General features: G+C 43.1%; 1 protein-coding gene and 2 long non-coding RNA genes across 4 annotated transcripts; 1 reads left to right on the top strand and 2 right to left on the bottom strand.

Annotated features, from left to right (window-relative positions):
* The first annotated feature begins 27623 nt into the window (after positions 1–27623).
* Positions 27624–28873, top strand: LOC124668113. The gene is made up of 2 exons (XR_006991558.1): positions 27624–27752; positions 28498–28873. It is a non-coding gene; the product is annotated as an uncharacterized LOC124668113 (long non-coding RNA).
* Positions 28874–34291: 5418 nt separating this feature from the next.
* On the bottom strand, positions 34292–40704 carry LOC124668055. Of its 2 annotated transcripts, none has more exons than XR_006991541.1 (2): positions 40434–40704; positions 34292–34760 (listed from the first exon to the last, which is right to left on the bottom strand). It is a non-coding gene; the product is annotated as an uncharacterized LOC124668055 (long non-coding RNA). The 2 variants fall into 2 exon arrangements; XR_006991540.1 differs by having other exon boundaries at positions 40300–40704.
* A 743-nt stretch (positions 40705–41447) lies between these two features.
* LOC124667316 (GDSL esterase/lipase At1g09390-like) lies at positions 41448–44999 on the bottom strand. Its single transcript, XM_047204618.1, has 5 exons — positions 44545–44999; positions 43266–43451; positions 42552–42706; positions 42194–42464; positions 41448–41994 (listed from the first exon to the last, which is right to left on the bottom strand). Exons 1-5 carry the CDS (start codon positions 44951–44953, stop codon positions 41744–41746), a joined length of 1272 nt encoding a protein of 423 aa, XP_047060574.1. The 5' UTR covers positions 44954–44999; the 3' UTR covers positions 41448–41743.
* Between the last annotated feature and the right edge of the window lie 27090 nt (positions 45000–72089).

Consider the following 72089-nt stretch of genomic DNA (forward strand, 5'->3'; position numbering starts at 1 on the left):
CCCGCTGTAGGCTGAAGGGGATGGTAGGGATTGGATGAGATTGGTCATGTAATAGTATAAGATTGTTAGGGCATAGTGCCTAGTGTCCGTAATTGGTACTTTGATGATATTGTTGCAACTTGTTATGCTTAATGCTTGTCACTAGGGCCCGAGTGCCATGATCTCAGATCTGAACATGTTATTATTTCATCATGATATTCATTGTTTATGGTCTTACTCGCAAGTTGTATACACATGTCGATGTCCGGAACCAATGGCCCCGAAGTGACGAAATCGGGACAACCGGAGGGGATGGTAGTGATGTGAGGATCACATGTGTTCACGAGTGTTAATGCTTTGCTCCGGTACTCTATTAAAAGGAGTACCTTAATATCCGATAGATTCCCTTGAGGCTCGGCTGCCAACGGGCTGGTAGGACAAAAGATGTTGTGCAAGTTTCTCATTGCGAGCACGTACGACTATAATTGGAACACATGCCTATTGATTGCTTTGTACTTGGACACCGTTTTATTATTATCTGCAAATGCCCTGCTTGATTGTTACATGAGTTTCTCTCATCCATGCAACGCCCGTTAACCGTCCCCGTGCCTACAGTATTTTAATCCTGCTGTTTATTATAATCACTATTGTTGTCTCTGTTACTCTGCTGCTGTTATTTCACTACTGCTATCGCTATAAAGCTCGTTACTATCGATAAACTCTTGCGAGCAAGTCTGTTTTCGAGTGCAGCTGAATTGACAACTCCGCTGTTAAGGCTTTCAAGTATTCTTTGTCTCCCCTTGTGTCGAATCAATAAATTGGGTTTTACTACTCACGAAGACTCGCTGCGATCCCCTATACTTGTGGGTTATCAAGATCGTTTTCTCGGCGCCGTTGCCGGGGAGCATAGCTTTATTTGGAAGTTCACTTGGATTGGTATTGTTCGCTGCAAATTCTCCATCATGGGTAAAACTCGCGATCCTAAAGTCGCCATATTACCATCCACTACAAGAAAAGGTACAACTCTGAGTACCTCTGCTACTCTTGATTCACCATATGTGATAAGTCGACTCATTTCACCGCCACAAGCTTCACTTGCTGGTACTTCTGCTGAATCTGAAAACTCTCATAATATTGATAACGTTTGTGCTGTGCTTGATGATAGTGGTTCATTGGGATCCTTTCTAGATGCTACAATTGCTAGGTCTAGACAAATTGAAAATACTGAAACTCCTAATGCTACTACACCTGTTAATTCACCTGAACTTGATTATTCTAGTGATGATCCCGATGAAGATTATGTGGAGCTTAATGATGATTTTATTAATAGATGCAATGCTACTCGCTGATGCAAGTAAAATTAAAAAGTTTCTCACACAATATACTTGTTAGACATAAGTTATCTCCTGATCCTAAATTTGCCACATCTCCTATATGCATTAAGGATAAAGATTATGATTTTTCTCTTGATCTATCTCATATAGCTATTGTAGAGAAAGCACCCTTTTGTGGTACTGAAAAAGAAAGTGCTGTAAAACACATGATTGAACTTTCTTCTATGAGTAGCTTGTTTTCTGATGATGTCAAGATGCGTACTTATTTCGTCGCTAAATTTTTTCCTTTCTCATTAAAGGATGATGCTAAAAATTGGTATAATAATTTGCCTCCTGGTTCTATTAAAAGTCCAACTGATTTGCGTGATGTTTTCTTTCGAAAATACTTTCCTGGTAGTGCTCAACATATTGCTTTACAGAAAATTTATAGATTTGACCAGGGAGATGAAGAGAAATTGCCTGAAGCTTGGGCAAGATTTTGTTCTCTTATCAGAGCTCGACCTGGACATGATTTAGAAAAGAATGATCTACTTGATATATTTTATAATGGACTAACCATTGAGTCTAGGGCATATTTGGATAGTTGTGCTTGGTTGTGTTTTCAGGAAAAGAACTCCGGATGAAGTTGAAGAATTATTGGCTAAAATAGGCCGGAATCATGATGATTGGACTACGCCTGAACCAATTCCAACGCCAATATTGAAGAAGAGGGGTTTAATTAAATTGAATGATGAAGATATGAGGGAAGCCAAGAAGTCTCTCAAGGAGAAAGGTATTAAATATGAAGATGTGAAGAATCTACCTCCCATAGAAGATATATGTGAGATAATTCCCCCTTCATCCATGATTGAGGTAAACTCCTGCGCAATGCTTAGATGAGTTTGATAATTATATTGTTAAGCAAGAAAATTTTAATATGAGAGTAGAGAATCATCTAATGGAAAATTCTCAAGCTATTAGCAATTTGCATGATATTGCGGAGAGAACCTCCAATGATGTTAAGATGCTTGTTAAACATTTTCAAATGGTTCAAACTCAAATTGATCAGCTTACTAAAGTGCAAAATGACTTATTAAAAAATAATTCTAAAGAGAAACATGCTTATGAAGTAACAACTAGAGGTGGTGTCTCTACCCAGGATCCTCTATATCCCGAAGGGCATCCCAAAAGAATTGAACAAGATTCTCAACGCATTGAACCTAGTGCTCCTTCTAAGAAAAAGAAGAAGAAACATAAAAATGTTGTAGAATCCTCTGAACCTGTTAATGATCCTAATAGTATTTCTATTTCCGATACTAAAACTGAAAGTGGTAATGAACATGATAATAATAATGGTAATGATAAGAATGATGTTTCTGATAAAGAAGAAGTTGAAGATGAACTCGAAAAGCAAGATAAAAATAAAAAGTATACTAAAGAAGATTTTATTGCTAAGAAACATGGTAATGAAAGGGAACCTTGGGTGCAAAAGCAAATGCCTTTTCCTGCTAAGAAACTAAAATCAAAGGAAGAAGAACACTATAATAAATTTTGTGATTGGATGAAACCTTTATTCTTGCAAATCCCTTTGACTGATGCTATTAAATTGCCTCCTTATTCAAAGTATATGAAAGATATTGTTACTAACAAAAGGAAAATCCCCAATGAGGAAATTTCCACTATGCTTGCTAATTACTCTTTCAATGGCAAGGTTCCAAAGAAGTTGGGCGACCCGGGTATACCTACTATTCCTTGTTCTATTAAGAATAATTATGTTAAAACTGCTCTATGTGACTTGGGAGCCGGTGTTAGTGTTATTCCTTTTCTCTTTATAAGAGACTTTATTTAGATAAGTTGATACCTACTGATATATCTTTGCAAATGGCTGATAAATCTATTGTTATTCCTGTTGGTATATGTGAGGATGTTCCTGTTCAAGTTACTAATAACTGCTTGATATTAACTGATTTTGTTGTGTTGGAAATGCCTGAAGATGATAATATGTCTATTATTCTTGGGAGACATTTTATTAACACCGCGAGGGCTGTTATTGATTGCAATAAAGGAAAGGTTACTTTCAATGTTGATGATAGGGAGCACACCGTCTATTTCCCCAAGAGGATTGATAAAGTATGTGGAGTTAATACTATTTCTAATGTGAGAACTATCAAAGTTGGAACTATCGATTGTCCTATATATGAGCCTAAAGAAGGATATCAAAATCTTATGATTGGATCCATATCAATACAATTCAAGGTAACATGATTGATTTGAGGTTTATTTCTTCTTATTCTATGTAAAATTTATTTGGTGGCAAGACTTGATCAACCTTGTTAACAAATAATTTTTATATGCATAGAGGAGGTAAACAATATCTCTTTCTTCCTCCACTTGCTTTACTTGCTGTAGCACTATTTGTTTTGCAAGATGCTTTAGTTATTTAGAAGTTTGAACCAAGTGCCACTTCATGGACACCATGGGATTGAACTCCACTTAGGCCAAAAGCCTAAGCTTGGGGGGAGGTATACCGGCATCACTCATTCTTTGCATATTATGGTTGCTGGATACTTGTACATACTTGTTTAGTTTCTTTGAGTGGTTTTCTAATGATAGGGAGATGATATTTGGGGAAGTGTTGTCTGAAAACAGATTCTGGACTGTTACTAAAAAAACTCGTGCGCACAGCCAGAACGTTATTTTGAGCTGCCAATTTTTGTGAATGTTCCCCAGGTTGTTATCTAACTTTCATTAGTTGAACACTTTTAGAGCTGAGCAGCTTCAGAATTTCTTTAAAATCGATTATTGTACTGCTGTCAAGTTTTGGCAGATTTCTGCCATCTTGCTTTTCTGTGTTTCTTTTAGTTTTCATTTACTTATTCTTACTTTGTTTATTTCCTAAAACACAAAAAGACCAAAAATATTTCTGTTGTTTCTCTTCACCACTTGTTTACTTTAGTTTCTTGCCTTTATCTTTCTTTATTTGCTATCGTTGGTTTGCTATAAGAAAACCCAAAAAGATTTTGCTTTGTTCGCTTACTTCTTTTTATTCTTGTTCTCAAATTCGAAAACACCAAAAATATTTGCTGTTCTTCTTTGGTTTGTAAAGTTCATGATGAGTTCAATGATCTTCGGTGGCTGGAGCGTGGTTTTGATTTCATATTATCCAAGCTACACAAGTGAAAGGCAATAATGACGATATTCGACGATCTGATTGTGGTGAGAGGCTGGTATGAACTCTATTTGTTTTCATTTTTGTACATATACTCATCCATGTGAGCATGCTTAGTTGGTTCATGTGAGGTATATGTCATTTAAGAAAGTCTAGTAGTTCATCATCTCTCATGTTTAGCTCCAATTTATTAATATGAGTAGCATGTCATGGATGTTTGCTTGCATTGTTTTATTCACAAATAGGTATGATATTGTGGTATCCTCCTCTGAATAATCCGTTTGAATTAATTTGGCACATGCTCACACATGCATATGACTGAACAAAAGTCAATTAAGCCTCGATGATTTACATTGCTTCAGAATTCTTGTATCACTTTTATGCCTTAGTTAATTTATTGGGATTTCTATTTTCGTGCCCTCAGTTCCTTAGTTGTACTCAGTTTTCCCCAGCTCCTTAGTTTTTCCTCAGTTTTACCCCCAAACGTTTGTCTGAAACCCGCAGAAGCAACTCAGACGGCAGGATTCCCGTTTAGTTGACCGTTCTGTCACGTGTGGGGCCGCGTCGTGTGGGGCCGCGTCGTGTGGGCCCGCGTCGCGTGGGGCTGGTAGAAAGGGACCGCGTGGGACAGGACGAGAAGCGTTTGGTTGCACGTGAGCAGGAGCTGGGTTCTCGTCTCTCTCGGCCCCAAATTGGCATTATTTAGTGCACCTTTTTCCCCTCTTTCTCTCTCGTCCTTTTCACCAAATTAGTATAAAATCTAGAGAAGCTTGCATTTCTGACTTTCTTCAATTATTTGTGCCTTTTGGCCCTCGTTGTTTGCCCAATATGGCAGCAAATCTAGTACTCCCTCCGGTCCATATGTATGTAGTTAAATCTAGAAGCAAATCTCCAGGATAATGTACGATAAATTCACAAATCATAGTAAATCAAGAAAACTAAGTACGGCCAACAAAATATAGTAGACTAGGGATAGATAATCCCTAGATAATATGGATAGATAATAGGCTGCATACACAGCAGCCTAACATAGTAACAGGTTCTTCACAAGCACCATCATATTAACATAACAACAAGGGATCCCTAGCTAACAACAAAGGGATCCCAACAACAAACTAGGAGGCAACGAGCAGCAGCAGAAGACACGTCCGGGGACTCCGCCTACCCCATCTCGGCTCTGCCTCCACTTGTTGCTCTTGCTCCCCTTGGGAGCCTTGGGCTTGAGCGGAGGCATGCGGCCGGCGGAGATCTCCACCCGCCGCAAGCCGCGGAGGTGCATGCCGAGCGCCCCGTGCTTGGCGCGGAAGGAGTGGACGTTCACCGTCGTGCCGACGTTGGGGAAGGTGTTGCTGATGTTCTCAGCATGCGTGACGAGGCAGTTGAAGTCCGTGGCGCCGAGTCTCCCGGGTGCAGAAGGGGCACCCGTACACCTCCTTGGCGAAGTAGGAGATGTATCGGCCGACCCTGCAGCCTCCGCAGGACCTCGGCGAGTCTTGACGTCCTCCTCCTCTTCGTCGCCGCCGACGTCGCTGCCGTACATCTGATCCATATCAAACGTAAACTAGTGAATGAGTTGCAACGATGACTAACGTACATGATAACAAAGTTAAGAAAAACAGAGTCAGCCTCGGCTAGAGTGGACATGATTATATATCTACAGGGAAGGTGTTAGCGAACTAAAGCTCATGCACAACAGATTTGTACACAGCAATGGTTCGCTGAACCCTCCCCGTAAAAATTTGTGCCCAACCATTCATCATAGGCAAAGAAACAGATTCTAGATCCGAACTAGATCTAAACTTGAACACATTCGAGATTATTTGCAAAATTAAACGGTTGATATCTTTTGATTAGTGCATAAAATAACCGATTGAGATCCCATGATTACTTGCATAAATTAACCGATTGAGATCCAATATTACTTGCATAAATTAACCGAACAGCCGAACCCCAAATCTTAAACGAAATCAAGAAGTGATCAAAACAAAATGGAATAAAATCGGCGCAAATATTAGCCCAATACTCATCCATCTACAGATCCATCTACACCAGCAAAAATAGGGTTCAAAAAGGAATGGGGAACAAAAAAGGAAGCAAACCGTAGTTACCTCGTTCCATGGGTCCTCCAGGGAGGTGTCGTAGGGGTTCGGGGGCGGGACGTACGGCACGGGGTCGTAGGGGTCGACCCATCCCGCCGGATCCGACCGCCACCGGCGGCAGCAGGCGTCCGATGCACCGGCGGCGGCGGCGGCGGCGGAGGCGTCGTCGTCCGTATAGGGGACGGCGCCGAAGATGGAGGCGTCGCGCTTTGCGCCCACCTCGACGATGGGATTGGCATTCTCCTTGTCCATCTCTACGGCGGAGGAAGAGGAAGAGGGAGAGGGAGAGGGTTTTTTGCTTTGGAGAAGATGATGGGACGTGAGAGAGTTGGCGATGCGTGAGCGAGTGAGAGTGACAGAGAGAGTGCGAGGAGGCGTCTATAAAGGCGAGGGGTGGTTAATGCGACCCGCGTCCTACGCGTGCACCGGTGCACGTCTGCACGTCTTGGACTTCGCAACGCGACACGCGTCCACGATTGCACGTCTCGACTTCTCCACCGCGACCCGCGTCTACGCGTCAACAATTGCACGTGTCCTCGAGTCTAACCCCGGAAATTTAGATATACTCAGGTATACCCTCGAGTCTTATACTAGCATTTTTTGTGTGCTCAATTTTCCCCTCGAGTGCTAATACCGGCTAGTGCAATATACTCAGTTTTACCCTCAAGTGGCTGGTCAACAGAGAGTCAACAAATGGGATTAACTAGTTAAATGAGTCATTTAATGTGCAAAAAAATCCTAAAAAGAGTGGCACTTACTCATGGAGTCTTTACCACAAATTGCCACTTCTCAAATCATAGATAAATCATAGATAAATCAAGTTTTACCACAAATTGCCACTTCTCAAATCACCTAGTAGCTATGAAGGTGCATGGTTTTCCACAACAAGCCCTTCCCAAAACAGCTTCCCCCAAATCATACTTTGTCTAAATGAGGCCACAATTCTCACACCGATGTATATTGGTATTGCAAATAGTTTGAGGTAGGCCAAGATGGGTTTCATTGTACAAAACACACATTTTCCATTTTTCAAATCTCAAATTTGAATCCCTTAGTCTCTGTTTACTACTCAGTGCCCTTGGTTTCTTGATAGTACTCAGCTTTGCCCTCTCTCTTCACAAATTCTCGCAGACGTGCATCATCGCCCCGATTGGTCTAGCCCATGTCACGCGGATCGTGCCCGCCGACCGTTGATCGTATGATATAGGGAACGGGCAGGATAACCCCTCTCTCTCTCTCGTTGGCGGTTAATTAGCTTCCACCCTCTAAGTATGTCGAAGGGCGGTTTTCCGTATTATTTTTCACGCGCTAAAAATTATAAACTATTTTAGGCGTTACTTTTCACGCAAAAAAATGATAAACCATCAACAATTTGTTGTAGCCATTACTTTTCACGCAAAAAAATGATAAACCATCACCGATTTGTTGTTGCCATTACTTTTCACGCAAAAAAATGATAAACCATCAACAATTTGTTGTAGCCATTACTTTTCACGCAAAAAAAATGATAAACCATCACCGATTTGTTGTTGCCATTACTTTTCACGCAAAAAAAATGATAAACCATCACCGATTTGTTGTTGCCATTACTTTTCACGCAAAAAAATGATAAACCATCAACAATTTGTTGTAGCCATTACTTTTCACGCAAAAAAAATGATAAACCATCACCGATTTGTTGTTGCCATTACTTTTCACGCAAAAAAATGATAAACCATCAACAATTTGTTGTAGCCATTACTTTTCACGCAAAAAAATGATAAACCATCACCGATTTGTTGTTGCCATTACTTTTCACGCAAAAAAAAATGATAAACCATCACCTAATTTGTTACAAAAGCTGGTTTCAGTGAGACCTAACCAAGTTTGGCATACATGATGGCATACCTATAACAACAAGGAATATCTAAAAGGGAAAGTTTCAGAAAATTTGAAATTTAGGGTGAAATGATGCCATACATGATGCTCGTTTTTCGAGGTTTTGACCCGAAAATCAATTGGGTATTATAAAGGGAAATAAAAAGTTCGAAAAATGTAAAAACGAAACAATCTATCTATCTATGTATAGAAGATCAGCTGTATGAAATTTGAGGTTATTTAGAGAAGGTAGAAAAAATCACCTTGTTAGAAAAGCTGGTTTCAGCGAGACGAAACGGCATGCGCTTAAGCAAAGTGATTTTTTCGAACATCTCCAAATGACCACAAATTTTCCATACATGATGCCATACGTGTAACAACAAGGAACCCTATCTAAAAAGTGTCAAAAAAGTTTGCCCAACCGTATAGCTCTATCAAAAAGAACCTCACCATGGCGCTAGTATAATTTTGGGATAGTTACAAACTTTCGTTACCTAACCTTCAACATGAAACTTGTTTCAAATTCATTTTGGCCTACGAGAAACAAATCCCAACTTGATTCGAGCACCACAGCACTCCAAACGATGCCGATGCCGATATCGGCATGGTCGAACGGCTATGCTCGCCGCCACCGCTAGGTCAACGTCGGGATGCACCCTCAATCCCGTCCCCTCATTCGATCACCGACACACCGTAGATACCGCCGAGGCCAATGCCGAACGTACATGCCGATGCCAATGCCGAACATGCATGCACGCCGCCGTGGGCACGGCCACGCCGACCCGCTATGCTGGACGCCACGTACCGCCGCGAGGTCTTTCCCTTCGCCACCACACTCTCCTAGCACCCACCTATACACGCCGTAAAGGAGAGACACTAGTTTTCTCTACATTGCTCGTGTTCGTGTCCGACACGGTCGGCCAAAGTTTTGACGTAGTCTTCGATGTCGTCGACCATTTCTTCTCTTCTTGCATGGTTAAACGCGTCTAGTTCATATCTATCTAATGCGTCCGGTCTCGCCTCATGCAGCTCATTGTGGACGTCGATCTCATCTCGGCACCCCGCATGCCACCTCCTCCGTGCCATCGCTGTAGAGCTCCATTTAAAAATCTAATCCTACCCGTGTATTGCCCCTTGTATCAGCGTCATGGCCCCACTTGTCATTCGATATACCGAAGCCCCACTCGTTCGCGTTTTGGTCGTGGATACGGCGATGCTTACGGTCAAACAAAGATGGATGGTCCGACGTGTCTTTGCGGGCTCTACGTGGCCCCACTAGTCGAAGATAACGGTCAACCGTCGGGCAACTGGCCGTTACATCACGTGTGATGGTTTCAGACAAAAGTTTGGGTAAAACTGAGGAAAAACTAAGGAGCTGGGGAAAACTGAGTACAACTAAGGAACCGAGGGCACGAAAATAGAAATCCCTAATTTATTTTGCCGCAAGCATGATTATGACAGTTACTGCTCTCTTGATTTGTCGCTCCCTAGTCTTTTGCTAGCCTTCACTTGTACTGAGCGGGAACACTGCTCGTGCTTCCAAACACATGAAAACCAAGTTATTCCAAAGTGTCCACCATAAATACCTATGCATGGCATTTCAAACCATTCCAAGTAAATTCTCATGCGCTACCTTTAAACCTTCAAAATGCTTCTCAATTTGTGTTAATGTTTCATAGCTCATGAGGAAGTATGTGGTGTTTAACTTTCAACCTTGTCATTTACTCTTGACGGACTTTCATATGGACTAGTGGCACATCCGCTTATCCAATAATTTTGCAAAAAGAGCTGGCAGTGGGGTTCCCAGCCCCGATTAATCAAACTTTACTAATAATTCTCTTCACATGTTTTGCCTCGATTCATCAAGTAAGCAACTTAATTTTGCAAATAGATACTCCTCCATGGTATGTGATTGATGGAAGGCACCCGAGGATTCGGTTAGCCATGGCTTGTGTAAGCAAAGGTTGGGGGGAGTGTCACCCATAATAAAACTAAAATACGTGTTGATGACCCACAAGTATAGGGGGTGTATCGTAGTATCTTCGATAAGTAAGAATGTCGATCCCAACGAGGAGCAGAAGGTGTTGACAGGCAGTTTCGATGAAGGATTCACTGTAAATGCTCACAAACAAGTATTCATGGGGTTTTGATGTAACAGATGAATAAAGTACGAGTAAGTAAAATACGAGAGAAATAATTGCAGCAAGTGGCCCAATCCTTTTTAGCACAAAGGACAAGCCGGTTTGTTTACTTATAATGACCAAACGTTCTCGAGGACACACGGGATTTTAGTCTAGTGCTTTCGCTACATACAGCTTGATTAATCTTCATTGTTTTGATAAGTGTTGTGTGGGTGAACCTATGCTAATGTACCGCCCTTCCTAGGACTAATACATACTTGTGATTATACCCCTTGCAAGCATCCGCAACTACAAGAAAGTAATTAAGATAAATCTAACCACAGCCTTAAACTCTGAGATCCCGCGATCCCTCCTGCATCGATATACCAACGGGGGTTCAGGTTTCTGTCACTCCGGTAACCCCGCAATTGGCAAACGAGTACAAGATGCATTCCCCTAGGCCCATAAATGGTGAAGTGTCGTGTAGTCGACGTTCACACGACACCACTAGAAGAATAACACCACAACTTAAATATCATAACATTGAATATTACTCAACCATAGTTCACTACTAACATTTAGACTTCACCCATGTCCTCAAGAACTAAACGAACTACTCACGAGACATCATATGGAACATGATCAGAGGTGATATGATGATGAATAACAATCTGAACACAAACCTTGGTTCAATGGTTTCACTCAATAGCATCAATAACAAGTAGAAATCAGTATCGGGAGAGTTTCCCCTATCAAACAATCAAGATCAAACCCAAATTGCTACAGCGGTGACGATGTCCAGCGGTGGAGATGGCGGTGATGATGGTGGAGATGATGATGATGGTGATGGAGATGATGTCCAGCTCGATGGCGGTGACGATGGCGTCGATTTCCCCCTCCGGGAGGGAATTTCCCCGCGGATTCCTGCCCGCCGGAGAGCTCTTTCTCTCTAGTGTTCTCCGCCCCGCGAGGCGGCCGTAACCCTTCGTGAGGATTCCTCTCGTGGCTTAGGTCTTCGGGACGAAGGGTTTCGCGAAGAAAAGGAGGCGAAAGAGGCCGAGGGGGCTCCACACCACATGGTGGCGCGGCCGTGCCATGGGCCGCGCCACCCTATGGTGTGGGCCCACCTTGGGTCCAGCTCGGCTCCCCTTCCGGCTTCCTCCGTCATCCGGAAAAATAGGATTTTTGGTAAAACTTCCTTCCACAAGTTGATCTTCCGAAATATTGCATCCCGACGGTGCTTTTTCCAGCAGAATCTCGGCTCCGGTGCTCGATCTCCAAATAATCATGAAACATGCAAAATAGATGAAATAACATAAGTATTGTGTCCCAATATGAAATATATCAATGAATAACAACGAAATTATGATATAAAATAGTGATGCAAATTGGACGTATCACCCACTAGTGCTAAACAAGAGATGCCATTAGAGGGACTACGTCCTACCCTACATGAGTAAGACGATAACGTGCACTTCATGGGAGCCGCTCTTGCGAAGTCACGATTGGCGAGGTACTTGGTGTACCCATTACCATGTCGTTGACAACAACAAGACACCTCATCGACAAAGCAATTTTATCTCCTGTGTTTCAAAATGAAAAGCTCTAGCGCATGTTAATCCTCGCTTCCCTCTGCGAAGGGTCAATCTTGTAGCTTTATGTTGTTAGTCTCCATCCCATGTCTTTGATGCAACTTTCTTGAGCAGCCTACATGATTGCGATTCTTAGTATAATGATGCTTGTCATCCAAAATGTGATTAATTGTGGTATAACTTTGATGCTTTTATCTTTGACAATCACTATTTCTAGTCTTTCTATGAACGTCATGAGGTGCACCTGTGAGCATCTTATGTTTCTTCGATCAAACATAGGCAAGCGAGATACCACTCTGAGTCATACGTCTTTTATGAACATTGTAATGTGTTGGTACCTTTCCATGATTGACATAGCTATTAGATGATCTTATTTGCATGTATCTTATTATGAATCTGCCTAAATGTTAGCCATAGCATGAGAATAGTTTACTATCATATGAACAAATGTGTATCGTGAAAGTTCTATTTATCGCTCGCTTGTATAACTGAATTGCTTGAGGACAAGCGATAAGCTAAGCTTGGAGGGAGTCTGATACGTCCAAAACGTATCTACTTTCCCGAACACTTTTGCTATTGTTTTGCCTCTAATTTGTGTATTTTGGATGCAACTAACACGGACTAACGCTGTTTTCAGCAGAACTGTTCTGGTGTCTCGTTTTTGTGCCAAATCCAACTTTCAGGAAAATCCTCAGAATTTATGCAGAAGGTCCTATTTTCCCAGAATATTGGCGGAGCCGTAAGGGCGAGCTGGTGGGGGCCCGAGGGCCCCACACACTAGGCCGGCGCGGCCCGAGGGGCCCGCGCGGCCCTAGTGTGTGGCGGCCTCGGCTGGCCCCCGACGCCCTCTTTCGGACTACTTATTGCCTTCGACCTAAAAACGCACGGGAAGAAGTCGAAGTCGCCAGAAACCCTCCAGAACGCCGCCACATCGCGAAACTCCGTCTCGGGAGCCAGAAGTCTCCGTTCTGGCACTCCGCCGGGACGGGGAATTGGAGGAGATCATCGCCACCATCACCACCGACGCCTCTCCATCGACCAGCCATGTTTCCCCCATCCATGTGTGAGTAATTCCCCCGCTGTAGGCTGGAGGGGATGGTAGGGATTGGATGAGATTGGTCATGTAATAGTATAAGATTGTTAGGGCATAGTGCCCAGTGTCCGTAATTGGTACTTTGATGATATTGTTGCAACTTGTTATGCTTAATGCTTGTCACTAGGGCCCGAGTGCCATGATCTCAGATCTGAACATGTTATTATTTCATCATGATATTCATTGTTTATGGTCTTACTCCGCAAGTTGTATACACATGTCGCTGTCCGGAACCAATGGCCCCGAAGTGACGAAATCGGGACAACCGGAGGGGATGGTAGTGATGTGAGGATCACATGTGTTCACGGAGTGTTAATGCTTTGCTCCGGTACTCTATTAAAAGGAGTACCTTAATATCCAGTAGATTCCCTTGAGGCCCGGCTGCCACCTGCCGGTAGGACAAAAGACGTTGTGCAAGTTTCTCATTGCGAGCACGTACGACTATAATTGGAACACATGCCTATTGATTGCTTTGTACTTGGACACCGTTTTATTATTATCTCGCAAATGCCCTGCTTGATTGTTACATGAGTTTCTCTCATCCATGCAACGCCCGTTATCCGTCCCCGTGTCTACAGTATTTTAATCCTGCTCGTTTACTATAATCACTACCGCTGTCTCTGTTACTCCGTCGCTGTTATTTCACTATCGCTATCGCTATAAAACTCGTTACTACTCGATAAACTCTTGCGAGCAAGTCTCGTTTCCAGTGCAGCTGAATTGACAACTCCGCTGTTAAGGCTTTCAAGTATTCTTTGTCTCCCCTTGTGTCGAATCAATAAATTGGGTTTTACTACCCACGAAGACTGCTGCGATCCCCTATACTTGTGGGTTATCATATCTCGCCTAGTTTTTTTTCTATCTTTTGACTTGAGACATCAAAACGGTTGTGTGCATCCTGGTTATGCAGATGCTGGATGTAATTGCTTCTAAAGTAATAAAGCATCCTTTTATCGAAAAAAATCAGCCGGGGGACGGCACTTGAAGGAGCTTGTTCCCCTCTCGCCCCCGTATGGCGACAGGGAACCCTAAAAAATCCTCCACTGCCAGCCCCCCACCCCACCCCTCCTTCCTCCTCATGTCGCCGCCGGAGGGCAAAGCCAGGCTCAGCTTCGTTGCCAGCGGCGGCGAGGCCTGCTCGTCCCCTTGCGTGGAGGATCGGTGCGGGAAAGCTCGTCCAAGGTTTTAGGCGTGGTGCGCTCGCCGGGCACCACGGCGTGGTGGCTACCCGCCGTGTGACGGCGTGAGCGGCGGCACGCCTGGGGCAGCGGCAGCGCGACGGGCGGCGACCTGGGCGCTGGCCTAGGCGGCGTCCTGGTGTTGGTGGTGGTGGTGGTGGCCTCTGGCGGCGGGCTGTCGGCGGTGGAGGTGTGGGGTGCGACGGGCTGGATGGGTGTAAGCCCTAGGTCGGTCTTCTCCTTACCCTCTCCCTGTGGAGGGTCGACCGGCTGCACAACGTTTCACCGCATTGCCTCGGTCTGCCTGGGATTGTCGGCGGCGTTTGGACCCGACCTGAATAATGGTGGTGGTCTAGGGTTTCTCTTATGCGCAGATGAAGATCTGCCTGAGACCTGTCCATCTTGATCTGGCCGGAGTGATGAGTTCTAGAAAGCTCCGCCGGCGAACGTAACTGTGCATCTTATGCCTGGAGTTTGCTGAATTGAGTGGTATTCGGTCATGTGCACTCATGGTTTTATTCCGCCTGTTTGGTTTTAGAGGAAGCGACGCGAAGCTTTGTTTTGTGCTGCATCAGATGACATGCTGGTCCATGGTGAAATCAGAGGCGGGGAATATCATGAAGGTAGGGTTGGAGGACTAGCAATGGAGGTTCGAGTCTTTGTATTTTGGTCACTTATCGGTGGCAGTGGATTTTCTTAGTGTTCTGGGTTTCGCAGCAACAATATGCAAGTGGGGACGGTAGCACAGTGAAGTTCAGAGTCTTACCTTTCAAGGTAAAAATCAAAGGTTTAGCCTTAACTGATTGTGTCTCGCAATGGTCTTATTGAAATCCGTTATTTTAAGTGCGGGGACTATATCTTCAGGGTACCCAATCACCACTCCCATTTACACCTCGGCTTCACATGTGGTACTGATACGTCCAAAACGTATCTACTTTCCCGAACACTTTTGCTATTGTTTTGCCTCTAATTTGTGTATTTTGGATGCAACTAACACGGACTAACGCTGTTTTCAGCAGAATCGTTCCGGTGTCTCGTTTTTGTGCAGAAATCCAACTTTCGTGAAAAACCTCGGGATTTTGACGAAGGCCCTATTTTCCCGAATACCGACGGAGCTGTAAGGACAAATCAAGTGGAGGCCCGAGGGCCCCACACCATAAGGCGGCGCGGCCTAGGGGGGCCCGCGCGGCCCTATGGTGTGGCCCCTCGCCGGCCTCCGACGCCCTCCTTCGGACTACATATCGGCCTCGACCTAAAAACGCACGGGAGAAGTCGAAGTCGCCGTAAACCCTCCAGACGCCGCCACATCGCGAAACTCCGTCTCGGGAGCCGAAGTCTCCGTTCCGGCACTCCGCCGGACGGGGAATTGGAGGAGATCATCGCCATCATCACCACCGACGCCTCTCCATCGACCAGCCATGTTTCCCCCATCCATGTGTGAGTAATTCCCCGCCGTAGGCTGAAGGGGATGGTAGGGATTGGATGAGATTGGTCATGTAATAGCATAAGATTGTTAGGGCATAGTGCCTAGTGTCCGTAATTGGTACTTTGATGATATTGTTGCAACTTGTTATGCTTAATGCTTGTCACTAGGGCCCGAGTGCCATGATCTCAGATCCGAACATGTTATTATTTCATCATGATATTCATTGTTTATGGTCTTACCCGCAAGTTGTATACACATGTCGCTCGTCCGGAACCAATGGCCCCGAAGTGACAGTAAATCGGGACAACCGGAGGGGATGGTAGTGACGTGAGGATCACATGTGTTCACTGGAGTGTTAATGCTTTGCTCCGCACTCTATTAAAAGGAGTACCTTAATATCCAGTAGTTTCCTTGAGGCCCGGCCGCCACCGGCCGGTAGGACAAAAGATGTTGTGCAAGTTTCTCATTGCGAGCACGTACGACTATAATTGGAACACATGCCTATTGATTGATTAGTACTTGGATACCGTTTTTATTATTATCCGCAAATGCCCTCGCTATGATTGTTACATGAGTTTCTCTCATCCATGCAACGCCCGTCATCCGTCCCCGTGCCTACGTATTTTAATCCCGCTCGTTTACTATAATCACTACCGCTCGTCTCTCGTTACTCGCGTCGTTATTTCACTATCGCTATCGCTTATAAAACTGTTACTACTGATAAACTCTTGCGAGCAAGTCTTTTTCCAGGTGCAGCTGAATTGACAACTCCGTTGTTAAGGCCTTCAAGTATTCTTTGTCTCCCCTTGTGTCGAATCAATAAGTTGGGTTTTACTTCCCTCGAAGACTGTTGCGATCCCCTATACTTGTGGGTCATCAAGACTATTTTCTGGCGCCGTTGTCGGGAGCATAGCTTTATTTGGAAGTTCACTTGGATTGATATTGTTCACTGCAAATTCTCCATCATGGGTAAACCTCGCGATACTAAGGTCGCCATATTACCATCCACTACAAGAAAAGGTACAACTCGAGTACCTCTCGCTGCTCTTGATTCACCATCTCGTGATAAGTAAACTTGTTTCACCGCCACATGCTTCACTTGTCGGTACTTCGCTGAATCTGAAAACTCTCATAATATTGATAATATTTCGATGTGCTTGATGATAGTGGTTCGTTAGGATCTTTTCTAGATGCTACAATTGCTAGGTCTAGACAAATTGAAAATACTGAAACTCCTAATGAAAATGTCGTTACACTCGTTAATTCACCCGAGTCCGTTGAATACTCTAGTGATGATCTTGATGAAGATTATGTGGAGCTTAATGATGATTTTATTGAAAAATGCAATGCTACTACCGATGCAAGAAAAATTAAAAAGTTGCTTGCGTAACATGCCGTTAGATATAAACCGTCTCCGATCCTAAATTTGCCACATCTCCTATAAACATTAAGGATAAAGATTATGATTTTTCTCTTGATCTATCTCATATAGCTATTGTTGAGAAAACACCCTTTTGTGGTACCGAAAAAGAAAGTGCCGTTGAACACATGATTGAGTTATCTACTCGAGTAGCTTGTTTTCTCGATGATGTTAAGAAGAGTACTTACTTTGTTGCTAAAATCTTTCCATTCTCATTAAAGGATGACGCTAAAACTTGGTATAATAGTTTGCCACCTAATTCTATTAAAAGTCCAAAAGAATTGCTTGATGTTTTCTTCCGGAAATACTTTCCTGCTAGTGCTCAACATATTGCTTTGCAGAGAATTTATAATTTTGACCAGGAAGATGGAGAGAAATTGCCTGAGGCTTGGGTGAGATTTTGCTCTCTTATTAGAGCTCGGCCTGACCATGATTTGGAAAAGCATGATTTACTTGATATATTTTATAGTGGACTAACCATTGAGTCTAGGGCATACCTGGATAGTTGTGCTGGTTGTGTTTTCAGGAAAAGAACTCCGTACGACGCTCGAAGAATTATTGGCTAAAATAGGCCGGAATCATGATGATTGGACTACACCTGAACCAACCCCAACACCGATACTGAAGAAGAGGGGTATGATTAAATTAGATGATGAAGATATGAGGGAAGCTAAGAAGTCTCTTAAGGAGAAAGGTATTAAATCTGAAGATGTGAAGAATTTACCTCATATAGAAGATTTATGTAAGATAACTCCCCCTTCATCCATGGTTGAGGTACACTCTCTTGAACGCTTTACTAGAGAAGATATTCCGTATTCAAAACCTCCTGCACAATGCTTAGATGAGTTTGATAATTATATTGTTAAGCAAGAAAATTTTAATATGAGAGTAGAGAATCATCTAATGGAAAATTCTCGAGCTATTAGTGAATTGCATGATATTGTGGAGAGAACCTCCAATGATGTTAAGATGCTTGTTAAACATTTTCATATGGTTCAAACTCAAATTGATCAACTCACTAAAGTGCAAAATGACTTGTTGGGAAATAATTCTAAATAGAAACATGCTTATGAAGTAACAACTAGAGGTGGTATCTCTACCCAGGATCCTCTATATCCTGAAGGGCATCCCAAAAGAATTGAACAAGATTCTCAACGCATTGAACCTAGAGCTCCTTCTAAGAAAAAGAAGAAGAAACATAAAAATGTTGTGGAATCCTCTGAACCTGTTAATGATCCTAATAGTATTTCTATTTCTGATGCTGAAACTGAAAGTGGTAATGAACATGATAATAATAATGATAAAGATAAGAATGATGTTTCTGATAAAGAAGAAGTTGAAGATGAACCTGAAAAGCATGCTAAAAATAAAAAGTACACTAAAGAAGATTTTATTGCTGAGAAACATGGTAATGAAAGAGAACCTTGGGTTCAAAAGCAAATGCCTTTTCCTGCTAAGAAACTAAAATCAAAGGAAGAAGAACACTATAATAAATTTTGTGATTGGATGAAACCTCTATTCTTGCAAATCCCTTTGATCGATGCTATTAAATTGCCTCCTTATTCAAAGTATATGAAAGATATTGTTACTAACAAAAGGAAAATCCCCAATGAGGAAATTTCCACTATGCTTGCTAATTACTCTTTCAATGGCAAAGTTCCAAAGAAGTTGGGCGACCTAGGTATACCTACTATTCCTTGTTCTATTAAAAATAATTATGTTAAAACTGCTTCTATGTGACTTGGGAGCCGGTGTTAGTGTTATGCCTTTTTCTCTTTATAAGAGACTTTACTTAGATAAGTTGATACCTACTGATATATCTTTGCAAATGGCTGATAAATCTACTGCTATTCCCGTTGGTATATGTGAGCATGTTCCCTGCTCAAGTTACTAATAACCGCTTGATATTAACCGATTTTGTTGTGTTGGAAATGCCCGAAGATGATAATATGTCTATTATTCTTGGGAGACCTTTTCTTAACACCGCAGGGGCTGTTATTGATTGCAATAAAGGAAAGGTTACTTTCAATGTTGATGATAGGGAGCACACCGTCTATTTCCCCAAGAGGATTGTAAAAGCGTGTGGAGTTAATACTATTTCTAATGTGAGAACTATCAAAGTGGGAACTATTGATTGTCCTATATATGAGCCTAAAGAAGAATATCAAACTCTTATGATTGGATCCATATCAATACAATTCAAGGTAACATGATTGATTTGAGGTTTATTTCTTCTTATGCTATGTAAAATTTATTTGGTGGCAAGACTTGATCAACCTTGTTAACAAATACTTTTTATATGCATAGAGGAGGTAAACAACATCTCTTTCTTCCTCCACTTGCTCTAGTTGCTGTAGCACTTTTAATTTGCAAAGTTCCTTAGTTAATTGGAGATTTCAAAAAATTTCCCGGCCAGTAATAATAAAATTAATACCCGTAAATGTGCATTTTTCAAAGTTTTCAAAAATTCGCAAAAATTACACCGTTGGTCCTATTTTTCGACGAGGCACCTGGGAGCACCTGGGGATGACCAGTGAGGCACCCCAGGGTGGCACCCCACAGGCCGGCGCGGCCAGCAAGGGGGGCGCGCCACCCTGGTGTGTGGGCCCCCTTTAACCCACTTTGGCATCTTTTTCTCCCAGCATCTTCTCTCTCCCGAAAAAACTCGAACCAGCTTTCTCTCACTCGCGTTTTTAATCAAGAGCTCAGGATTTTTCGATCTCTTTGCTCAGCCCAGATTTCTGTCTGAAATTTGGCACATTTGCTCTTCGGTATGTGACTCCTCCGCCTATCCAAGTAGAATTTTGTTTGGTTGAGTATATCTTGAATATTTTGCTGCTGTAGGTAACATGTTTAGTGAGCTTGCATGCTTGTTCTAAGTGGTATAAACTAGTTTTGATGCATGATTAGTACTCTAGCAAGTGCCTATAGCAGCTTCCTTGATTATATGTCACCAAATCAAGTTTTATATTGTTTGTTGAAAAATTTCAGAAAATGGAAGGGAGTAGGCACCAACTTAACCAACAAGAATTGGAGGTGCAACAGGTCATGAGAGTTCACCGAGAAGAAGGAGTATATCCCACTTACTATCCGTGCGTGGATTTCATGAGAAGTGCAGGGATTTTACAAGATGTTCAAAGACTAATCTCTCATGCAGGATTGGATATTTTGTTGGTGGTGAACCATGCCAATATGCAAAACTGACTATGTCAGTAGTGCAAGATTTTAAATTCAATTGGTCACGATCCAACCCCATGGTTCAATACAAAATTTATAATAAAACCGTCAACTTGACATTCAATGATTTTTTGCAAGCAATCGGAGTGCCGCAATGGGGATCATGCGAGAAGATAAAGGGATCGCCGCAAGAGTTCTTGGACCTCTTCAAGATGATTTGTCATGGAAGAAGCTTCTCAGAGGATGGTGGTAAAATCAGTAGCATTCATTTTCCAGCTATTCGTTACTTTGCTTATTCCATTACCAAGTGCGTTCTAGCAAGAAAGAATGGAAGTAAAGTATCTATCCAGGATCTAGCCTTTCTAGTTGCTGCATTACAAGGTAATAGGACTTATAACTTGGGAGCTTGGATAGCCAACAGACTCGCTACTAACCGTGAGAAGGGAGGAATTTGTGGAGGTATCATCGCCTCTCGCTTATTAGCTATGCATAATGTAGAACCTCACCAACTTGATATTCGGCTCCCCATAGAGAAACTTGACATAGTCTCCATGATTAAGCATGAATTAGTTTCTGATTCGTCTAATTTGAGAAACCTGTCTTACAGAATAACATTTTACAAGAAATCTTGGACAATGACTAAGAAAGTTGAAAAATTAGTAGGATTGCCTGCACCTTCTCTGTTTAACCTTGATTCCAGGGAGGATTGGTCAGTCACGGAAAGTGCAGTTAATGCATACATAGAGGGAGGAAGCAATCGTGCAAGAGATAACACGGATGAGGTCGAGGAACACCTCGACTCGTCATCAGATGCAGCAAGCTCTTCGCATCAACACGTTGGGCATGAGGAGCCTCCACGCTTTTCTTCTGCATCGGTACCTTATTATGACTACTCCATGTACGATCCACCGGCATGGAACCCGGACGCTCGTTGGGGTTGATCTCCACTTAGGCCAAAAGCCTAAGCTTGGGGGGAGGTATACCGGCATCACTCATTCTTTGCATATTATGGTTGCTGGATACTTGTACATACTTGTTTAGTTTCTTTGAGTGGTTTTCTAATGAGAGGGAGATGGTATTTGAGGAAGTGCTGCCTGAAAAACAGATTCTGGACTGTTACTAGAAAAATTCGTGCGCACAGCCAGAACGTTATTTTGAGCTGCCAATTTTTGTGCAGGTTCCCCAGGTTGTTATCTAACTTTCATTAGTTGAACAATTTTCGAGCTGAGCAACGTAAGATATTTGTAAAAATCGATTTTTGTACTGCTGTTAGGTTTTGGAAGATTTCTGCCATCTCGCTTTTCTGTGTTTCTTTTAGTTTTCATTTTCTTGTTATTGCTTTGTTTCTTTCCCAAAACACAAAAATACCAAAAATATTTCTGTTGTTTCTCTTCACCATTTGTTTATCTTGGTTTCTTGCATTTGTTTCGCTTTATTTGCTATTGCTAGCTTGCTATAAGGAAACCCAAAAAGATGCTTTGTTTGCTTGTTTCCTTTTGTTATTGTTCTTAAATTCGAAAACACCAAAAATATTTGCTGTTCTTCTTTGGTTTGTAAAGTTCATTATGATTTCAATGGTCTTCGGTGGCTGGAGCGTGGTTTTCATTTCATATTATCCAAGCTACACAAGTGAAAAGGCAATAATGACGATCTACGGCAATCTGATTGTGGTAAGAGGCTGGTATGAACTCTATTTGTTTTCATTTTTGTACATATACTCATCCATGTGAGCATGCTTAGTTGGTTCATGTGAGGTATATGTCATTTAAGAAAGTCTAGTAGTTCATGATCTCTCATGTTAGCTCCAATTTATTAATATAAGTAGCATGTCATAGATGTTTGCTTGCATTGTTTTATTCATAGATAGGTATGATATTGTGGTATCCTCCTCTGAATAATTCGTTTGAATTAACTTGGCACATGCTCACGCATGCATATGACCGAACAAGAGTCAATTAAGCCTCAATGATTTACATTGCTTCGTACTTCTTGTATCACTTTTATGCCTCGCTTAATTTATTTTGCCGCAAGCATGATTATGATAGTTATTGCTTCTCTTGATTTGTCGCTCCCTAGTCTTTTGCTAGCCTTCACTTGTACCGAGCGGGAACGCTGCTCGTGCCTCCAAACACATGAAAACCAAGTTATTCCGAGAGTGTCCACCATAAATACCTATGCATGGCATTTCAAACCATTCCAAGTAAATTCTCATGCGCTACCTTTAAACCTTCAAAATGCTTCTCAATTTGTGTTAATGTTTCATAGCTCATGAGGAAGTATGTGGTGTTTAGCTTTCAACCTTGTCATTTACCTTTGACGGACTCTCATATGGACTAGTGGCACATCCGCTTATCCAATAACTTTGCAAAAAGAGCTGGCAATGGGATTCCCAGTCCCGAATTAGTTAACTTAAATAGATACTCCTCCATGGTTTGTGATTGTTGGACGGCACCCGAAGGATTCGGTTAGCCATGGCTTGTGTAAGCAAAGGTTGGGGGGAGTGTCATCATCATAATAAAACTAAACTAAAAAGGCACGCCTTCATGGTATGTGATTGTTGGCAGGCACCCGAGGATTCGGTTAGCCATGGTTTGTGTAAGAAAGGTTGGAAGGAGTGCCACATAAAAATGCAAATAATTCATGGGAGCCGCTCTTGAAAGTTCGGTTGGCGAGGTAGTTGGTGTACCCATTACCATTCGTTGACAACAACAAACACCTCTCAAAATAATTTTACTCCTGCTTTACAAATGAAAAGCTCTAGCGCATGTTAATCCCTCGCTTCCTCTCGCGAAGGGTCAATCTTTTACTTTTATGTTGTGTCTCCATCCTTTCTTTGAGCACTTTCTTGAGAGCACAACTGTCATTCTTAGTATAATATGCTTGTCTCAAAATATGATTGATTGTGGTATAACTTTGATGCCTTTATTTTTGACAATCACTACTTCTAGTCTTTCTATGAACTCCAAAGGTGCCCGGACATTTATGTTTTGCCGATCAAATACAGGCAAGCGAGATACCACTTTATCATACTCTCTTATGAACATTGCAATCCTGCTTATATACATGATTCATGATGCTTATTATTAATTATTGGTACCTTTTCATGATTGACATAGCTGTTAGATGATCTTATTTGCATGTATCTTATTATGAACTGCTTAAGTATTAGCCATATCATGAGAATATATACATCATATGAACAAATGTGTTCGTGAAAGTTCTTTTATCGCTCGCTTGTTAACCGAATTGCTTGAGGACAAGCAATAAGCTAAGCTTGGGGAGTTGATACGTCCAAAACGTATCTACTTTCCCGAACACTTTTGCTATTGTTTTGCCTCGAATTTGTGTATTTTGGATGCAACTATCACGGACTAACGCCGTTTTCAAGCAGAACCGCTTCGGTGTCTCGTTTTTGTGCAGTAAATCCAACTTTCGGGAAAACCTCGGGATTTTGACGAAGGCCCTATTTTCCCATAATACCGACTGGAGCCGTAAGGACAAATCAAGTGGAGGCCCGAGGGCCCCACACCATAAGGCGGCGCGGCCTAGGGGGCCCGCGCGGCCCTATGGTGTGGCCCCCTCGGCCGGCCTCCGACGCCCTCCTTCGGACTATATATCGGCCTCGACCTAAAAACGCACGGGAGAAGTCGAAGTCGCGTAAACCCTCCGTAACGCCGCCACATCGCGAAACTCCGTCTCGGGAGCCGAAGTCTCCGTTCCGGCACTCCGCCGGACGGGGAATTGGAGGAGATCATCGCCATCATCACCACCGACGCCTCTCCATCGACCAGCCATGTTTCCCCCATCCATGTGTGAGTAATTCCCCGCCGTAGGCCGAAGGGGATGGTAGGGATTGGATGAGATTGGTCATGTAATAGCATAAGATTGTTAGGGCATAGTGCCTAGTGTCCGTAATTGGTACTTTGATGATATTGTTGCAACTTGTTATGCTTAATGCTTGTCACTAGGGCCCGAGTGCCATGATCTCAGATCTGAACATGTTATTATTTCATCATGATATTCATTGTTTATGGTCTTACCTCGCAAGTTGTATACACATGTCGCCGTCCGGAACCAATGGCCCCGAAGTGACGTAAATCGGGACAACCGGAGGGGATGGTAGTGACGTGAGGATCACATGTGTTCACGGAGTGTTAATGCTTTGCTCCGTACTCTATTAAAAGGAGTACCTTAATATCCAAGTAGTTTCCCTTGAGGCCCTGCTGCCACCGGCCGGTAGGACAAAAGATGTTGTGCAAATTTCTCATTGCGAGCACGTACGACTATAATTGGAACACATGCCTATTGATTGATTAGTACTTGGATACCGTTTTATTATTATCTGCAAATGCACTGCTATGATTGTTACATGAGTTTCTCTCATCCATGCAACGCCCGTCATCCGTCCCCGTGCCTACAATATTTTAATCCTGCTGTTTACTATAATCACTACTGCTGTCTCTATTACTATGCTGCTGCTATTTCACTACTGCACATCGCTATAAAACTGTTACTACTGATAAACTCTTGCGAGCAAGTCTGTTTCCAGGTGCAGCTGAATTGACAACTCCGTTGTTAAGACTTTCAAGTATTCTTTGTCTCCCCTTGTGTCGAATCAATAAGTTGGGTTTTACTTCCCTCAAAGACTGGTGCGATCCCTATACTTGTGGGTCATCAGGTACCAGCTGTGTGTATGGCGACGGTGTGGAAGTTTCGCTGTCGATGAAACTAGGCGAGTTTTTTATGAGAGAATTCATCTGATCTAAAACGCTAATTAACCTGAAACTAGGCGCGTGTGTGTTCATGCTTAATCAATCCAGAAGCTAAATCCTACGACGATCTCCATCAAATGTGTGCAGCATTGTCAAGTCTAAGAGCATCTATAACAAAGACGCTTAGGCCGAGCGAGCGGGATTATTACCCTAGAGCTCGGTCTAAACGCCTCCCTTATAGATGCCCTAAGCCGCTACAGGAGCAGCATCGACGCGCATGGCAAGTTAGATGGTAACCATGGTCAAGAACGTGGTGGTGCACTGGCTGTCGGAGCGTGATTGCTCCGGTGTCCCCCCTTCAGCTCCATGGTTCTAAAAAAACTGAAGCCGCTCCAGGTTTTTTGTTTTGATCCATGGAGTTGCTCCAGCTTTTGGTACAAATACGTGTAGTTGCTTCAGCTTTTGGTACAAATATGTGGAATTGGTTCCGCAGAACACAAAAACATGGATTGATTGTTTATTTACATCCCACTACCACCGATAAGTGGCCAAAATGTTACGCACGTTTTATCTTTCTCCCCCTCATCTCTCGGGCATGTTTCCCAATGCCCAGACTCTCCCCGATTTGACTTCACCGTAGCGTGATTCATGCATGCCACCACCTAATCGAGGCCGCCGGCAAACGAATGAACTTACCTTCAGCCGGAGTCAAACTTGTCTGAATCATTCTTGCTGCCGCGCTAATCGAGTTGTAGCTTGTTGGCGCCGCCGCTAGAAACTTGTTGTGGCCGCCTCAACCAACTTCGTCGTGGGTGAGGTGGCGTGAGACGTAGTGGCGGCGACAGCAAGCTCCTGGCGGTGGGCGGCAGCGAGCTACAACTCGATTTGCGCGGCGGCGAGAACGAATCGGACAAGTTTAACTTCAGCTGAAGGTACGTCGACTCGTTCGCCGGAGTCCATGATTCAGGAGCGATAAATGTAAATCACGTTGCGATGAAGTCAAATCAGTAGCAGACGGATGTAAATTACGGTGCTCGTGTTTTTTATGTTTGTGTACCAAAAGATAGAGCAGCTAGCAGTCAACTTTTCAAATCCGTCTCCTCGCTTGAGTGTGTTTCAAGATTTCTAATTACCCCGGTGTTTGGGAACGTCACGGCATTGCCGGGTGGTTCAGCGCCGCCGCCATAGCCATTCTCACCGTTGTGGCCATGCCAACTCCACCGCCAGAAAATACTTCGCCACGGGCCAGATGAACTTTCAGCCAAAGATTTAAGCGATCACGCGGTGCGTTCCAGTGCTCTGTATTTTTATATTTCACGAAATCAACTTCACGTAATTATACCAAAAGCTAGAGCAGCTCCAACTTCTCAGAACCGTGGAGCTAAGGGGACACCGAAGCACACCCCTGTTGGAGATGGTGAAGGACCGCCGGAAGCTTTCACTGATGGAATATAACATCGTGTTAATTCCCCTGCTAGTTCCCACGCCACACCACATGTTGGATTGGGACTGAAAATCAACTTCCCAAGCCTGCTCCTCGAACTAACTCCCTCCTCTCAACTTCCCATCCCCATCCCCAAAGTTGCCAAACATGCTGACAAAGGAAATTGCGGAGGTATATGCGTGTGTCCAGCCCCACTACCGAACAGCAAATTGCCTCCATTTTCCGTGTTACTGTTAAGAAGCAGAATTGATGATTTCTATTTATAAATGGCAATCAATAGCTTATATATATGATGTTTATATGTTCTATTGTAATTGCATATTTGATTATAAGAGAAATGGCAACAATTGCTTAATGACACATTGAACGAGATGTGTTTTTAAAAATAAGTGAAGATACATAGTTGAAACTTTCATCGGAATGCGAGAGCGTACAGTTAGAAAATCCTAGTATATAATTATCTATTTGTGTTATATTTCACCATGTAAGCGTATTATTGAATTATTTATATTGAAATATACAAGTTTTACAGTGATTGGCATTTTTAATAACCATCCATCCACCCCAATCTAACGGTGATAAATAGACGGAACCAAACTAACGAAACCAAAAATATGGGACCGGAACCAAATCAGGTGGGACCGGAACCTTTAATATATTTTATGAAAATTGTAAAAAGCGAGCATCCATTTGAGAGGTTGAACGGTTGGATGAGCTTTGCACGCATCTTAAAGTCGCCCAACTAGCAACTAGTAGTGGACATCCATTGTGTTTCATCGCTCATCCTCTCTCTCACTGACGGGAATCTCTCTCTCCCGGCGATCTCCCGCGTGGCTGTCTGGGCGGCACCATGGAGCCGGCCGCCGGCGCTACGCGAGGAAGGAGGAGGGGGGCGGTGATTGGGGGGATCGGGGGGGGGGGGGGGTAACCTGGGGTGGTTTTCGGGGCGGCACCACGAAGCTAGCCGCCGGCCCTAGCGAGCAAGGCGGAGGGGCGCGGGGGATTGGGAGCATCGGCGGCAGGGTCCTGGGTGGCTGATCGGGTGGCACGACGGAGACGGCCTCCTGCGCTAGGTGGGGAATGGGGGCATCAACAGCAGGGAATCTTGGTGCGGGAGCAGGGACGGTGGGAAATCCGCTGTGGTCGGCGGCGCAACTTCACACCTCACGTAAGGTCGTCGTCCTCCTCTAGTTTTTTTTCCCTTTTCTTGATTGTTTCAGCAAATCTGCTTTCTTATTTCAAGTTTAAGAGCTGAACCTCCTTGCAAATGAATGGACTATCTGAATCAAAGTCAACACTACCTAGTATTTGGTTATTCTGATGAATTCGGTTATGCAAATATGTTGTACAATCAGCAGCTGAAGCTGGTTTTATATAAGTAAATTAGTACACTGTGGCGCCCGATCTGCACATGTTGTATACTCTACTGATTTCCTAGTGGAAGATTCGGGATGTTGCTGATTGTAGTAATCAAAATCTTGCAAGAAGTCAGGACCCCGAGTGCAGTTGTTGCCTTCTGACAAAGAAACTGTGACCCTGAGGACAGTAGTTCTCAACATGCTCAATGGTTGAGGGAAAATAGATTTAATAGCGTCAGAGTCCTTACTAGGTTAAGCTCAGTTCACAATGCGCCCTCCTTCTACATGTGATGCACCAATATACGTATTTGGCATGCCATTTTTGGAACCACCTTTTTTTCGGAACCCGGTGATCGTGTAGTAGCTCCACTTCCAGCAGAGAAGCAATCAATCTTCTGTGTTGGCTCATTTTTGCATTTATTCAATTTTCTGAGCATGTTGTTATGTCTTCCAATAAGGATTATTCTTTCTCAGAACACGAATTAGGAAAGTTAAAATTATAGATGACACTCGTTTATATCTGCTTTGGTTGAATCTGATACGGGTTTTTAAAATTGTAGGTTGGATGAGTTCACTGGAAGAAGGCCTTGTGGTTGAGTTGGTGACGCCCATATCTGGTGTTTTTTGTTCAGTAGCTACCAGTTTCATAATGATGCCTTGCAGTATATGTGCAACGACAAGTCATCCCCATCAATCAAGCACAAACAATCCTCTGGACTAGAAGATTATGAGAAACATTTGTTGTTTGAACATCAATGCCTTAGTCTGCTATGTAGTTCCTTGTCCAGTTTTTTAATGAACACTTAATTAGTCTCATTATTTGCTCCAGTCATCGACTTGTATATGCTTGTTGTGTCCCATATTGTCCATAATGTTGCCAGCTTGCTAAGAACTATTGGTAATGGTAATTCAGAGAAAATTTCCAAGCAAGTTTTATGTCTGCTTCTTAAAGCGGTGAACAACTCATCGCAATCAAAGGGTTCAGTGACCACTCTACGCAAAATTGAGATCCTGATTTTTCATGGAATTGATTTCTGTGAGTTGATGGCAACACGGAAAAGCAGCACCCCGTCAGTCATATTTGAGACTTGTTTTCTTCTTCTACTACTTAGATTTTGTGGCGTGTTATTCTAGCGTCGAGTTGAGACATGACCATGAACCTTATTGTCAGACTCAGATATCAAACAAAGATGCAGGCAACAATAATATCAGTATGTACTCCTATGTGTTATGTTGCACTGGGGCCCGGGTTGCACGGCCGCTTGGAGGAACCGTGCGAGTAGGGATGTAAACGGATCGGATCGGATCGGATATTGCTCTTACCATATCCTTTACCATGTTTTTGTAACGGATTCGGATCGGAGCGGATAATAGTCGGATGCGGATTATATCGGATTACGGATATGGAGCGGATTCGGACCGGACTCGGATCGGATGCGGATTATTAAGAAAATATACATTTAAAAAAGTATAAGTATGTTTTTTTATGTAAAATATGTTTGTAATTATAGACTATAGCTAAATGTACACACTTGTTCGTACAACAAAGCAAATTGCGTGCTAATAGAATACATAGTATGGCCGATGAACTAAATATATTATCTAAATATTTAGGGTTGGGCTAGTTTTTTCGGATTATCCTCTTCGTGGACCTCGGATAATCCGCAAAAAATGGCGGATAATCCGTATCCGTCGGATAGTATCTGTAACGACCCGAACCTGGTAGGGTTCGAATCTACACAGTGCTATCCCTGGATCGTAGCTAGCACACACAGTAACAAATGAATATCAAGATAACATACGTCATTTTATTACAACCGAAATATCCAGAGTATATTTATTACATCCTTGCGCAGCATAGTGGCTGGCTCACATAACAGCGGAAACATAAGCATAACATCAAACTTGGGCTCCATCAACGCCACATGGCTTGTTGAGTGTAGGCCCTGCGATCCTATCGTCCTTACTCGTCATCTGCAACAGGTAAAGTTACAGCCAAAAACATTTGATCAATACTTTGAATGTATTGGCAAGTTACACAAGTTACAAAGTGGTTTATAATTATATACATGCAAGGGTATGTCAAAGGAAGGCTCGGGGTTTATTTTTGCGTAAAGCCAATTTTGTTTTGTAAAAAATCTTTTAGAAACTTTCTTTGTCTTTATATATTTTTAAAACAAAATAATCTAGGGCGGGACAAACACAAGGAATCCACCAAGGTTCACCATCCTACATCCCATCTCCAAAACAAGCTAAACTAACTTCAGAGCCACTCACTGGATAGAGTTAGCATGCATTAAGTTTTTAGGCAACACTACATTCAGAGCCACTCACTGGATGAAAGTAGTAATTGCAAAACAGTTCGGACAATCCTAAGTTCAGAGCCACTCACTGGATAAACTTAGCATGCCAAAAACTTTTTTAAAAGGTTTTGAAAACATAGGAGATCCTTCATCCGCTTCAATCTTCAGTTGCTCAAATTGCTCATATCCGGGAGCACGGCTAATCGATTAGATCATACACTCTGCAGAGGTTGTACACTTTCCCCACATGTCACAATCCATCCTTTTTGTTGTATCCTTCATTTGGCTTAACCGGGCATGGATCATGACGAAGTTTTCCATAGAAGCCCCCTATACATAATCCCGGTCCACCCGCAACTATGATCCGAAGACCCTCTCCAATGGCGGTACCGATGCAAGGGTTTCCCTCTATGTACGACTAAGCCGAGCCCATATAGCATGTGGCTGTACTCGAAAGCTTCCTCAACCGAAACTTTGAAGATCTCTTTGACCCTGGGCGGCGGTCCCCACCAAAACCTGAGTCTGCAGAGCCACTCACTGGATGCAGCTCTTGTAGACGCTCCCAACATACCACTCCGCCCAGAGGAAACATTTTGATAAGTTTTTATTTTAGAAATATTTTCACCATACAACCCCAAAATGGGCGCATGTCAATTTTCACAAAAGGTTTTGTTTTTTGAAAACCCATATCCCACGTCTACCAAGCAATTGGCTAAGCACTCATACAATATACGCATTTTTATAAAATGGCTACAAGGAACATGGTAAGAAATCCTATGGCTCTCTACTAGGATAGCAAAGCATAATATCCCTACACATGCATTTCTACGAAAATACTTGTAAAACATGCATATCCAAAAATAGTAGGACAAAAGGTCATGTGCAACTTGCCTTTCATTGATGAAGAATAATTATCTTTTCAACATAACTATCAATATTATTTCCTTGATAAAAATTATCCCGTCACTCTTCGTGAAACCTATCGCAACGAAAAGAAAAACAATACCATACATAAACATACACACATTTCAAAAAGGAAATATCAAACAAAACCAAGTATGGAAATATAAATAAACTCCAAATAAAACATCGAGTCATTCCAACAACCAAAATGAAATAAGAACTAGATTATGAAATCTATAAAACATACGCATACATAAGCTATTTTTCAATTGGTTATTTCCAAATTTTAACCATATGAAACTAGGGTGATTACAAGTTAACTAAATTAGTTGTTAATATTAGTGAAAACAATTTTAGATAACACTAACAGATGGTCATAATATTTCCATATAATTTTATGGAAAGGACAACATTAAAACTGTTTATAGAATTAAACTATGGCCAAACTAGTTCGAAACTTTGCCTCAAAATTTACCGAACGATAATCTGTCAAAAAGGAAAACTAAGGGTTCCATAAAATTCTACTCCTTCCAAGGTTTCCAGAAAGATTTTATTTACGAAATTTGGCCAAGTAGAACTATAGTTACGAATTTCTGAAGTTTCACATACAGACTGGAAACGAAAATCTACTCTATCTATACGTGACCAGTTCAGAGTTTAGACTAAATAAACTGTCCCAGACTGAAACTACGTGCAGTTTTCAGATTAGTCTAACGTTCAGAACCAGAAAGGAAAAGAATATTCAGGAACGGGAAGCTCACCGACGAAAATTGATAGATAGATTGTCGGAGAGGTTGTGCGTGGCAGCGGGGAACAGTGTCGACGATATGGCGTCAATGGAGAATAGCAACTCTGAAGAAAATATCGTACTTGGACTCCTCTGGCGAACCTTCTGAAATGGTGTCGGACAGCTACAGCGATGGTGGCCGGCTGTTCGTCGTGGGTGACTTCCGGCTACGAATTAGATCAAACGAAGGCATCAGCGAGATGCGCAAGAGCTAGAGAGAAGGAAAGGGGCAAGAATCAGGGCCTGAGTCCCTCCATTCGTGGAGAATTCGACGAAACGTCGCGGCGGCCGTCGGAACTCCGGCGAAGAAATTCGCCCTCCACAGGGGCAGCCTGGGGGCGTGGATCAGTGGAGGAGTGTGGTATGATATTTGGAAGCTCCGGTCGAATTTATACAGAGGGGGAGGATGTGGAGCAACGGGAGTCGGCTTTAATGGTCGCGGCCGTTTACTGTAACGCCATGGCCATTACAGCTCGAATAAAAGCGCAATAACGCGGGGAGACGAAGGGGAAAGGGGTAGAGGAAGGTTCTAGACGAGCCTCGGGTCCGGGGTGAGGAGGGGGTGCAGTGGGGCGCGTCGACGCGGGCAGTTTCTGCCGTTTCCATCTAGGCCAGAGGTTGAAGACGACCTTCACGAGGTTCGTAAAGAAAAGAGAACCACCTGGGCAGTTTTGCTCTTTTTATTTTATTCGGAAGATAGACACGTCCTGGCTGAGCTGTTTTGGTCGACTCGATGTGGTCTGCCTTATTGTTTTCTTTATTCTCCTCTACACTCTTTTCTACTGTATTTTATTTCTTTCAGATCTCAGATTTAGGACTAAGCTCAAACAAAATCCAGAAAATTCCAGTAAAAATAAAATCGTTATTTTGAACTGTACGAAAGGTATTTTCAGATCTTTTATAATAAAATTATTTAACATACACATGTGTTATATTTTAAGTCATTTCCACCCGATCTTTGTTTTGCAAAATCATTTGTTTGTAAAACAAACATACATGTGATATATTTAAATCATCTCCAATGGCATATTTGAGGATGTCATGTTATCCCGTCTCATATTCCTTCGTTTTATTTTGGAAATGAAATAAGATATATCTAAAATTCAATAAACATCAAATAACGCCAAACCCGAACATTTTTCCAAACCATGTATTAATTTGGAAATGTCATATTATCTCCTCTCTATTGGGAAAGTCATATTATTCCCTCTCTTAGATAATTCAAAAAGATTTGGCCAAATAGTTTTTTAACGCCACTTAGATCCAAGCGATAAAATGTAACACACAGATCGGATTTGTATAAAATTTCCTCACCCAAGATTTATAATTTTTTGATAGTCATATTAATCCACTCTTATATGATGTTTCCATCCTAGTTGAGAAAAGTTTAAACAAGTCCTCAAAAAGTTTTAATTTCTTCGGAAAATTCAACAAAGTCAACAATTCAATCAGCTTATTGTATTTTATTTAACATTCCAAAAATTGAAAATTTTGGGATGTTACAGTATCAATACCATATCCTCTACCGTATCCGTCGGATATCCGCTTGATCACTATCCGCATCCGTATCCATATCCGGCGGATTTCTAAAAATGCATACCATATTCTCAAAAATGGATACGGATACGGATTCGAAGCGAAAATTATCCGTACCATTTACATCCCTACGTGGAGCGTTGGATGATCTTGGAGGAGACGGTGCAGAGGTGCCATGACCTGTTTGAGGTAGAGCAGCTGAGCACGGAGCTGGAAAACAACGGTGTACTTCAGATGGGTGACACCAGCCAAGTCGCGCCACCAACGGCTTGAGGATTTGTCGATATTTCAAACACGCACATACAAATATAAGGATTATTATTTCTTCAATAATCATCCGCCTGCTTTCCAACTTGGAATGATCTACCAGTGTGATGACAATATCATTACCACGTTAACTGAAGCAGTTCTGTATATTTGCCTCTTGGGGACTAGTTAAGTTTGCTTCTGTAACTTGTGATATCACAATCTCCTTCCATCTAGTGGTCACTCAGTTATTCTCACTTTAATCTACATCTGAATAGTATTCAGTTGCATGTCCTGTTTACAATATTGTTTATGTTCACTGAAGTAATTTGTTTTCTAAATTCCTTAGGCCCTGTTTAGAATAGGAGTTTTTCTTGGTACAGTTTTGTTTTTCAGTTCAAATTTGAGTTTTTCTTGGTACAGTTTTGTTTTTCAGTTCAAATTTGAGTTTTTCTTGGTACAATTTTGTATTTTTAGTTCAAATTTATCTTAGATACCAACACTTCATGGAGAACTTAAATCATGCATGCCAGTAAAATCACCACAGATGCACACAGAAAAAAATACAACATGATCATGGAAAAGCCAGAATCATTGTAGTACAAATGATCATGAAAAACACAACAATGATGCCGAATTAGACTTAATTGATGCCGCTAACCAAACACTCGAGAACGACTTTACACAATATGAGTGCACAATAATTGATGCCCTACCAATCAAACACTCTAGAACCACTTAAACATAATCCGAATGTACAAATGTCAGATCTAAACAAAATCAGTAATCTGGTCCTATGCTCTACAAAGGCGCAAATAACTTGGTCAGCTACATCCTTGGACAGCTTGACTGGCGTAACTTTGGCGCACCAGCTTGGTGAACCGGCACCCTCTCTGGTGAAGCAGTTGCATATTTCTCCAACTTCCCAAACATCTCCAGTTTCACCTTCAGCATGAAATCCAGGTTAAACAACAAATCCAGCTCAAGCCGATTCATATCGATTATGCTGATTCCTCCTACTATAGTGTAGAATGAGTTTTTGAAAAACCTGCAAGACATGTATTAAGAAAGTTACTCGAAATCTGCGCACATGCTTTTCATTCTTCTTTTGCAAACATAGAACCAAAGCATTATTTAGAACAATGGAGCAGCCAACATCCAAGCTAGGAACCATCTAGTTCATTTTTTAGGAGTCACATGCTAACCACTGCTCCATAAATCAGAATACTTGGGAAAACTGTTCATATATTCAGGGATAGACATGCTTATTATGAAAAAGCTAACCATGTAAAGTGGTTCTACTTAGTAGTTTATAGACCCAGAGAGCATATCTAGTCATGAACTAGTGAAGTTGGTTTATTAACTGATCTAAAGCTGAATTTCTATCTATTGTCAGCACTCTTACTGATCAACCAAAGCACGGTTAAATTACCAACCATCAGATCTGCATCAAAACTACAGTCATTAATTCTACTATTTCTTTATATTTACCATGACCCCTAAAGAGATATCAATATTTTCAGCACTGCAATAAGGCAACCTATGAGAAATTAATGGTGTAGCATTTTTCTTCAGTAAATTCATTAATATTTCTATTATTTGTAGGCAGTGACTTGACAATCAATCCAACTAAACTTGTATGATGATTTCATATAATTTAACATGTTTAAAATAATCTTTCAACTAACTTTATTGTGGTTTTCACAACAATGCACGGCCTTCTAGCTAGTAGAGACCTGAGATCAATGAAAAGCTTACTGTGCTAGAACATACTTCTGCACAAAGAGCTAGTACTTCAGAAACAACTTCTATTCAAGAAGATATATAAATAATATTACAACTTTTACTATGGTTGGGGAATTTAGGAGCCCTTCAAGCTATTTAATCCGACGGTGGAAAAAATAGTAGTACTGGAAAGTACTGGAAAATAAGTACCGGAAAGTACTAAAAAGTAGTGGAATTATTGATTTATTTTAATTTAATAGAAGGGTAGTTATGTCATTTCGCGTTCAGATGGCATCCCTCATCTCTCTGACTTCACTCTCAGCCATGGAGGCGGCCGCCGCCGCCCTGTCCCATCCCCCGTTGCCGCCCTCTTCTCCCTTCCCACCGCCACCCCCTCCCTGCCGGCATACTGATTTGCCGCCCATCCACGCTCGCTCACCACCTCCATCCCCTAGCTCCTGAACAAATTACCCTTCTGGTAGCCCTTCCTGGTCGCCACTCCGGCATCGCCCTGGCCGGCGGCCGCGCCGTGCAGCGCCGCAACGGATTCGTCGCCCAGGAAGACGTACTCCACTCACACCTCACCGTCCGTGAGATATGGAGCTCTCCAACAACCTCCAGTTCACCCCAGTTGGACCACCGGGAGGAGGCAGAGGAGGTGGAGCTGGTTGTAGTCGCCGAGCGCGGCGTAGAAGTTGCGGGTGGCCAGTCCCGCCACACGACTAGACGCCGTCGCGACATGTCGGAGGCAGAGCGCCTGTCAGTCGGCGTACCGGTGCGGCGCCGAGCCAAGGCAGCAGCCGCCAAGCGCAGTGTAAAAGCTGCGGGTGGCAGGCACGCTGCGTTACCAGACGTCGGTGCGACGTGTTGGAGGTAGAGCGCCTCCGAGACGGCGTCCCCGGCACGGCTGCCCAGGGGTGGTGGGACGCGTAGACCGCGAGCTTGCTGATGAGCATGTACACGACGGTGGGCCTCGCCAACGTCGCGTGGAATCTGTTTGACGAAATGCCACAAGGGGCATTGGTGGTGCTGAACATGATGGTCAGGTGCTATTTCAGGTGCTTCCAGTCCACTGCAAGCACTCTTTTTGGGTTCAGCCTCCTAGTTGTAAGTGCACTGATGGACATGTGCCCTGTATCTAAAAGTACAAATTCAGTAGGGATGCCGCATATTGTTTCAAACTCATTTTTTTGACATTGACAACTACTCTAAATGCCACATGCTTTCTTGAGGAAACCCTGGGAACAAAAAATGGTGAAGATATGTATGTAACCACTCTAAAGCGTTGGTTAAACAGAAATTGATCCCACTACCTGATGGTTGCAGCCAATATAGTCCGCTGGCTACTTTAAGAATAAGTTTTCGATAGTAAATAATTAGGCCAAACGTAATAACTGTGATGATGTTTAGAGGTTATGTACTAGGCTTTAAGCTTTTGTCTTGTGAATTCACTCGGGTCGGGATGAAGGGCCTTAGAGCACCCACAATTGGGGCGCTTATCTACAGCGCCATGGATAAAATCCCAGTCGTTTCGGGTAGTTCCTGGCTGCTTTTAACTTTTTATTGCACCAACTCTTGAGTCCGGCGCCTGAACTTTCTGTGCAAAGCAGGGCTTCCAACCTGCTGGCGCTTAATGATTCCAGTAACCGGCTAGATTAACGTCTATATTAGCGCACTGCGGGTGCTCTTAGTGACATTTTTATCTATCTTTCATATTGTCAGATTATTCTCCATCATTTTCTCATATATATGCATAGGCTGAAGAGCTTTTCCAAGATTTCCTCTTTTGTTCAGTTAGCCTTCGCAATATAATGTAAGATTGTTTATTGTTCTTCTCGTCCGTAGGATAATAATGTTCTGCAGATCTAGGTATACAACTGCACAGTATGTATGCTGTGATTCGAAGGGAGCCAGAGAACACAAATTACACTCCAGGTTTTACTTGAACATTAGACTATATGTTCTTGTTGGACGGCAGTTCAGTAAAACCTACTAGCCTACTGCGTCCCCCACGAGGGGATTATGTGGATGTGGAGGGAGGTCTGCCCATCCAGGACCAAGATCAGTACAAGTTACCTTACAAGAATATGAAACGGAATCTTGACCATGTAGTACCTTACATTGTGAAAAGGAAATTCTTAACCTTCTTATCCTTTGTTGTTGAATGCAGTGTCACTGTTCTTTAGCCCCATTAAAAAGAAGCCTTCCAAAGCTGGTGGCGACAAAGGCAACAACCGCGAGGATAAGATCAACAAACTAATGGAGAAGCTGAACCGAGACAGTCTCCACTCATAGTCCGCAAACATGCGATTGATCTGTTACCTGACATGTTTTTGTAATAGCATAGCTGATTGTACTTTTTTATAAAATAGAAGTGGAGCATGTACTGTTTATATTCATATATTATACTCCAACAAACACTATATTCATTACCACTGTTATTGCGAGAAATTTACACTATAATGATAACTATATGTGCAAGATAGTTCAAGATATGATAAAAATACATCAAGAGTGACTGATCAATTTGCTGATCAGTAGTATTAGTATCCATATCTATACAAGTGCATGTGGTGAACATCTTCACAGATTCAGCCATATACCTAATAAACTATGCAGCAACTGGGTAAGTTTGCTAATTCTGTAAGGAATGCGAGAATCTTTCTAAGCTAATGCAGTGATAAGATCTCCTATGCAAGAAAGTGACTTGTTAATATGCCAAGCCTCCTTCTATCTGTCCCATGTGGTTTCTGACCTGTCAACGCTTTCACTTCTTGCAAGATCTACCAAATGCAGACAGCTGCAGTTAACACTAGCTGACATGTTTTATGAGAATGCACATCACTCGCATCATTGGAACTAATGGGCAGATGAATCCTGCAAGCAGAGCAGCAGAAAGTTGCAAAATAACGTTACAAGTATTCTAGTATGGACAGATGCATAAAATTGATGAGATGAATGTACCTCAACAATTGCCTTCCATCATCTTGGATCAGCTAATGTGCAGATGGGATGCATATTATCATTCATGAAGTATAGTACCTATTTAACACCATAAGTAAAAAAAGGAGATGCTATTCATGGACCCATCATTGCTTCGAAGTCTCAATTTACACAAACTTCTGTTTGATTCTCAATGAAGCCAACATCATCTAAGTGTATATGGTTGAGACTAAGAGACCAGAGGTGTTCTCCATGCGTCCATGCCCCTTCAGATATATCTAATCAAACAAGAAAGCAACCAATACTTCAAATATATCTAATCTTACCGAATAGGAAGTAACCACATTGATGAAGCAAATAGATGTGACTCTACCATACAGGCTTACAATTGTGGAAAAGGGGCTAGGATGTCTGAGAGGCCGCAAGTGAGAGGAAACCACCTCGACGACATTTGCAGCTGCCGCATAGAAAATTGGATGCCTAGATGAGTGTAAATATAGCTAGATTGCTCTTTTTATGTAGCAAAGACAAATAAATAGCTCTGAGACCACAAAGAGAACCCTCATATACACAGTTCGAAGAAGCTAAAAATGGCTGAGTCATACTCTGCATTTAGTTCCCTAAATTCAGTGAGTAGAGTTTGGCATACGAGCAACAAAGATCTTCAGCAAAAGAAGTACCTAGATTCAGTGATTGGACTTTGGCCATAAAACTTGTACGAACTAAACCGAGATCCTCTATATTACTCGTTCTTCCAGTCTACAATGCCAATTTACTTATGGCTTTGTCCCAAGTAGGCAGAATTGTCATGCAGTTAACTATCAATTGTTCCTATAACATTACTGCAGCCCACCTTGAAAACTACAGAGATCTACCGATAAGGGCATATTTGGATGCCAGGGCCTGACAAGCTAGATTAATCTGACTTGCTGAAACAAAGCTATCAGCGCAGACAAATGATTTTCAGAAGAATAGACCAACTGGAATTCAGAGGAGCCATGGCTAGTTATGAAACATCAGTTCACGGTTGATTAAGAGGAGCTAAAGTTTCTAGCGATAGTCAATTCTCGTGGACCATGTGAATTTTTAACAGCATAAAGTGGCAACTTTTCAACTGAAATTGGAACAATGAGTTGCAACATATTTGATACAACTGTACAAGATCGTGCCGATTTAGGTGGAATGTGTACCTTAGCTTTGTTTGAGGTGCTCTTCACTGTCAGGTGGAGATCACTGGCGTGGAGGTGGCGGTGGAGTGCATGGTCGACGCTTGCGGGGGGGGGGGGGGGGTGGTTCACCTGCCGAGAGGTGCCTAGAGCTCGTGGGCGAGAGGCGAGGCTGGCCGAACCCCTTCGCGAGGTAGCCGAGGCGGGCACGGGGCACAAATGTGCGTCCGGAGAGCGGCGCGTGCGCTCCAATCTACCCACACCGACACCGATGCGTGCCTCTCGACGACGCCGGCGCCGTCCACGCAGAGCAGTCCCGACAACACCTAGGCCAGCGCCGAAGAAACATGCCACCGTCCCCGTCCGCCGGTCCACGGGAGAGGAGAGCTGCATAAGGGGCGGTTTACCCAAGGGAACGGCACTCCGGCTGTGGGCGCCCTCGCCGCGGGGATTTGGAGGCAGGGGTTCGTCGGTAGTCGCCAGTTTTCGCCGATGCTCACGAGGAAAGAAGCAGAGGTTGGGCAGCGGCCGGCCGGGGCGCTGCCGTCGTGCGTGGTGGGGGCGGTTACCTCCGAATTCACCATAATACCCCTAGTAACCTTAATTGAAATTGCTTAATTAACTGGCCAGATCGGACGGACACAATTAATTAGAGCGGTAGTACCTGGTAATACTGGGTAGTACTCGACAATCACCGTAACACAGCTCAAATAATATAACCAATAGCAGTTGCCGTGACCCGTGAGTACTTACGTATCATCTATTAATTTGGAAGCATCCACTACACTTGTAATTAGCAAGCGGTGAACACTAGCTACGAAGGGAAAAAGATCAATGTTTTAGCTGGACCGCTCGGCGAGCTACCAGTTTCAGTTCCCCATCATCACCTCTGCAATCGACGAGGACGGCGCCGTCGATCTTGGATCCATGCCGGCCCAAGCGACACTCGAGCCGATCCCCAGGCAGAGAAGAAATAATTCAACTATCTACAATGTTTCAGAATAAAATCGAGCTGCTAAGTAAATTCACCTCCAGGCAACGAAAAGAAAAAGAAACATGATGGCAGCTAGGGGTTGGATGCTCCCCTGAGTCCCCGCGATGGGGGGACGGGCGGAGGCTCGCGTTGGCGCCTCGCGGCTGCGACACAGGGGAGGGGGTGCGACGGAGAGGCCGAGACCGTGAGCCCACACGACGGGAGGAGGATGTTTGCCGACATCATTTTATTTAGGCAATGCCCTTCCTTAATTTTGCAGGTGAGAGCCTAAACACGCCTTATCTGAGCCCCTACCTCAAGGCGCTGGGCTCGGAGAGGCTCGGACGGGATCTTGATGTTGATTTGATTCTGATTTTTTTTTCTTTTGATTTGGAACATTGATAAAAACGTCCGTTCAGAATTGTTGCAGGAGTAGTAGCATTATAGAACTTACAGAAAATTTATCACTAATTTAATCAAAGGTCACAAAAAATTAGATTAAATGGAACCAAAATTTAATTAGACGGAACCAAAGTTCCGTGCTAATACCGTAAAAGAGCTCATTGAAATAATGCACATTTGAAACATGTATTGAACTACAATGTTTTAAATCAATTGATTATATATATCATTCGTTTGTCAAATTTTTATCGCGCAAGGGCTATTACCAAAAAAAATGTAGTTGGAGTGTATCCACCCTTCAATTTTTTCATGTGTCTAGATGTGGGTGAAGTGCATTCCGGACTTCTCGGTTTGTGCAATAATTACCGACTGTACACCCACTTCTCTTTCTGTAGTTCTAGATATACATAAACTCGATTTTCTCTAAGCAGATATACCAGTTCCCATTAAATCTCCGCGCATGTGAGATTTGTAAAAAAAAAATAACATAAGACATAACATTCTGAGATCTGTAGGTGATCAAATATATACAAGAAAAACGTCAGTTCCTTGATTAAATTTCAAAAGAATTACACACACGTCGCATGTTTGAGCTTGATTAGACCAGCTCTCTGTTGGTCAACTCACTACTTTTTCTGCGCTTGAGCCCTGAGATCTGTGATCGGTGATAGCTCGCAGCTCACTGGTCTACTGCAGCTTGGCCACATTCTCATCATCTCTGGTAGTGGTAGATTAACCAAATAAATCAACATGGAGGTGGATATGATCACCAGTCCGCCGCTAGAGCAAGGGATACACGATATCTATCAACAGGACTACGGACTACCCATCGTGAGGTGTGGTGGAGTTGACAAGGCTTGCGATCTTGATCCTGGGCTTGGAGTAGTCGCCGGTGAGCAGCTTGGATGCGACGATAGAGTTGGCAACCTCGGTGAGGTGGACGCCGTCCCAGCTGATGAACCGTGCGTCCATGTCGCACAGCTGCATCTCCCCCGACATGCACATCTTGAAGTGGTTGTAGTTGTAGGGCGGGCCGCCATTCCCGCAGCAAGCCATGAGGGGCCTCTCAATCCCTGCATATATGGAGAGACATACACACACATGTATATAGGAGAAGAAACGTTAGTTAATTACGAGGCAACAAGACGTATTTAACTGAAGAACAGATCAACGAATTAGGAAAACTTGCACGTAGAAATTGAACACCGTAAAAGACCTCCTTTTCGAAAACAAAAAGAAAAATCTGGTCTGGCTTGGGATCAACCGACTTACCGTACTTGGTGTGGTTGGCGACGAGGTCGTACTTGATGACGAACATGTCGGTAAAGACAATGGTGGCGTCGGCCATGCGCTGCCGGAACTGGTTGCAAGCCTCGGCGAGCCTCTCGTTGAAGAGCTTGGCGACATTGTTGTACTTCTTGAGGCAGCCGTTGCCGTCGAGGTCGCTGTCGTCGTCCCTCGGGATGGACAGCTTCTGCGGCAGGCAGCCCAGCGCCCCTGTCCCGTGGATCCAGAACTTCCTCGCCCCGTGCGCGTACAGAGTCTACACTCACATGTAATGTTCGTTTGACGTCTGGTTTACCATAACTTATCATTTACTTACTCAGTAATTCAGCCATGTTTTCTTTACCTCAATACCGAACTTGATATGAGCAACTACCAAGGGGATCTTGGCGACCACTTCATCATAAGGAAGGTGAAGATAAGCAGAAAGATCATTTTGTCCGATGTCTATGGCGTAGATGGCGTTCCGGAATCCTTCACCGTCAATAGGTGTCCGCTGGCCTGTATCTCGCAACATGTATTACTAGTTGTAATGGGGTTTTTTTCTCTCTCGGAGAGCTTCTCTTTCTAATTTTATATACGGCTGAAAAATAGACTGACCATATATTTATAGGAAGGACTAGAACTTGCTCTTGACAAAAGACAGATCAGAATATTTACAGGACTGATTAATTTTGTGTGCGGTGTCATATCAGCGTCAATGATTCTTTCTCTTGAGTCTAGCTGTGAACTACGGAGTAGGTGGAAACATGCAACTTCATTTTATATGTTCAATCATGGTGTATGCAACATATGCTTTACGCATGACGGGATAGTTTGGGACCATCAGTGTAAGCTTGTGCCTAAGTCAAGGCTCAGCAGAAAAAACTTGTATAGTAAGTAAACTAAAATAATCTTCTGCTAAGAGCGACATACAAACCGAAGCCAACAGAAACAAAATAAGCTACTGATATAATACTTTTTCCCAGACGACAAGTTGTTGTTTTATCGGTTCAAATTTTGGACGTTTGTGCAGAGAAGAAGCTGTTAAAATAAAGCGTGGGCATCATCCACAACCAACCTTTGTTGATGAGCTCGAAAGATCTGGTTCTGAAGTAGAGGAACTGATGCAGCTGCACGTCCAGCGAGAACGGGGATCCTCCTGGCGTCGCAGTCGACCCGCCGATGGCGAAGTTGACGCCATTGCTGAAATCCGAGCCCAGCGCCTTGAGGTAGGGGCTCAGATAAGGCGTGTTTAGGCTCTCACCTGCAAAATTAAGGAAGGGCATTGCCTAAATAAAATGATGTCGGCAAACATGCGGAGTGCACTAGTGTGGTGGTGGATTGTCCCACACATACTGATGACTGATGAGATGTTTTGTCCTGGAATTGCCCCCACAGCAAGTGTACATGTGGATCGAGTAGTACCCATCTTCCCGCATAAATCACCTTTGCGATCACATTACAGCGATGTCCCGTTTCCGATCAGCGTACGTGTCCTCCACACCTTTTGCGCCCATCCCTTTCCCTTAATTTCTTTTGAACACTTTTATTTAAGATCGCTCTTTACTTTTCTTAGACTAAAGTTTGCCCTTTCTTCAAAGTTTCAGAAAAAGAAGTTGCCACTACAGTCTGCCAAGAATAAACGTTGAAGTTTAGGCTCACCCTGGCTAAGCGTCTATGCACACCGACACTAGCTAGCAGCATGAATATCTTGCTCTCAACAAGTCATGAATTTGGTTAATGTCCTGATCGCCAGCCTTTTTCTTTCTTTTTACATGTTCAAGCTCTCACTTTGTTTTTCTTATCGTTATGCTACTTCGGTGTGTAGATTCGTGTTCCCACTAGTGCCAACTATGTTTAGGATTGATTACTGTAAACTAGCTAGCCTATAATTTTGTTATATTCTCCTTAAAAAATTGTTAAATTCCGGTCAACTCGCTCTGCCGTTGGATCTTGATTCAACAACTCATGCATACCACTAGAGTGCCCTTTCTTTTACTAAAAGAGAAAACACCCACCACGACCTCCTGCTCCTCCTCCGCAAGCTCAAACCGAAGTTTCACCGCTGTTCCCAGCCAAGTCCCACTTCGCACGAGAGAAAGGAAGCATATGTGACTGAAATTTGACACAATTCATGCCACAACACATCAAAGCAGTTCTACTTTATTTGATCGTGAATTTCATGTTAAAAGGAAGCTATAGTTTCCGACCATAAACTGGGAAACAGAGGGTGCGCGCCTACGTTTTTACTGTTGCTGGACTGAACCTTAGAGGTCGTCTCGTCCCTCTAGCCTAAACACCTTGAATGTGAGCAGCAGATAGCAAAGATTATCAAGTGTTGGGGTTCGGTGACTCACAGATGAAGTCGATGACGAGGCGGCCGTCGGTGAGGCGTCCGGTGGGTCGGCGGAAGAAGGTGCGCCCCTCCGGGAGGGCAATGTTCATCCCGTTTGCGGCGGCCATGCCGCCCGTGTCGGAGTTGGAGTCCCCGAAGTTGAAGATCACCACGGGAGACCGGCCAGCGCTCGCCTTCTCGCTGGCTGCTGCTGCTTCCCCGGCACGGGTGGCAACGGCGAGGCCGCTCCCCTGGGCGCCCGGCCAGGACCCGTACCCGGCCGCTGCCACCGCGGCTGCCGCCGGCATGTACTTGAGGCAGGCGACGACGAGGACTGCGCCCACCCCGGCGAGCAGGACATAGTACTGCAGCCGCAGGCTGATCTTGGTGGCGCTGACGCTGCCTCCGCCGTTCATCAGGCCACTGGTCATGCCCTGGTCCTCTCTCTCTCTGCTTCTGTGTCTCTCGCGCAACCAACACAAGTGGCGAACTGGCTCCCCTCGAAGTGTGTGTGTGTGTGGTTGTGTACATGTGTATATGTAGGGAGCTGACGGGTCGAGCCCACCGCACTCGGAGCTTCCTTGTCGTCCTTGATAAGAAGGATCAATGGCAGGATGCGATGCATGGCTTTTCAGTTGTCACACATCTCATCAATGAGAGGGTCCGGATCAGAAAGGTAAAAGGTAAAGGATGCTCCCGCATACGCGCGCGCGCTCGTGCTGCAATGAATATTGGTTTTCAGGCCATGTCCATTTGCGTGACCTATTTTGTGTTCGTTTTAATCGGGCGCGGATAAAAAATTGGTCGTTTGGCCATATATGTTCGTTTAGGGTGGGATAGCCTACTGACGAACGAATTTATTCGCCGTTTTTTCAATTTCACTAAATAGGCCAATATATTAGGGAAATAGGCCATGGAAACTAAAAACATATTGCTCAAAACCATGGCTATTTTAGGAAATCACATAGTTCATAAAAATATTGTCGAATGCAGAATAAAATGACTCAAGTTCAATAGAAATGCACAATGTATGATAGTTATGTGCGATCACGCATCGCGTTGGAAGATGATGGATCGCTTCTTCTCGAACCAAGCCCTTTCGTCCGGCTCCATGAGGCTCACATCGGTGAGCATGATCTGGCTCTCATCCGCGAGCAACTTGGCATCAGTCTCAATCTCTGGATTTGTATGGCTTGTTTTGTGAGGTCGATGAAGGTGGCACATGTGGCCTCTATCTCAGCGCTACTTCTCCTCCTTCTTGACAATGGCCTCCCCTTCTCGGCCATCATCACCTTCAAGGTCTCACTCAATGCAAGTGTCAAAACATCACGCTTGAGACCGGCCTTGGTGGCCATGTGGCCTCTTGGCCGTGATGCAAGTGCGCCCTTGATCGGTTCTTCCTCATCAACATCAATGGCCGTCACCACCCATGCCCCGACATTCCTGATGTTGAGTTTGTAGGCCTCATAGCCTAGCCTCCACTTGGGGCAATCCTTGACCTCCCTCCAACAGTGGACCGTGTGGTAGCCCTTCTTCCAAATAACCTGGAAGTGCTCCAAAGCACAGGGTAACCGTTAGATGTGCTAAAACGACAAGCCATGTACACTGTCGGCTTTAGAATGGCCTTACCACATCGACAATGTCGAGGCCACTAGCGGGGCGGGAAACCGTGTCATCAATCGCCGTGTGTAACTTGTTTTTTTCTTATTGGATGTAGCCCCATCTTTTTTTGATTAGCAGTTGGTTGCAGTGACTATGAATTCATAAGGGGCATGTTGCTGGCACTCATGAATTCTTGGTTGACCTTCCTCCAATAAGAATTTCCCTTTTTCTCGGCACACAAATAAGATCTTGGCTAATTGCAACCCAAGGTTTGCAAAGGCACTGGTCCTCTTTCTTTGGTGTAGCCTTCGGTATTTTGGCTCACCTTCTTCTTTCGATCAATGGCTTGGGTAGCGCCTTTGGGGCCCCCAAGGCCGAGTCCACCATCATCGGCATCGGTATCACCCTCACCAACAGCATCATCATCAACGGCCGTGTCTTGTCCCATTGGTTAGCCAAATTGATCGAACAGTGGCTCCACATCGATGGTGTACCTTTGAGTCACTCCTTCCGTGCCTAGGCTGACAATCCATATGGACTAATATTTTCATTGAGTTTATATGAAGGAATACTCCATAGGTAACTCTTGTAGTACATGTGTTAGATTCAAGTGTCGATGTCATGAAGATAAAGATATACCTTGAGTATTGGCATCAAGATCATCGATTTGAATAGAAGAATATGATATAATCAAGAAGAAGAAATGAATATGGAGTTCTTGTGTGGAACTCAATTTATCCATGCTCTAGCTTATGAGTTAAGCAATGAATGATCAATATCTTGAGAGTTTTATTTCAAGAGAAGAATTCAAGATATAGCTCTATGTCAAAGTCATAATGCCTGATGAGTTGAGTCATTGTTGAACAAGACTTGGAGGCATCAATCAAATCGAGAATTTGTTATGTGCCTCAAGATATTGTGATAGAGCATGGGGAGATACAAGGTTGATCAAGATTAAGAGCGATGATTGGATTCAAGTTGGTCAACATAGGAAGCATAAAGAATGTACCATATGGTATCATGTGATCTTGTGGTATGTTAAGCCTTGTCAAGTATGTTTTGTGAAGTAAACCATCATATATGTGTATCCTTGTTGTCTGTGTGGGTTAGGTATATTTTCATCTGTATGCATCAAAAGCACAATCTCATATAGCCCCATAGAGGATGGCATCAAGTGGTGATCGTCATCAAAGGTTGAGTAGGGAAAGTTCAAGATAAGCATATCGAGAATATCATGATTGAAGCTTGCAATTCATTTGGTGATAATGGACATGTAAAGTTGTGCCTTAATGAAGCAATCCCATAGTAGTGTATGTGGGTCAAATTGTGGATCTTCACGAAGCAACAATGATCAAGTGAAGCATTCCGACTTGAATGAAGGATGAAGCGTTGTTATCAATATCAAGCGGGATGTGCAAGGAAAGGATATGGCCTTTCTAAGTGTTCATTTTACCGGTCTCAAGGTGGTTGTTGGGTGACCGGGTAATAGGATAGATAGCCCTACTATCAAGAGGGGCTTTAGGTTAACTAACTTAATCGCATCGCCTTACGGAGCTCAATCATTTGCATTCTTTGCATCCCTCTATTCTTGTTGCTTCTTTGTGTTTCTCCATGTGAGGTTCTTCAGCTTGTTTCTAGATTATCAACAAGCCCAAGTTAATCGAAAATGGGATTCGTATGCATCTTCTATTGAGTTCTAGAGGTTGGAAGTTTTATCGGTTCTTCGTTTTGTGCCATTTAATGTGTGCTCCTTCTTGAGTTTTATAGTCTTCATTAGATATATCTTGTTCTTAGCTTTTCAAAAAGGTCAACTTTGCTAAAAGTAGAGTACAGATGCCAAAGATATCGTGTTTTCGTAAGGATAATTCTATGCATGTAGTCCACACGGTCTACCGGGTCCAGAACCGAAATTGGTGATTTTGTAATAGTGGGAGCCTGGTTCTGGGTTCGGTTTTGGTCCGATTGTACTGGGTTAGCTACCGGGCTGCCCGTTTTGGCCCCTAAACAGTCATATTTACTTTTCCAATAAAAAGGAGTTCTTCTCAATTGTTTAGCAAGAGTACGAGAGCTTATTTTATCCCACCATTGTTGACTTTCTTGAGCTTGCTTCCTCTACCATCCCTCCTATGATTTTTGCATCTTTTTGAGGGCTTTGAAAGAGGAGATCTAGATCTATAACACCTCCACCAATCCTTTCCTCCTCTAAGTGAGGGGAACTCTTGGGAGCTATATGTTGGAGTCATTGGTTGACCTCTGATGGCGTGTACAGCACACGTCCGTTGGGAACCCCAAGAGGAAGGTGTGATGCGCACAGTAGCAAGTTTTCCCTCAGAAAGAAACCAAGGTTTATCGAACCAGGAGGAGCCAAGAAGCACGTTGAAGGTTGATGGCAGCGGGATGTAGTGCGGCGCAACACCAGGGATTCCGGCGCCAACGTGGAACCTGCACAACACAACCAAAGTACTTTGCCCCAACGATATAGTGAGGTTGTCAATCTCACCGGCTTGGATTAGATGTATAGTGTGGATGATGATTGTTTGCACAAAACAGTAGAACAAGTATTGCAGTAGATTGTATTCAATGTAAAAGAATGGACCGGGGTCCACAGTTCACTTGAGGTGTCTCTCCCATAAGATAAATAGCATGTTGGGTGAACAAATTACAGTCGGGCAATTGACAAATAGAGAGGGCATGACCATGCACATACATGATATAATGAGTATTGTGAGATTTAATTGGGCATTACGACAAAGTACATAGACCGCTATCCAGCATGCATCTATGCCTAAAAAGTACACCTTCGAGGTTATCATCCGAACCCCTTCCGGTATTAAGTTGCAAACAACAGACAATTGCATTAAGTATGGTGCGTAATGTAATCAATAACTACATCCTCGGACATAGCATCAATGTTTTATCCCTAGTGGCAACAGCACATCCACAACCTTAGAACTTTCTATCACTGTCCCAGATTTAATGGAGGCATGAACCCACTATCGAGCATAAATACTCCCTCTTGGAGTTAAGAGCAAAAACTTGGCCAGAGCCTCTACTAATAACGGAGAGCATGCAAGATCATAAACAACACATAGGTAATAGATTGATAATCAACATAACATAGTATTCTCTATCCATCGGATCCCGACAAACACAACATATAGAATTACGGATAGATGATCTTGATCATGTTAGGCAGCTCACAAGATCCGACAATGAAGCACATGAGGAGAAGACGACCATCTAGCTACTTGCTATGGACCCATAGTCCGGGGGTGAACTACTCACTCATCACTCCGGAGGCGACCATGGCGGTGAAGAGTCCTCCGGGAGATGATTCCCCTCTCCGGCGGGGTGCGGAGGCGATCTCTGAATCCCCCGAGATGGGATTGGCGGCGGCGGCGTCTCTGGAAGGTTTTCCGTATCGTGGCTCTCGGTACTGGGGGTTTCGCGACGGAGGCTATATGTAGGCGGAAGGGCAGGTCAGGGGGCCACACGAGGGGCCCACACAACAGGGCCGCGCGGCCAGGGCTTGGGCCGCGCCGCCCTGGTGTGTCGCCACCTCGTGGCCCCACTTTGACTCTCCCTCGGTCTTCTCGAAGCTTCGTGGCAAAATAGGACCCTGGGCGTTGATTTCGTCCAATTCCGAGAATATTTCCTTACTAGGATTTCGAAACCAAAAACAGCGAGAAAACGGCAAGCTGGCTCTTCGGCATCTCGTTAATAGGTTAGTGCTGGAAAATGCATAAATACGACATATAATGTGTATAAAACATGTAGATATCATCAATAATGTGGCATGGAACATAAGAAATTATCGATACGTCGGAGACGTATCAGCATCCCCAAGCTTAGTTTCTGCTCGTCCCGAGCAGGTAAGCGATAACAAAGATAATTTACGGAGTGACATGCCATCATAACCTTGATCATACTATTGTAAGCATATGTAATGAATGCAGCGATCAAAACAATGTAAATGACATGAGTAAACAAATGAATCATATAGCAAAGACTTTTCATGAATAGTACTTCAAGACAAGCATCAATAAGTCTTGCATAAGAGTTAACTCATAAAGCAATAAATCAAAGTAAAGGTATTGAAGCAACACAAAGGAAGATTGAAGTTTCAGCGGTTGCTTTCAACTTATAACATGTATATCTCATGGATATTGTCAATGTAAAGTAATATAACAAGTGCAATATGCAAGTATGTAGGAATCAATGCCAGTTCACACAAGTGTTTGCTTCTTGAGGTGGAGAGAAATAGGTGAACTGACTCAATATAAAAGTAAAAGAAAGGCCCTTCGCGAGAGGAAGCATTGATTGCTATATTTGTGCTAGAGCTTTGGTTTTGAAAACAAGAAACAATTTTGTCAACGGTAGTAATAAAGCATATGTGTTATGTAAATTATATCTTACAAGTTGCAAGCCTCATGCATAGTATACTAATAGTGCCCGCACCTTGTCCTAATTAGCTTGGGTTAACACGGATTATCATTGCATAGCATATGTTTCAACCAAGTGTCACAAAGGGGTACCTCTATGCCGCCTGTACAAAGGTCTAAGGAGAAAGCTCGCATTTGGATTTCTCGCTTTTGATTATTCTCAACTTAGACATCCATACCGGGACAACATAGACAACGAGATAATGGACTCCTCTTTAATGCAAAGCATTTAACAACGATTATTATTCTCATAAGAGATTGAGGATTAGCTGTCCAAACTGAAACTTCCACCATGAATCATGGCTTTAGTTAGCGGCCCAATGTTCTTCTCTAACAGTATGCATACTCAAACCATTTGATTGTGAAAACCGCCCTTACTTCAGACAAGACGAACATGCATAGCAACTCACATGATATTCAACAAAAGAGTAGTTGATGGCGTCCCCGAAACATGGTTATCGCACAACAAGCAACTTAATAAGAGATAAAGTGCATAAGTACATATTCAATACCACAATAGTTTTTAAGCTATTTGTCCCATGAGCTATATATTGCAAAGGTAAAGAATGGAAATTTTAAAGGTAGCACTCAAGCAATTTACTTTGGAATGGCGGAGAAATACCATGTAGTAGGTAGGTATGGTGGACACAAATGGCATAGTGGTTGGCTCAAGGATTTTGGATGCATGAGAAGTATTCCCTCTCGATACAAGGCTTAGGCTAGCAAGGTTATTTGAAACAAACACAAGGATGAACCGGTGCAGCAAAACTCACATAAAAGACATATTGTAAACATTATAAGACTCTACACCGTCTTCCTTGTTGTTCAAACTCAATACTAGAAATTATCTAGACTTTAGAGAGACCAAATATGCAAACCAAATTTTAGCAAGCTCTTTGTATTTCTTCATTAATGGGTGCAAAGTATATGATGCAAGAGCTTAAACATGAGCACAACAATTGCCAAGTATCAAATTATTCAAGACATTTTAGAATTACTACATGTAGCATTTCCCAATTCCAACCATATAACAATTTAACGAAGAAGATTCAACCTTCGCCATGAATACTATGAGTAAAGCCTAAGGACATATTTGTCCATATGCAACAGACAGAGCGTGTCTCTCTCCCACACAATGAATGCTAGGATCCATTTTATTCAAACAAAAACAAAAACAAAAACAAACCAACGCTCCAAGCAAAGCACATAAGATGTGATTGAATAAAAATATAGTTTCGGGGAGGAACTCGATAATGTTGTCGATGAAGAAGGGGATGCCTTGGGCATCCCCAAGCTTAGACGCTTGAGTCTTCTTAAAATATGCAGGGGTGAACCACCGGGCATCCCCAAGCTTAGAGCTTTCACTCTCCTTGATCATATTGTATCATCTCTCTCTCTTGATCCTTGAAAACTTCCTCCACACCAAACTCGAAACAACTCATTAGAGGGTTAGTGCACAATAAAAATTCACATGTTCAGAGGTGACATAATCATTCTTGATACTTCTGGAGATTGCACAAAGCTACTGGACATTAACGAAACAAAGAAATTCATCCATCATAGCAAAAGAAGCAATGCGAAATAAAAGGCAGAATCTGTCAAAACAGAACAGTCCGTAAAGACGGATTTTATTGAGGCATCAGACTTGCTCAAATGAAAATGCCCAAATTGAATGAAAGTTGCGTACATATTTGAGGATCACGCACGTAAATTGGCATATTTTTCTGAGCTACCTACAGAGAGGCAGGTCGAAATTCGTGACAGCAAAGAAATCTGTTTATGCGCAGTAATCCAAATCTAGTATGAACCTTACTATCAACGACTTTACTTGGCACAACAATGCACAAAACTAAGATAAGGAGAGGTTGCTACAGTAGTAAACAACTTCCAAGACTCAAATATAAAATAAAGGTACTGTAGTAAAAACATGGGTTGTCTCCCATAAGCGCTTTTCTTTAACGCCTTTCAGCTAGGCGCAGAAAGTGTATATCAAGTATTATCAAGAGATGGAGCATCAACATTACCTTGGGCTTTACCCTTACCTTTCTTGTTCCTTTTATTACTCTTTGATTTAGGGAATATATGTCTACCCCCCGGTGTAGAGGTGAATTTTAGGGTGCCTTCTCCCATATCTATGACTGCTCCCAATAGTTTCAACAGGGATCTTCCGAGTGTGATTTGTCCTGTTCCTGCACATTCAATAACAAGATAATCAATGGATATTGTTCTCCCAAGAACGGTTGTATGCACACCCGCAGCTATTCCTTTAGGAATTATAACGAGTTATCAATAAGAGTTATTCCTTCTCCCCTTCAACAAATCCCCAAAGTTTCAAAGATTCATGAATACTCTTAGGCATTAGGCAAAATTCGGACATAATATCACAATTGGCATGAAGAGTTTGGTCACCGATAATAATTTTAATAGTAGGATCCCATAATGAAGGTTCGGAGTTCACTAAAACTTGATCAAGACGGTTACGAACATATCTATAATTTTCATTCAAGCGAGATGCACTTGTCTCAAGAGTGTTTAATCTATTATAAATGCTAATAAGGGCTGAATCAAAGTTATTAGCTGAATCATGTGATGCAACCAACTTCTTTATGGCATTAAAAGCTTGATCCCCATTGCAATGAAGGAAATCTCCTCCCACTACAGACATCCAAGGCATATCTATAGCGAATCATAAGACCAAAATAAAAATTACTAAGGAGGAAACTTAGAGTCATTTGAGGTTCAACTTTACGATAAGAAGTAAAAATTCTGGACCAAGCATCTTTAAAACTCTCCTCATCCCCTTGTTTAAAAGTGAAGACTAATTCCTCAGGTGAAGAAGTAACAGGTGCAGAACTAGACATGCTAACAAAAGTAAAATGCAAGTAACTAATTTTTTTGTGTTTTTGATATAGAGTGCAAGACAATAAATAAAGTAAAGCTAGCAACTAATTTTTTTGTGTTTTGATATAATGCAGCAAACAAAGTAGTAAATAAAATAAAGCAAGACAAAAACAAAGTAAAGAGATTGGATTGTGGAGACTCCCCTTGCAGCGTGTCTTGATCTCCCCGGCAACGGCGCCAGAAAAAGAGCTTGATGGCGTGTACAGCACACGTCCGTTGGGAACCCCAAGAGGAAGGTATGATGCGCACAGTAGCAAGTCTTTCCTCAGAAAGAAACCAAGGTTTATCGAACCAGGAGGAGCCAAGAAGCACGTTGAAGGTTGATGGCAGCGGGATGTAGTGCGGCGCAACACCAGGGATTCCGGCGCCAACGTGGAACCTGCACAACACAACCAAAGTACTTTGCCCCAACGAAACAGATGAGGTTGTCAATCTCACCGGCTTGCTGTAACAAAGGATTAGATGTATAGTGTGGATGATGATTGTTTGCGAGAAAACGAGTAGAACAAGTATTGCGATAGATTGTATTCAATGTAAAAGAATGGACCGGGGTCCACGAGTTCACTAGAGATGTCTCTCCCATAAGATAAATAGCATGTTGGGTGAACAAATTACAGTCGGGCAATTGACAAATAGAGAGGGCATGACCATGCACATACATGATATAATGAGTATTGTGAGATTTAATTGGGCATTACTACAGAGTACATAGACCGCTATCCAGCATGCATCTATGCCTAAAAAGTCCACCTTCAGGTTATCATCCGAACCCCTTCCGGTATTAAGTTGCAAACAACGGACAATTGCATTAAGTATGGTGCGTAATGTAATCAATAACTACATCCTCGGACATAGCATCAATGTTTTATCCCTAGTGGCAACGAGCACATCCACAACCTTAGAACTTTACGTCACTCGTCCCGGATTTAATGGAGGCATGAACCCACTATCGAGCATAAATACTCCCTCTTGGAGTTAAGAGCAAAAACTTGGCCGAGCCTCTACTAATAACGGAGAGCATGCAAGATCATAAACAACACATAGGTAATAGATTGATAATCAACATAACATAGTATTCTCTATCCATCGGATCCCGACAAACACAACATATAGAATTACGAGATAGATGATCTTGATCATGTTAGGCAGCTCACAAGATCCGACAATGAAGCACATGAGGAGAAGACGACCATCTAGCTACTGCTATGGACCCATAGTCCAGGGGTGAACTACTCACTCATCACTCCGGAGGCGACCATGGCGGTGAAGAGTCCTCCGGGAGATGATTCCCCTCTCCGGCGAGGGTGCGGGAGCGATCTCCTGAATCCCCCGAGATGGGATTGGCGGCGGCGGCGTCTCTGGAAGGTTTTCCGTATCGTGGCTCTCGGTACTGGGGGTTTCGCGACGGAGGCTATATGTAGGCGGAAGGGCAGGTCAGGGGGGCACACGAGGGGCCCACACAACAGGGCCGCGTGGCCAGGGCTTGGGCCGCGCCGCCCTGGTGTGTCGCCACCTCGTGGCCCCACTTCGACTCTCCCTCGGTCTTCTGGAAGCTTCGTGGCAAAATAGGACCCTGGGCGTTGATTTCGTCCAATTCCGAGGATATTTCCTTACTAGGATTTACGAAACCAAAAAAAGCGAGAAAACGACAAGCTGGCTCTTCGGCATCTCGTTAATAGGTTAGTGCCGGAAAATGCATAAATACGACATATAATGTGTATAAAACATGTAGATATCATCAATAATGTGGCATGGAACATAAGAAATTATCGATACGTCGGAGACGTATCAACCTCCACCATTGTTCTTCCTCTCTAGTTTCTCCATTGCATTTGTTGCTTTGGTGGTATTTGAGAGACAAGGATTTGAGCACTTTTATTGGTGTTCTTGCTTTGCATCCTTGCATAGTGTTGAGCTCTTCATTACGATTAGTTCAAGTGAGAGAACGTGAGCTTGTTACTCTTGGAGGGTGACCTCCTAATTCATTTGGCGGTTGGTGCTCGGGTGACTTCTTCGTGGAAGATTGTGAAGAGCCCTAAGCTTCTCCTTCGTGGAGTTTGTGGAGTGGTTATGGAGCATTCCATCTCCGGAGTGGAGGAAAAGGTAGCCATAAATAAATGACCTTTGTCCCTCATGGAATTGGCTTCGAGAAGAAGGCTGGCCTTTGTGGGGTTCAGAAGACCTTTGTGATAACCCGTATCTCTCTAACTTGACGTGCCTAACTTCATGTGGGAGAACACGGGAATACATCTTCGTCTCCGCATGTCTCGGTTATCTCTATTGCGGTGACCCAGCATACCACTGCATGTTGTAGTATACAAGTCGTTGATATGATCTTTGTGAAGGGATTTCTTCACAAATTGCCATATCCCTCAGAGTGGTACAACAGAAACATTGCAGGTCATAACACTTCACATATTATTACAAACATTGTATTAACAAGTTGGTATTCTCACAGGTTCTATGAGAACACCCTAAGAAACTACTTAAGTACGATTACAATTCATAACCATATATAAAAGAGCTCAACAACTTATTTAGGTAAGTTCTACGTTGCTCGGCTCTATGATGCTAGGGTATATCACTACTCCTCCACCTCCGTGTCATCGGGTCCGTAGACTATCCCATAGTCTACTCCTTCAACTCCGCCGGTAAGATTAGGTTCCTCGTAGACCAGCTCGTAGCTTCCTTCCGTGCTCCATCGTTGATGGCCTCCACTTCGGATCACGAGTCTAGCAAGGGTGTCGAAAGAAAGTGAGTACGGAGGTACTCGGCAAGTTCTAAAAGAGTAAAAGGTGTTTGATGCACTAGCTACGACCATTGATCGGGAAATCGCAGGTCAATGCATGTTTTGAAATCATTTCTTCAAAAGGTTGCTTTTATTATGAAAACTATGCCCGTCGGTATTCACGGAGTTGACCAGAACTTCATGGAGTTCCTTTCTCGCTCGCGTTCGCAGTTCCCTTCCGGAACAAGGAGTGACAGCCACAATTTGATACACTCTGCGGAGGTGTGTTACTTTTCCCACAAGAGATCCCACCCCTTTTTCCATCCGCGAGGACTTGCCCCCGTTCACACTTCCTTTGGTGTGAGGCCAGGTATAAAGATCCAAGCCCACACCGCCTTCTCCGCGACTCGCAAACCCACCCTTTTGTCCGACCGTACACCCCGGTAGACTGCTCCCGATAATACGGCTTTACTCACGGTGTACTCCGGACAATCCATCATAGACCGTAGAGCTAACATCACTAATGGATGGGGATTTAAAAGGCTATCCCAACCTACGGCGGTGCCTCCAACACCCCGCGGCTCTACCGGTCCGTTGGCGTGCGGAAGGGAAAAGATACGGTGGCTTCACTAGAGCCATTATAGATCTCATGGTTAACGCGGTTTGTACGGCGCTAGAATCACTGGACGGCATTGGTGGTTAATCCTAGGTTAATATAACCCATGCAATGGAACCTCCACCATATCAACACATACCATGGTTCCATTGCCAGCCACATGGTCATATTCATAGTTGGAAAGTAACATTTTATTTGCGATGCAGGAATGATAAGTATATAGCTTTGCATTAAAGTAATAGAAAATACTCAAGTTGGTATGAGCGAGGGTGAACTTTCCTGTGGACTACGAGATAGTGCAGTTCAATGCAGTTGATGGAACCTGGACCTCGGGTTCTGTAAGAAGCATCATTGTCCGGTAAGGACAATGTTATAAAATCCAAATAATGCAATCATGGATGTATTATTTTATGTTGAATCCCTTTACCCCATTGAGTTATTGCAATTTAGGGTTGAGTTTAAGATTTATGCCTTTGGCAGTAACTTGCAATTGCTTTAATGTGTAAACCACTTTAATTCTCATAAAGTAAAATAATTCAAAGTAAAACTACTTTACTTGGTGATTCATTATTCATTCCAAAAATGAGTTGAAATAATAGAGTTGCCTCTATATTTTTGGAATAAATATGGAATAGAGTATTTTTCTTTGAAAAATACCTTTCTCAATAGAAATGACTTGGAATAATAGAATTTCATTTTGAAATGTTTGAAAATAAGTATTTGAACTTATTTGAGATTTTTTCCTTGATTTTTAAATACAAGGAAATAATAGTTTGGAATTCCAAGTTATTATTTTTAAATTCATCAAATTCATAAATTTGAATTTGTTTTCTTAAATTCTATTTCATATTTTATTCTGGTTAAGAATAATTTTTCATTCACTAATCCTATTTTTAATGGATTTTTAGAGTTGTATTTTATTTACTAAAAATTGGTGAAATTTTGGTCTTTTTCTAAATTGTGAAAAGTCCAAAATACCCCCTGGCCCCTATTGGGCCAGCCCATTAACCTAAGCCCATGGGACAGCCCACTAAGGCGTGCCCCATAGCGGGCCGGTGGCGCCGAAGCGGCCCACCTCGCTCACTTACACGTCTCTCTCACTCGCTCGCCCTAACCCTAATCTCTCGCGACTCCCGTGGCGATGGCGTCGCCGCCATGGCCGCCGCCGTGCTCCGGCCATCTCCTGGCCTCCGTACCTTCGCCACCTACCTAATCTGGACCGCCGCGAGACGATCTATCGATCCGTCCGCGTGGTTTCTCCGATTACCTCCTCTCTGGCGAATCGCCTCCTCTCCGGATCCCTCGGAGAATCGCCTCGGCGATTTGGTGGTCTCCGGCGAACTCTCGTCCTCGCCGTCGACGTGCGCGCCCCCTGAGACCGACCTGGCGCGGGTGCTGCTCGCGGTGCACTGTGCCGTCGTCTCCGTCGTGCCGTGCTGCTATGGTGGTGCTCGTGCTCATCGGCGTAACGCCGGCGCCTACCCTGGGTCTTGCAGCTGCTATGGCCGCGCGAGCACTGCCTCGCCATGCCATAACCTCTGCCACCAGGCGCATGTAAGTGATCCGCTCCTTCTCCTCTCCATGCCTGTGTGCCTCCCAAGCTACTGTGCTTCTTCTTCCTCCTGTTCTACTGCTCTCTGGTGATCCTGTGATCATACAGAGCCTTGCCATAGCTGCCTAAGTTGCTTGTGCCTCCATTTTCTGCAAGCTATAGCCATTTTACCAGTCTCTGGTACTGGCCAGTGTTGCTTTGCTTGCTGTACATGCCATTTTTTGCTTGCCTACTGCTTCTAGCATGCTCTGATCTTGCTATGCTATAATGTGCTTGCTTATGAGCTTGCTATGCTATGTTGTTCATGCTTATGAGCTTGCTATGCTTACTGGCAATCTACACTTGCTTGTCTAGGTGTACTGCTGTGCATTTGTGATACCTGTGAATGCCAGTGATGTGTGTGAGATACTTCTGTGCTTCCTGTGTAAGCCATTGATCCATTGGATCAACCCTTTCTTGTTGGCTAGCTTATCTGTGTGGCTTGACTTGATTCAATTGATCCATTTGATCAATTAAATGTCAGTGATTGGTGATTGATTAATTCTGTGGCTAAGTGAATCATTTTACTTGTTGATGTTGATGCTCAAGCATCACTATGCTTACTGTATACATGTGTTGTTGCTTATCCTAGCTCACTGGACTTGATCTAGTGGCTATGATGCAGTGACTTGTCTTTGTGTTGCCTCACAGTGTGCTACTGTCAATAATTAGCATGAATCTATTACATATTCATGCTTGATTAAATTAATTCATGATGAACTGCTTATGCAGTGATGATCTAAATTACTTGCTTGTATATGAATTTGTTGTTCATGATTACTTAACAAGCAAATGAATCTGAATCCACTCTGGATAATGATGTTCTGTATTTGGCTTTACTTTAAATGGTGCAAAGTGTGATGTGACCTCAGTAGCCTTGCTACTGATTGGTTGCTCACATGTTTGGTTGGATCTTGTGGGCTACTCAAGTTTGCTTGCATGTTTGGGGATCATACTAGATATGAATGCCAATATGCTTGCCTGTGATGAAATCTAGGGTTTTACTGATGGTTATGTGCCTAGGATTTTCTGTGTAGTCTTTACTAGCTGCTAATTATTGCAATACATCTACTTGGTGCTATATGTGCATAAGATCTTGCTTACGTTCACAAGATCACGTATCCGGATGGTTTCTATTTTGGTGGCTTTTTAGACTAGCGGTGATCCTTGGTGAAAACCAAGTGATGATTCACCCTGTTGAGCATGTCGCTCAATCCCATGACTTGTGTCATGCATGATTTATGGATTAGATCCATTGGATCTATTCCGGGAACTTGGTATACCTTGTTCCAGCTCCTAGAGTGAAATGTTTTGTTGTTGCGGACTTGTGGTTGATTTCACGGCCCTTCACCTCCAGATCCTGGTTGATCTTCCGAGGTCACCATGATTTCGGTGGCTGAGGGTTTGTGTGTGTTGGTTCCGTTCCGGAGCAAGAAGCTGGATGAACTTTGTGTTGCTCTAACTTCACCCTTACCTGGTGAATTTCTTATCCGGTCGATCGGTCATTGTTCTAGGGTTTGTGTTGCTTTTATATGAGCCCTACTTCTATTCGGCCATGACACACAAGCCCGACTTGCTTTGTGACTAAGCCCTTGCATGGCCTTGCTGTGACTTGCCCAGCTCAAGCTCTCATATGCTTTGAAACTTGAGCCCTCCGTGGTGCTCGGTCTTGGTACGCTTGATCCTATCTTGTGCTGTCCGGGCTTTGGACAAGCACAAGTGTGCAGTGACAGTGGACTCTGTCCAAACTGAATTTCTGTGATATCTTCACTCTGTCCAAACTGAATTTCTAACACTTAGGGTGTGTTTGGTAGCCCAGTCCAACCCAGATATTCTCATCTCAACCCATCTCAGCCAGCTATTTGTTGTTTGTTAGCCTGGGTCGGGTCATCTCAGCTATGCCGATCTCATACGAAAAAGACCTCTCAGCCAGGCTGAGTTGAGAAGCTCAATTCGAGCTTCACAACTCACCCAAGCTGAGTTCATCCCGCAATACACTGTAGCAGTCCCACAGGCCGCTCCCCCAGACCCCCACCCCCACCTCTTTTCGTCCTCATTTTCCCCCATCTGCTTCTCCCGTCAGCCTCCAGCCCCTCCCGCCCCACAGCTTCCATGCCGACGGCAGCCTCCCGCCCCACGCCCTCCATCCCAGTGGCGGCCTCCCGCACCACGGCCACCATCCCGGCGGCGCTCCCCGCACCACGGCCTCCATCCCACCAGCGCCCTCCCGCAACGTGGCCCCCATCCCGCCGATGCCCTCCCGCACCATGGCCCCTTCCCGTCGACGCCCTCCCGCACCACGGTCTACCTCCCGACGGCGCCCTCCCGCACCACATCGTCGCTCCCGGCGGCGCCAACACCATCCCGCCCTACGCCGGGCAGAGGAAGTAGCTCGGGCAGGCAGAGGAGAATCTCCTAGGCCGGCCCTCCTCCCACCCCATGGCCGCCACTAGTCGTCCGACGGGAGCAGCAGTCGCCACACCGCTGAACCATCTGCAGGAGGAGCTTCGACGGCGGCCAAGACTCGCCCCTGTCCGATGCGCCGCCTGTACGCGTTGCTCTATCCGTCGCCATGGGCAGAGGGTCAGATGAACAAAGGAGCTGATTGCTTTTTTCTTTTTTTATTTAGGGGCTTTTGCGTAAAAATCAGGACTCAGCCCCATCTCAGCTCATACGACCCTCCAAACAACATCTCTACTGAAAATCTCTCACGGAATGCAGGATACCAAACAGGACACAAAATCTCAATCTAGCATAGCTGAGGTCAACATGTATGAGGTGAGAAACACATGTTGAGATGACCCGATCTACCAAACACACCCTTAATATTCTGGCTAGCACTTGTGATTCTGTGTTGCAGGTTTTGAAGTTGAATATGACCAGAAGATATTCTTCAAGGCATTTAGTCTAGGTTTTAGTTTAGGACAATATTGTAATTTTCCTTTTTCATTTCTGTTTATTATTCATCAATTCTTGTATCAAGAATATTGTAAAGACAATGTAATTTGTGTTGTGTATCAATAAAGCTCAAGTTTTTGTTTATGAGCTTTTGAGTTATATAATGTTTATATTACTGGATTAAATATTGTATTTAATATTCAATTTGAAATTCAAAGTCATTTGAATTCTTATGTTGTAATTGAATTGTGAATTCAATATTCATAGTGCTTATTGCTTATTGTTTAATGTGTTATAACTTGTCAAATGAATTCATTCCTCAAATCAACAAGATACAAAAGAGATCATGTCAAAATTTCTCTAACTCACATTGCCTAACCCTAAGTGCAAAATGAGAGAGAACCTCGATCCCTCTTAGGTTTAGTTGCAATAAGGCGCGAAAATTTCCCCCGTTTTGCGATGAAATGCACATCCCATTTCTAAATCTACCCTTCGTTGTTCCTATGTTACGGGTTATTACGGCCTCTCCCCTTAACGAAACTTCGTCCGAAGTTAAGATTGGTACCTGAACATCTCGGGGTAAGACTTCCTGAGTTCTTCTTACGTCTCCCAAGTTGCTTCTCGCTCAGGATGATGTTGCCATTGAACTTTGCAGTATTTGATTGCTTTGTTTCTTAACTTCTTCCATTGTACTTCTAAGATCTTTTCAGGTCTTTCCACATAAGTTAGATCAGATTGCAATTCCATTTCTTCATATGTGATAGGATCATCCGGTGCCTTCAAACACTTTCTGAGTTGTGATACATGAAATACATTGTGAACTTGACTTAGTTGCGCCGGTAATTCCAACTCAAAAGTTGTTCCTCGATTATGGCTGAGTATCTTGAATGGTCCTATATATCGAGGACTTAACTTTCCTTTCACTCTGAACCTCTTAAGTCCTTTCATTGGGCTAACCTTTAAATATACCATATCTCCTACTTTCGGTTCCCAAGCTCTTCTTCTTTGGTCGGCATAACTCTTTTGACGACTTTGAGCTATTTTGAGTCTATCCCGGATCACCTCGATGACTCCTTGTCTCTCCTTGATGTAGTCCGGTGTAAACTCCTTGTTCTCTCCGGTTTCAAACCAACAAATTGGTGATCTACATTTCCTTCCGTACAATGCTTCGTACGGTGCCATCTGGATGCTACTCTGATAACTATTGTTATATGAGAATTCTACCAAAGGTAAATGGTCCTCCCATGAGCCTCCAAAGTTCAGAGCACAAGCTCTAAGCATGTCTTCAAGTATCTGATTGGTTCTTTCGGTTTGTCCTCCGGTTTGTGGATGATATGCCGTACTGAAATCCAACTTGGATCCCAAAGCTTCTTGGAGTTGTTTCCAAAACGCTGATGTGAAAATTGAACCTCTATCTGAGACTATTTTCTTTGGTACTCCATGCTTGCTAACTATTTCCTTAACATATATATCCACAAGCTTCTCTGCAGTATCCTTTGTATTTACTGCTATGAAATGAGCACTCTTGGTAAGTCTATCCACTATTACCCATATCATATCCTTCCTCTTACTAGTCATTGGTAGACCAGTAACAAAATCCATTCCGATTTCATCCCATTTCCACTCCGGTATTTCTAGTGGTTTGAGTAATCCAGCGGGACTTTGATGTTCTGCCTTTACTCGCTGACATGTATGGCATTCAGAGACATATTGTGCTATCTCTCTTTTCATGTTGTTCCACCAGAACATCTCCTTCAAATCCATATACATCTTAGTACTTCCTGGATGTATTGAATAAGGGGTTTCATGTGCTTCTTTTAATATGATTGACTTCACCTCTGGATCATTCGGTACACGTATTCTTTTCTGGAAGTATAGCGAATCAAACTCCCCTAGATTGAATTCTGACGGTCTTCCCTCTCCAATCCTTTTGATTTCTTCTTGGATGAACAAATCATCCGCTTGTTTCCGGATAATCTCATACTTCAAGTCTGAATACATCTCATCCATAATCCTGATGGTTGCTACACTTCCCTTAACATCACCTTGAATGAACAAAATATGAGCATCCTCTAGCTCTTTCCGAAGTTCCTTTGGAATCTCCCATTTCGTAGGTTGATTTTCCGTACTCTTCCTGCTTAAGGCATCTGCCACTACATTAGCCTTGCCTGGTGTATAGTTGATTGTAAGGTCATAATCCTTAATCAACTCTAACCATCTCTTCTGTCTCATGTTTAATTCCTTCTGAGTGAAGAAATATTTCAAACTTTTATGATCGGTGTATAACTCACACTTGGATCCATATAGAAATTGTCTCCAACTCTTTAAAGCATACACAACCGCCGCTAACTCTAGATCATGTACTTGGGTAGTTGTGTTCATGTGGTTTCAACTGTCTTGGTCCATAGGCTATTACTTTCCGGTCTTGCATAAGAACACATCCAAGTCCATTCTTGGAAGCATCACAATACACCGTGTAATCCTTTCCAGGTTCAGGAACTGCTAACACCGGTGATGTGGTTAACTTATCTTTGAGTGTTTGGAAGTCGGCTTCACACTCATCGATCCACACAAATGGAGTATTTTTCTTGAGTAACTTGGTCATTGGTCCGGCAATCTTCGAAAATCCCTCTATGAATCTCCGATAATAACCTGCCATACCAAGGAATCCTCGTATCTCCTTAGCATTTTTGGGTGATTTCCATTCCAATACTGACTGAACCTTGCTTGGATTCACCGCTATGCCTTCTTTGGTTATGACATGTCCAAGGAATTCAACACTATCTAACCAAAATTTGCATTTGCTGAACTTTGCGTATAGCTGATGTTCTCTCAAAATCTGCAGAACTATCTTCAAATGCTTGGCATGTTCTTCTTTATCTTTGGAATAGATTAGAATATCATCTATAAACACTATCACGAATTTGTCCAAGTACTTCATGAATATCTTGTTCATCAAATTCATGAAAATAGCTGGTGCATTTGTTAGTCCAAATGGTACAACCAAGTATTCATGGTGTCCATACCTTGATACAAACGCTGTTTTTGGTACATCCTCCTTCTTGATCTTGATTTGATGGTATCCTGACCTTAAATCTATCTTCGAGAAGACTCCAGCTCCTTGAACTTGATCAAAAAGATCCTGTATTCTAGGTAAAGGATACTTGTTCTTGATAGTTACATTGTTAAGATTCCTGTAATCTCCACACATTGTCTTTCCACCATCTCTTTTGTCCACAAAAATGACTGGTGTACCCCATGGTGACACACTTTCTTGAATGAATCCCTTCTGTTCCAACTCATCTATCTTGAGCTTTTAGTTCCACTAACTCCTTTGGTCCCATCTTATATGGTGGTTGAGCTATTGGTGTTGTGCCTGGAATCAGGTCGATAGTGAATTCTATCTCTCTATCGGGTGGCATGCCCGGTAGTTCCTTAGGAAATACATCTGAAAACTCATTCACTACAGGGATATCTTCAATCCTCACTTCCTTCAAACTATTAAGTTCCAATCCTATCTCCAACTCACTGTATTTGTCTCCTTGGAAAACTATTCGGCCTCCAATAGAGTTGCGAAGTGATACTGTTTTGTCTCCACAGTTGATCACCGCTCCATTCTCCGTTAACCAGTCCATCCCTAGGATGACGGATATGTCCTTCATGGGTATGATGAATAGATCCGCGAAATACACACAGTCACATATGGTTATGACTTGTGCTTCTTTCACGTGGGTTACTAAGATCGTCCCCCCCGCGGATAGAACAGTTATAGGGGTTTCTAACTTAGAACATCTAAGCCCGAATTTTTCCACAAACTCCAATGCAACAAATGATGTGGTTGCTCCAATATCAAATAAGACTTTGCCAGGATGAGTAAGAATGCTTAGCGTACCTAAGACTGTTTGATCCGACTCTTCCGCTTGCTCCAAAGATGTGCAATTCAGCTTTCCATAAGGCTTTCCCCTCTTGTTGTTGTTGTTGTTGTTGTTGTTGTTGCGGTTGTTGTTGTTGTTGTTGTTGCGGTTGTTGTTGTTTCCACCTCGTCCTCCTGAGCTCGGTCCGCTCCAAGACGCCTTATTTGGACAATCCGGCTTGATGTGTCCATCCTTCCCACAACCATAGCAGATGATTCTGGGTTTCTGACAATTCTTTTGCATATGACCTCTCGAGGCCACGGTTGTTGCGAGATGATCCGATTGATTGGGTTCGATTCGACCTCCCCGGTTGTATTGACTACCGGTAGTAGGTCGAAATCGGGGTTTGAAACTCCGATCGGTGTTGGTTTACTAATTGGGTACTTCCTTGGCTCGATACGAGCCCTCTTCCTCCTATCCTCCTGGACTTGCTCGTAATCATCCTCGAAAGTGATTGCCGAGTTAATCAGTTCCTGGAATTCAGCAGTCCGTGCCAACCTCAGTTGCATCTTCATATATGGATTCATGCCTTTCATGAACCGCTTCTTTCTCTTTTCCTCTGTATCAACATCCTCAGGTGCAGACCTTGACAACCTGTTGAAATCCCAAACATACTGCATAATGGGTGCAGTGTTCTGACGTAGTTCGTCAAACTCCCTCTTCTTCAACTCCACCACGCTCTCCGGAACATGAGCATCCCGGAACTTCTTCTTGAACTCCTCCCGGGTGAACACCTTATCCGGAGGGTGTCTTGCTACAAGATTCTCCCACCATGACGCTGCTGGTCCCGACAACAGATAAGTAGTATATTGAATCTTCTCCTCATCATTGCAACCAACGGTCTTCAACTTCCGTTCCGTATCCATGAGCCAATCTTCAGCGTCCATTGGTTCTGGAGCTGATGTAAACGGTAGTGGTCTTGCATTTTGGAAGTATGATAGGGTTACTCCCTTGCCTTCATTACCCCTATCGTTGATGACTTGGGTAAAGAAGTCTTGCATGTTCTTGCTTTGATTTTCCTGGTATCGTCTCCTATCTTCTTCCATTGCCCTCATATACTGTTGAAAATCTGGATGCAGCATTGGGTGTGGTGGTGGTGGTGCATTCTCCGCTCTAGCTGCTGCATCCGCCTCCTCTTTTTCTCTTGCCTCTCGCTCTCTTCGAGCATCTTCGGTTTCTACTAACGCCATGTTCCCCCTAGTCCTGTAACAAAGAGCGATTACTCATAATTACACCATGCAAATGTTTTCTGAGCTCAACTCATTGCCCAGAACTAGTCACACAATGAAATCAAGAAGCAAATTCAAAACAAACATTTATTATGCATATACTTTGTATATTACATAACATACACACTTATATTACACGTGGTACATATAAACCACTTATTTGGCTTAAAGCCCAAGCCAACGGAAATTTAAAAATATGTTCTATTACAATACCACCTATACAACTTTATTCTTCCTGGTAGCTCTACTCCTCGTCATCATAACTCGCCTCCGCGTACATCCCTGGGGTCCATCCGGTACAGCGATTCGTCTTCCGAACACCGTCCGGAATGAAGGTCCTTCCAGTAGGTATGTAATCTGAATCGGACGAAGTGCCGAGATAGAGATCTGTCATGCCAAAGTAGCTGGATAATGACTCATATATATCCCAGTAGGATATGATGACGCGTAAAGCACACGCCCGTTGGGAACCCCAAGTGGAAGGTGTGATGCGTACAGCAGCAAGTTTCCCTCAGTAAGAAACCAAGGTTTATCAAACCAGTAGGAGTCAAGAAGCACGTCGAAGGTTGATGGCAGCAGGATGTAGTGCGGCGCAACACCAGGGATTCCGGCGCCAACGTGGAACCTGCACAACACAACCAAAGTACTTTGCCCCAACGAAACAGTGAGGTTGTCAATCTCACCGGCTTGCTGTAACAAAGGATTAGATGTATAGTGTGGATGATGATTGTTTGCGAGAAAATAGTAGAACAAGTATTGCAGTAGATTGTATTCAATGTAAAAGAATGGACCGGGGTCCACAGTTCACTTGAGGTGTCTCTCCCATAAGATAAATAGCATGTTGGGTGAACAAATTACAGTCGGGCAATTGACAAATAGAGAGGGCATGACCATGCACATACATGATATGATGAATATTGTGAGATTTAATTGGGCATTACGACAAAGTACATAGACCGCTATCCAGGCATGCATCTATGCCTAAAAAGTCCACCTTCGGAGTTATCATCCGAACCCCTTCCGGTATTAAGTTGTAAAACAACGGACAATTGCATTAAGTATGGTGCGTAATGTAATCAATAACTACATCCTCGGACATAGCATCAATGTTTTATCCCTAGTGGCAACAACACATCCACAACCTTAGAACTTTCCATCACTTGTCCCGCAGTTTAATGGAGGCATGAACCCACTATCGAGCATAAATACTCCCTCTTGGAGTTAAGAGCAAAAACTTGGCCGAGCCTCTACTAATAACGGAGAGCATGCAAGATCATAAACAACACATAGGTAATAGATTGATAATCAACATAACATAGTATTCTCTATCCATCGGATCCCGACAAACACAACATAAAGAATTACAGATAGATGATCTTGATCATGTTAGGCAGCTCACAAGATCCGACAATGAAGCACATGAGGAGAAGACAACCATCTAGCTACCGCTATGGACCCATAGTCCGGGGGTAAACTACTCACTCATCACTCCGGAGGCGACCATGGCGGTGAAGAGTCCTCCGGGAGATGAATCCCCTCTCCGGCAGGGTGCCGGAGGCGATCTCCGGAATCCCCCGAGATGGGATTGGCGGCGGCGGCGTCTCTGGAAGGTTTTCCGTATCGTGGATCTCGGTGCCGGGGGTTTCGCGACGAAGGCTTTAAGTAGGCGGAAGGGCAACGCGGGGGCCACACGAGGGCCCCACACGCCGAGGCCGCGCGGCCGGGGGCCGGGCCGCGCCGCCCTGTTGTGTCGGCGCCTCGTGGCCCCACTTCCTTTCCCCTCGGTCTTCCGGAAGCTTCGTGCAAAAATAGGACCCCGGGTGTTGATTTCGTCCAATTCCGAGAATATTTCCTTACTAGGATTTACGAAACCAAAAACAAGCAAAAACAACGAATCGGCTCTTCGGCATCTCGTTAATAGGTTAGTGCCGGAAAATGCATAAATACGACATATAATGTGTATAAAACATGTAGATATCATCAATAATGTGGCATGGAACATAAGAAATTATCGATACGTCGGAGACGCTCGTCCCGAGCAGGTAAACGATAACAAAGATAATTTCTGGAGTGACATGCCATCATAACCTTGATCATACTATTGTAAACATATGTAATGAATGCAGCGTTCAAAACAATGGTAATGACATGAGTAAACAAATGAATCATAAAGCAAAGACTTTTCATGAATAGCACTTCAAGACAAGCATCAATAAGTCTTGCATAAGAGTTAACTCATAAAGCAATAAATCAAAGTAAAGGTATTGAAGCAACACAAAGGAAGATTAAGTTTCAGCGGTTGCTTTCAACTTGTAACATGTATATCTCATGGATATTGTCAACATAGAGTAATATAACAAGTGCAATATGCAAGTATGTAGGAATCAATGCACAGTTCACACAAGTGTTTGCTTCTTGAGGTGGAGAGAAATAGGTGAAGCTGACTCAACATAAAAGTAAAAGAAAGGTCCTTCAAAGAGGAAAGCATCGATTGCTATATTTGTGCTAGAGCTTTTATTTTGAAAACATGAAACAATTTTGTCAACGGTAGTAATAAAGCATATGTATCATGTAAATTATATCTTACAAGTTGCAAGCCTCATGCATAGTATACTAATAGTGCCCGCACCTTGTCCTAATTAGCTTGGATTACCGGGATCATCGCAATACACATGTTTTAACCAAGTGTCACAAAGGGGTACCTCCATGCCACCTGTACAAAGGTCTAAGGAGAATGCTCGCATTTTGGATTTCTCGCTTTTGATTATTCTCAACTTAGACATCCATACCGGGACAACATGGACAACGAGATAATGGACTCCTCTTTAATGCATAAGCATGTAGCAACAGTTAATGTTCTCATATGAGATTGAGGATATATGTCCAAAACTGAAACTTCCACCATGATTCATGGCTTTAGTTAGCGGCCCAATGTTCTTCTCTAACAATATGCATGATCTAACCATTAAAGTGGTAGATCTCCCTTACTTCAGACAAGACGGACATGCATAGCAACTCACATGATATTCAACAAAGAGTAGTTGATGGCGTCCCCAGAAAACATGGTTATCGCACAACAAGCAACTTAATAAGAGATAAAGTGCATAAGTACATATTCAATATCACAATAGTTTTTAGGCTATTTGTCCCATGAGCTATATATTGCAAAGGTAAAGAATGGAAATTTTAAAGGTAGCACTCAAGCAATTTACTTTGGAATGGCGGAGAAATACCATGTAGTAGGTAGGTATGGTGGACACAAATGGCATAGTGGTTGGCTCAAGGATTTTGGATGCATGAGAAGTATTCCCTCTCGATACAAGGTTTAGGCTAGCAAGGTTATTTGAAACAAACACAAGGATGAACCAGATGCAGCAAAACTCACATAAAAGACATATTGTAAACATTATAAGACTCTACACCGTCTTCCTTGTTGTTCAAAACTTAATACTAGAAATTATCTAGACTTTAGAGAGACCAAATATGCAAACCAAATTTTAGCAAGCTCTATGTGTTTCTTCATTAATAGGTGCAAAGTATATGATGCAAGAGATTAAACATGAGCACAACAATTGCCAAGTATCAAATTATTCAAGACACTTTAGAATTACTACATGTAGCATTTCCCGATTCCAACCATATAACAATTTAACGAAGAAGATTCAACCTTTGCCATGAATACTATGAGTAAAGCCTAAGGACATATTTGTCCATATGCAACAGCGGAGCGTGTCTCTCTCCCACACAATGAATGCTAGGATCCATTTTATTCAAACAAAAACAAAAACAAAAACAAACCGACGCTCCAAGCAAAGCACATAAGATGTGATGGAATAAAAATATAGTTTCGGGGAGGAACCTGATAATGTTGTCGATGAAGAAGGGGATGCCTTGGGCATCCCCAAGCTTAGACGCTTGAGTCTTCTTAGAATATGCAGGGGTGAACCACCGGGGCATCCCCAAGCTTAGAGCTTTCACTCTCCTTGATCATATTGTATCATCCTCCTCTCTTGATCCTTGAAAACTTCCTCCACACCAAACTCGAAACAACTCATTAGAGGGTTAGTGAATAATACAAATTCACATGTTCAGAGGTGACACAATCATTCTTAACACTTTTGGACATTGCATAAAGCTACTGGACATTAATGGAACAAAGAAATTCATCCACCATAGCAAAAGAGGCAATGCGAAATAAAAGGCAGAATCTGTCAAAACAGAACGATCACGTAAAGATGGATTTTATTGAGGCACCAGACTTGCTCAAATGAAAATGCCCAAATTGAATGAAAGTTGCGTACATATCTGAGGATCACGCACGTAAATTGGCAGATTTTTCTGAACTACCTACAGAGAGGCAGGTCGAAATTCGTGACAGCCAAAGAAATACATTCTGCTGCAGTAATCCAAATCTAGTATGAACCTTACTATCAACGACTTTACTTGGCACAACAAAGCACAAAACTAAGATAAGGAGAGGTTGCTACAGTAGTAAACAACTTCCAAGACTCAAATATAAAATAAAATACTGTAGTAAAAACATGGGTTGTCTCCCATAAGCGCTTTTCTTTAACGCCTTTCAGCTAGGCGCAGAAAGTGTATATCAAATGTTATCAAGAGATGCAGTATCAACATTATTTTCACAATTTATCCCATTGGGTATCTTAGATGCTCCCTTATCTATAGTGGTTTTAAGAGCTTTATCAATTTTAGGCCTATAATAGCTTTTTGGTTTAGGCCCCTTAGAGATATACATGAACCTTTGCTCCTTTCCCACATAAGCTTTCTATCTAAACTTTATAGATGAAAAGGTTGAACCCAATGCCCCCATAGCCTCTTCAAGTTCACTAATCCTTTGGGTTTGATTATCATGAATAGCGCAAGATTCTAAGATGGCGATTCTCTCATTAATTCCACCTACAGATTTATCAAGTTTATCAGTGCTATCAAGTAATGCTCCCAAAGTAGATCAATACTTGGAAGGTTTTGCTCTATGGTTTCCAACTTTTTCATGACATCTTCAAGAGAGGTTTCAATTTTAACTTCATTAACAGGTGGTATTCCAAATAAACTCTCAATAATGCAACTAGCTTCTAAAGCGAGGGCGCCTAGGAAGTTACCTCCCGCGAGACAATCAAGAACATACCTATTCCAGCTAGAGATACCAACATAAAAATTCCCGAGTAGGATAGTGGTGGAGTGTTTCTTAGTGCACCTATTATGGGCATCACTAATTCTATACCAAGCATCTTTTAAACATTCTCCCCCTTGTTGCTTAAACGAACGAACTTCAACTTCAGGATTACTCATTTTAGCAGTAGTAAATAAAGCAAACTAGATAAAGTAAATGCAAGTAACTAATTTTTGTGTGTTTTTGACATAGAGTGCAAGACAGTAAATAAAGTAAAGCTAGCAACTAATTTTTTTGTGTTTTGATATAATGCAGCAAACAAAGTAGTAAATAAAATAAAGCAAGACAAAAACAAAGTAAAGAGATTGGATTGTGGAGACTCCCCTTGCGGCGTGTCTTGATCTCCCCGGCAATAGCGCCGGAAATTTAGCTTGATGACGCGTAAAGCACACGCCCGTTGGGAACCCCAAGTGGAAGGTGTGATGCGTACAGCGACAAGTTTCCCTCGGTAAGAA

This window comes from Lolium rigidum, chromosome 6 (assembly GCF_022539505.1).
Source record: "Lolium rigidum isolate FL_2022 chromosome 6, APGP_CSIRO_Lrig_0.1, whole genome shotgun sequence".
In the NCBI taxonomy this organism is placed as follows: Eukaryota; Viridiplantae; Streptophyta; class Magnoliopsida; order Poales; family Poaceae; genus Lolium; species Lolium rigidum.

Bases quoted from the DNA above. Each gene is read 5' to 3' on its own strand.
- LOC124667316 (XM_047204618.1), bottom strand. From the start codon at position 44,953: ATGACCAGTGGCCTGATGAACGGCGGAGGCAGCGTCAGCGCCACCAAG. The intron at 43,452-44,544 runs GTGAGTCACCGA...TTAATTTTGCAG, and splicing joins CCTCGTCATCGACTTCATCT to GTGAGAGCCTAAACACGCCT. The intron at 41,995-42,193 runs GTAAGTCGGTTG...CCATATATGCAG, and splicing joins CGCCAACCACACCAAGTACG to GGATTGAGAGGCCCCTCATG.